This window comes from Ambystoma mexicanum, chromosome 2q (assembly GCF_040938575.1).
Source record: "Ambystoma mexicanum isolate Mex_15411 chromosome 2q, UKY_AmexF1_1, whole genome shotgun sequence".
NCBI lineage: Eukaryota > Metazoa > Chordata > Amphibia > Caudata > Ambystomatidae > Ambystoma > Ambystoma mexicanum.
Window position 1 is genome coordinate 288,154,769 of NC_090924.1, and position 72,089 is coordinate 288,226,857.

Sequence of the window (72,089 nt, forward strand, 5' to 3'; positions counted from 1 at the left end):
GAGAGCCTGAGGGGGGAACTGCATGCGACGTCCAAAGACGTATGTGCTGAACTTGCCGCTGTGCGCCGTGTGCTCACTGAGCTCTCACAAACCCTTAGGGACATGCATGGACGTGAGCAGGCAGAGACATCATCCGTTGCAAGTTGCGTCCAGGGCAGCCCCCAACGTAGATCTGGGAGGAACCTGCGCTCCACAGGCAGGGGTGCCCCTGATACCCGGAGAGGGGGCTTGCAATAGCGTCTGCCCACTGACAATGAGCATCTTCGGACACTGGTGTTCGGGTGGGAGGTAGGATGGTGGAGGGGGTGTGTTGGGCTCACTTGGGTGGCGGGTCGATGGGGTGTGTAACATAATTTCACATATGCTATAAACAATGCACGATCATCCAATGAGATGTGTGGACATTGATCTTTGTGTACGAGGCCTTCATAGGCGTACAGTCCATATTGTGCATGTTCCAGACACACACAGTGCCACAAGTCCTGTGTCCATGTATCAGCCACCAGGCGTGAGTGCTAGAAGCATGAATCAATGAGAATCTGACGAATGTCACGGCCCTCCTGTGCCTCGCAGACTCCTTGAGGTGCTGCCACATCCCCACCCTCATCATGACCATCTTCAGGTGCTTGCAGTTCTGCGTCAGGGGGCATGGGCACATTTCTACGTACGCACATGTTGTGTAGCATGACACATGCCATGACCATCTTTGCAACCTTCTCATGGCGGTACAGGAGTGCCCCGCCAGACCTGCTGAGGCAGCGGAAACGAGTCTTCAGTAGGCCGAATGCCTGTTCTATGACTACACGGGTACGTGAGTGGGCATGGTTGTAGTCCTCCTCATGCTGGTTCTGTGGGTTCCGGAGTGGTGTAAGGAGCCATCTCTTCAGTGGATACCCGGCATCACCTGTATGTGGACAATAAAGGATGTTTGTGGAATGACATTGCTACGTACGCACCCCCCCCCTTCCTGCCAGGTCATTGCCGCATCACATACCCCACATTATCATGCATGAAATGAGACTCACCGAGTAGCCAGGATCTGTTCCCTGCGTGTCGCTCCATGTAGCGTGGTATTGTAGAGTTCCTCAAGACCATGGAATCATGGGTTGATCCAGGAAATCGGGCACAACAATGTGTAATGATCCTGTTGGAGTCACACACCATTTGTACATTAAGAGAATGAAATTGTTTTCGGTTGCGGTACTGGGCCTCCATGGCATGTGGGACGACCAGTTCCACATGGGTGCAGTCGATGGCACCAATGCAACCCGGTATGCCGCCAAGTGCATGGAATCCCACTTTTGTGTTCGTAATTTCCTGCTCCGAGCGTGGTAGATGTAGTCGTCTGCGTGCTTCAGGAGGGCATCGAGCACTTGCAATAGTGTCCGTGAGAACACTGGCTGTGAAATGCCATGCAACTGTCCGACTGTGTGCTGGTAGGTGCCTGTGGCCAGGAAGTGGAGTACAGACACCACCTTCAGTAGGGGTGGGATGGCGGTTGGGCTATCTATCATGCAGACAAGGTCAGCCTGTGTCATGTCCACAATGGCGGTTATGGTGTCCCGGTCCAAACGGTAGAGGGTGTGGATCTGCTCATCCGTGAGGTTGAACGGATGTGCTCGGAGGCGTGGGATTGCGGGCTGCCTGCGTGGTGGTAGTGGCTGTGCTGGCGGGCCTTGCTGGCCCTGCCTTGCCCTCCTCCTGCGTCTCCTCTGTGCGGCCGGTTGTTGTAGTAGTTGGTGTTCGTCTTCTTCTTGAAGTTGGAGTACTTGCAGTGCTATCAGGTCCCCCAGGGCCAACATTGCTAGTCCTGCCGGTAGCATTTTGGAGTGGGTGTGGTTGTGGGAGGGGGTTGGGTGTGCAATTTATGTGTTTTCAAGCTGTATTGCCTCCACCTGTGGTGATTCATTCCACCTGTGCAAGCTGCAATCCCCTTTGGGCGAGCACGTCCCGCACACAACGCTGCAATTCGACGCATGGCATCTTGCTATTACAATCATGTATTTAATCCCGATGGCAGTGAAATATTGGTTCATATGTTCATTCTGCTATGGTCCCATTGTTTCACATACTATCTTTACAGTCGCGAACAAACTTGTGAAGGGTCAGTGGAATGTAGTACTCGATTAACGGTGGACCCTCATGCAGCACTGTACCGAGGTTCACCGACGGGCGGGGCGTCCCATTTGTGAGTGAAGCCAGTTGCCATTTTCACACACTGCCGCACTACATGGATGAATTTGTGATTTCAAGCGGTCACAGATGCCTTTTCGACGTGATGTTGCAAATGAGGAATTCGAAGGACAGCGCTTTCGGTTTTCAGCTAGCGGCGAGGAGACGCCCACAGGTCTGACTGCAGATATAAGGTTCTATTGTTTAATGTCCTTGGGACAGGGGCCATGGCGAGAATGCTATGATTGATATGAATAGTATGGGATGCGCAATAGCGTAGTGGACGATAAGGCCGGACGTTCCCAAATACATGTTACTTCACAACACTGGAATTCCGGCCTGAAGCACAGTGGATTTTGCAGACTGCATTACGCACAGACTCAATGGAAATTTCACATGTTATGTGAGTAAATAATCAGGCGTTTTCATACCGGGATGAGGGAATGATGTATGGATGCATGGACAGATGATTTCATGGAGAGTTTGCCATGTACAGGGCTTTTTGGAATCTATCCACCTCCCCTGCGCTATGTGATGCAGAGCTGCCATAGTGGGACCATCGTCTTTCTGCCCTTGTTGAACCCTCCCTGTCTCGACGCGCCTTCAAACACTTGTGTCTATGCACGTTACTAATCCCATCTAATGGATTCTGTCTTAACAGACGCATGCACACAAACACTCGTTTGTAATAGTGTTTTCACCTCGATTTTTATAGTTGTGATTCGCAAGTGATATTTTGGGTGGGAATAATCCTTTTGAGTGGGCTAGCATGCATATGGCTGTAGATTTAGTGTGATCATTGAAGTGAGTAATACAAATCAAGTTCTGATGGCCATACTATTCTTTTTCATTTCATTTGGGTGACAGGTTTCTCCTCCCCTTTTGCCGCTGCCATCTGTATGCCACTCCTGCAGATGGCTTTTACTCCCGACACCTGCTGCTTCGAGTTAATCAGTGGAGCACCATTACGATCTTATGGGACGATTGCCAATGGGCCACATGCCCTTACGCAGTACTAGTGGCTAGGAGCAACATTTCGACCTTTCAGCTGGACTAGTGCCTACCTAATGGGACGGCCCTGCGGTTCTAGGCGCTTCCATGTTGCCTTCTTGAACGTGAATGTAGCCCCTGTGTACCATGAAGGAACAGGGCGTCACACAAGCAGAAGCTGGTCATTTATTGCGGATGCAGCCCACAATACTGAAATGTATTTTGGAGTTCATGACCTAATGGCTGTATGGGCTTGGTGATTTTGTGGTGCATTAAATTTCTATTCTGATATTAACCGTGTAGCGTTATTCTTTGCAAGTAATGTAGCATATTCCTATTTGTGGAGCGGTGTATTTTGAGGAGATCTGCATTGGGTTCCGGCTTCTGAGTATAGTTGCGTGGTACTGTACTGGCCGCGTTTGCCTACGAAGCCCAGTAAGGTCAGGGATGGGGCCTGCCATTATGACTGTTTTAATGATGTCATGCTCAGGGGCGGGGGATTAGCTTTTGTGTAACAGATGCCGGTCAGCCAGGTGGATTGGTGGAATGATGTGATTATCAGACTATGGCTGGTCACAGGTGCCTGTGTTTGCGTGCGTTTCTTGGAGGGAGACTGAGGTCATGTCCATTGGAATAGCTTCTGTATTCGTGCCATCTGTGCCCTGCAGCTCCCATTGGCCCCTCTTGAGATGAGCCTGGCTGCTCTGTCACTCTGCCAACTTGTGTGGTACATGCTTATGCTGATGGTTGGTTTGTTTACTGGCAGGAGTACAGGGCTGGTGCAGTCTCACTCAGGATACTGCTTTGAATGTTGCCTTACACTGGTGTCAGTCGATGGGGGGGCCTGTTTTTGTTTGTCTCATTTTTCTGCTCATGTTGCTGTACTTGAACCTTCACATGCCTGTGCTGCATCAGTGCGGCTATGGTGCCATGGCAAATATGGATGCCCACTCACAAGGCACTTGGAGCCCCTGGATTCATTTGTTCGTTGGCATGCATGGGTGACTTGTACATTTCACTGGTTGCATTGTGTGACTTCATTGCACCTATGAGGAGTTGTGCAATGTGGCCAGGGAGTGGTGTACAGGCACTCAGTAGGGCCGTTTACGGTTGATTCGCGATGCCGTACTTCTCACAATGGCGGAATGGTACTTTCCGCCATGCTTGATGGCGTTAGGTGAATGTCCGCTAGGGTCAGAATTCGCGTACCGTTGCGCCATGGTGGTAATTACGGTTTGGCATGGCGCGCGTGCGCGTACTTGGTGCAGTTAGCGTTGGCGTTCACTACGGTGTCGCTAATGGCATCGTACTTTACGGTGACGGGTCATAATCGCACCGAGCGCTATTCGATGGCGGTATTGCATTTCCGCCATCGTTTTTCGATTTCCGCCAGGGTCGTAATGAGGGCCACTGTCTGGGCCAATGAAATGGGCCTCAGAAAACTAGAACACAAAGAAGGACAAAAGGTGGAAGGTGTAGATCGTAGTCCCTTCACATCACGTCCCATAACCCAGACCATCGAAGTCTTGCAACTCAAGATCATGCAACACACTGAATCCCTACAATTTGATATCATACGGGCTGCACATTTTCCCATTACCCTGGGCATTTCTTGGCTCAGGAAACATAATCCCCATATTGACTGGACGAAGAACTAAATGCGCTTGGATTCACTTTTCTGTAAACACCAGTGCCTTCCTATCTCAGCCTACGCTGAAGCACAAACCACAGTCAATTGCATGGGGATTCATGCCTTACCCAGCAATCTGGTTGGTTTCCAAGAGGTTCTTGCTGAGCAGATCCCAGTGGCATTGCCCCCACATCGTCCTGAGGATTATGCTATCAAACTAGTGCCCCATGCTCTAGTTCAATTCGGCAGAATTTTCCCTCTGTCTCAGGCTGAAAAAGCAGCACTACACAAATATGTGGATGCCAATCTCCAAAACGGCCTCATTCAACGCTCAAAATCTCCCGCAGGGGCATGACTCTTTTTCGTTACCAAGCGGGACTTGGAGGAGTTAAGACCATGCAGAGATTACTGAGGGCTCAATAAAGTCAAAATACAAGACCACTACTCTATCCCCTTGATTTCCGAGATCATTGAGGCCGTTCAGGGTGCCACTACGTTTACCAAATTAGACCTCAGGAGCGCCTACCATCTCCTCCGGATCTGCTCTGGAGATGAAACCAGCATTCCGCACTCCTTTTTGTCTCGATGAGTATAAGGTGATGCCTTTTGGTCTCGTGAACCTCCCAGGCATATTCCATTGCTTTATGCACAGGATTATTTTGGATCTCATGTTCATCAGCGTAATAGTGTATATCGATTATATACTGGTTTACTCATCTTCACTACAAGACCATACCGCCCATCTGCAGGTGGTTCTCGACCACCTACAAGCTAATAATCTACTCGCCAATCAAGAGAAATGTGTTTTCAAGACATCTTCTGGTCAGTATTTGGGGTACATTCTCTTTGGACAAGGTATTACGATGGAGCCAAAGAAGGTATCGTCCATCCTCAAATGGCTAGCTCCATCTTCCGTCAAGGAAGTACAGCAGTTTTTGGGTTTGGCGAATTTTTATCGTCGTTTTATACTGCATTTCTTGGAGGTGGTGCGGCCTATCACCACTCTCCTCAAGAAGCCCTCCGGTCAGTTCGAGGGGTCAACAGCAGCTGAGGACAGCTTTCAACTTCTCAAAAGCCTTTTCTGCTCTGCGCCCATTTTACGCCAACTTGATCAAAGACGTCCCTTCATAGTGGAGTTAGATGCTTCCGCAGATGCCATCAGTGCTGTTTTGCTTCAAGAAGATCACGACATTGAGCATCCCATCGCATACCTTTCCAGAAATCGGTCAGTAAGCCAACGCAATTACTCTGTATTAGAGAAGGAGCTGATAGCCATAGAATTGTCGTGTTAAGAGTGGCGACATCTTTTACAAGGTGGTGCACATCCTTTTCTTGTGAGAACAGACCATAATAATCTCCAAGTTCTGCAATCAATGGAATGTGTCAATTCCAGGCAAGCTCTTGGGCTCATTTCTTATCCCAGTTTGACTTCCATATAACATATTTTCCGGGAAGTTATAACACTGTTGCCGATGCTCTATCCCGTAAACATTAATCCGATCTCACAACCAACCATCCACCAGACTGCCTATTTCCTAGGAATAAGATCATCGCTCACATTACTTCATTTCTGCAACAGGTCAAGTAAGCCACTGTCCAAACCAGAAGAGCCGTTCCCCAAGAAACGACTGATGACCTCACAGAGAGAGATGGTCTCATATTCCGAGGACACTGGCCCTCAATACGACCTTGGCGGAGATCCATGGTGCTATTTGCACCATGGTCCATGGCGCTAAGCTGCCAACTCCGCCATGGTGGTTGGCGGACTTACCGCCCCATTCCGACCTTGGCGGGGCGGTAAGTCCCCAATCCCCATTTACCCTTCCCCATTCCCATTTTTGCCCCATAGGGTATAATGGGAGTGGGGAAGGCGTTAATTACGCCACCGTAAATTACGGTGGCGTAATTAACAACAAGGTCCCTTAGCGCCATGGATTTTACCGCCTGCAAAAAGCAGGCGTAAAAATCACCATGGCGCTACGGGAACTCGTACTCAGGCGGAAAGGGGCGCCATGGTTTACGCCGGCGTAAACCCCTTTCCGCCAGGGTCGTAATGAGGGCCACTGTCTCTATCTTCCGACCCACACCCTTCTTCGATTGGTCTAGGAGGGGTGCCATTACAATAGAACCGCTGGCCATAGAGGACGATCTGGCATTTTAGACCTCATCCAGCGTTCATTCTTTTGTCCCAACCATAGCCAGGATGTTAAGGACTATGTCAGCTCATGCCCCATCTGTGCCAAGAGTAAGAACATCCCAGGGAAATCCATAGGCCTATTAGAACAAGGGCCACTTCCACCTCGTCCATGGAGCCATGTTACATCCTATTTCATTGTTGACCTACCTATGTCTCGTTCTTATTCTTGGATAATGGTAACGATTGACTCTCTTACTAAGATGGCTCATTTTTCTCCTCTTCCTGGTATTCCCACTGCTTCTGTTATGGCGGAGATTTTTGTTCGGAACATATTCAGGATCCATGGCCTCCCAGACAAGATTCTTTCTGACAGAGGAAGTCAGTATACTTCTAACTTCTGGAAAGCCTTATGTCAACTTCTGGGAATCAACAGGGCATTATCATCGGGGTTCCATCCCCAAACGAACGGCCAGACAGAGAGGCTCAATGCTACGCTAGAGCAGTACCTCTGTTGCTATATCAATCAGCAACAGAACGATTGGGTTCCTTTGCTTCCTAGAGCCGAGTTCGGATATAATAATGCCAAACACTCTGCAACTGGGCTCTCTCCGTTCTCCTACAACTATGGCCTCCATCCTCGCAGTATTTTTCTCTCACATTCAGGACCTACCTATGTGCCTGCCATTGTAGCTACTCTGACCAAGATCATGGAAGCTCATCATTCTGCCAAACTCAGCCTGGAGACTTACCAATCGACCTACAAGAACCAAGCAGATCGACACAGAAAGGTTTGCCCGGACTGGAAGATAGGCTCGAAAGTGTGGCTCTCAAATAAGTTTCTGCCCCATTGGGTGCATCCTTCTAAACTTTGTCCTTGCTTCTTGGGTCCTCTTACCATCTCTGCCAAGATCAACGCTGTGGCTTTCAAACTTATGCTGCCCCCTTCAATACATCGCATTCATCCTGTTTTTCACTATTCTCTTCTCAAACCATTCAAATCTGATTAGGCTAATAGACCTTTGCCTACCATTCCTGACTTACAAGACGATGCAGAGGACGAATATGAGGTCGCTCAGATAACTGAATCCCGTTATTATCGGGGTCGGCTTCAATACTTGGTCAGTTGGAAGGGGTACCCTCGGTTGGAGGACTCTTGGGAACCCGCTTCTTTCGTCTATGCACCCTCCTTGGTGGACAAATTTCATCGGAGTCACCCTGGTAAACCTGGGCATAGATGGGGGCATACAGTCATGCACGCAGGCTCTTGGCGCTTATGATATAGATGGAAGTTAGGTTGTCATTAAACCGTGCCTCCACATTTCCCCTTCGCTCCTCCATTGCTGATCTAGTCTTTTTCCATCATGGCTGCCACCGAGAGGGTCTTAGCTGCTCCTCTCCCGGCAGTCGGCACATTGCAACTGCTTGCTTTGTTGCTTTGTGCGGCTACACGATAGTTTTCCTCTCGGTTCCCATGTTTTTTGGAATCCTCTTTCTGTCCCCTCTACAGGCTTCTGTTCTCATACAGGTATTTTCTATTTTCATTTCTTTCCTTCCGGGCTCGCCCCGTTCCTCTCTCGCTCACACGGATTCTTCCGTGCACCCTATTCCCTCTCTTTCTTCACCCGTCCTCTGTAACAGTCTTTCTTACCACAGCACTCCTCCTGCTGCCTACCTGCTTATTTGAGCCGGCATGCTGCTGTGGAAGTCCTGGCTCCTTCCTCTCGCGGTCAGCGGCTATAAACCACCTGCATCTACTTTTCTTCCTGCCTCAGTCTCCATCCTGATCTGCAGAGTGAACTGCCACGTATCTTTCCGCTGTCTGTGTGGTATCAAGGACCTTTTGTTTCTGAGTTTGATTCAGTCTAGCGGGTATCCTGCCTTTTGTCCCAGGAATCAGGACTCATCTTGATTGGATTCAACCTAAACACAACAAGACTCGACTTCATTGGGGTTTTTATGCCAACTGGTCTTTTTCCCCATACTTAGTCCATCTTCGGGAAAAGGGGCCACAGGGCTGCCAATTTGCAGGCAGTCACTGTGGCTTCCTATCAAGGTAGGAACACACACTTCAAGAAGGAGAAGGACTAACAATCCAGACAGCGTTTGAATTCAAGCAGCCCCGACACCAGTGACACAGGTGAGGAGGAAGAGAAGAGTTTTGGTTTGGGAGAGGAGGGACAATGATCTATCACACATGGCCAACAACACATGCCCTACCGTCCCACATTCCCACACATGTCCCGATGAAAACAGTACCTTACATGTGTTGGTGCACCTACCTAGGCGCAAAGGGAAAAGGCTAAACCACTGGTAACCCCAAGTTTTTCGACAGAGCAGACTTTGCTGTGTTGTCCTCTTCTGGACAACCTACAGATTTGGGCTTAGGGTGTCTAAGCCACCAAGGAAAACAGGGAACCCCATGCATTTCCAAAAAGAAGACACCCGTGGGAATCCACAGAGGTCTGGCTTGCGCGAATCGGCCCAGAATTTATTACCCACAGTCCCTGGCAAAGTCTGAAATTTTGTGAAAGAAACTCAATTTTCAGCCTTTTCTCCCTGCCAATGCACTGAAACACGCCGCCAGCAACACATGTCCTACCTTCCCGCATTCCCACAGGTGTCCCGATGAAAATGTTAACTCACATAACTGGACTAAAAGGGAAAAGGCTATACCACTGGTAACGCCAAGTCTTTCGGCAGAGCAGATTTTGAGGGATTTTGCTCTTGTGGACAACCTACAGATTTGGGCCTAGGGTGTCGAAGCCACCAAGTAAAACAGGGAACCCCATGTATTTCCAAAAATAAGACATCCATGGGAATACACAGAGGTCTGATTTACACATATCGCCCCAGAATGTATTACCCACAATCCCCGGCGAATTCCAAAATTTGCCAAAAAACTCAATTTTCAGACATTGTCCCCTACCAACACACCAAAATACGCCACCAACAACACACGTCCTACCTTCCCACATTCCCACAGGTGTCCCAATGAAAACATTACCTCACATGTGTGGGTGCACCTACCTGGGTGGGAAAGAAAAAGACCGTCCACACATACAAAGGCAGTCCGAGGGATCCCGGTCCATGTCCGTTCCCCGAGGGAAATTCTGTAATTCTGCCTAGCCTGAGCTCCAGGCTGGTCAGGGTGATATCCCTGGCCTTGGTTGGCTGTCCCTCATATGCATTGACTGCACCAAGTCCAGCAGCAGATTCAGGGAGTCTTGGCAGGATCCCCATCCTCTCCCAGTTGGAGAAGCTCTAACGCAACCCAGCCAGAGCTTAAGGATGGTCGGGGGTGATGTCCCAGGCCTTGGGCACCCGTCACCGATGTGGGTCGACCATCCCCAAGCCCAGCCTGTAGCTCTGGCTGGGCTGTGTTACAGCTCTCCATCTGGGAAAGGTTGGGCACCCTGCCGAGGCTCCCTGGGACTGCTGATGCACTTGGGGATGGTCAACCCACATGGGAGAGAGCTGCACAAAGCCATGGACATTACCCCCGACTTTCCTGGAGCTCTGGTTGGCCTGTGTTACAGATTCTCCCTCTAGGAAAGGTCGGGGACCCTGCCAGGACTACCTGGAACAGCTCCTGGGCTTGGGGATGGTCAAACCACATGGTAGACAGCCACCCATGTCCAGGGACATCACCCCTGACCATCCTGGAGCGCTGGCTGGGTTGTGCTACAGAACTTCCCCAACAGGGAGTCCCGGTAGTGTGCCAATACCTCTCTGAAGGGAAAAGCTGTAACACAACCCCGCCAGAACTCCAGGATGGTTGGAGGTGATGGCCCCGGCCTTGGACATGGGGTTGACCCTCCTAAAGTGCAGCTTCAGTCCCAGGGAGCCACGGCAGGGTCCCTGTCCTTTCTCAGAGGGAAAACCCTCCCTGGGGGCAGAAATCTACATGAGGTCCCCCATCCACTTGGGTTGGGGGGGGAGAGTGCCACTCCCTTTCCATTACATGCAATCACTGGCGGTTTAGTGTCCCCCCAACCCCACCCAAAACAAGTTATTATTATGTTTGTTGCCCCTTTCCTAGGGGTAGATGGGCATATTAGTGTGCCCATCTACCCTCAGGGTGGGGAAAATGTACTGCCCCAGGCTTTGGGGGGGCCTTGGCAAGGTTTCTGGTGGCCCTCCACCCCCACCCCAAATGGATGGGGGGCATCTGGTGTACCTCTTCCTAGGGGCAGATATCTGCCCCCAGGGAGGGCTACACGAGGTGCCCTCCACCCACTTGGGGTGGGGGAGAGGGATACCCACCTTTCCATTAGATAGAATCACTGGTGGGTTAGTGGCCCCCTATCCCTACCCAGCACACTCTTGTTTATTATTATTTTTGTTGTTCCCTTCCCTAGTGGCATATGGCCACCTATCTGTCCCCAGGGGGAGCAAAACGTGATGCCCCATGCTTTGGGGGCTGGGGAGGTAGAAGGCTGCTTACATAGTAAGCAACCCCCTCACCTCCCCACGTCACAAACAAATCCATGGTGGTCTAGTGGCATTGCTGGGCACGGATCGAACAATCTGCGCCCGATCCGCACCCAGCAATGCTTCAAATAAGGTTTTGTTGGAAATGGGAGAGTCTACCCTTTCCAACGACACCTCCCTCAATCTCAAACATTCAATAATGCTGGAGATCGAGGGAGAGGGGAACTCACCTTCTCTATTCACTGCGGCAGCCCGAAAAATGGCTGCCCGCTGTGAATTTACTTTCAGTTTCATGTCAGGGTGCATTACGCACGCAGACGTGAAACTGAAAGAAATCAAACCCCTGGCCCATGAGGAGGAAACTCCTCCTCTCATAGCCCAGGAGTTGGATTACACTTTTGTGCGATCCCTGCTCTGCAGGGATCGTACAAAGTGAAGTGTCAAAAAGAATGAGCTATCTTGTCCTTGGCACTGCAAAGGTAATGCTAAGGAGGATACAGCTCGTCCTTGGTACTTAAGGAGTTAAAGCTTTTGATGAGGCTGCTGACAAGTAATTTGAGCGTCTGGTGCGTTGCAATAGTTCCTGATTCTTGTTGTCGAACAAAGTCATTTGTTTGCCCATGTAAGATGAAGGAGACACAAGGGGCACAGGGGACTAACGGGGCACAGATATAGCCTTGGATATTGGATGGGCCAGGCCAAGGTGCTCCTCAGGGATGATAAGTGCTGGCACGAGTAATGTAGAGAAACTGCACACACCTTGCCAGGCTGGAGGCAAATTCCTTGGGGCATTCGATCCACGAGTCATAATATTGTCTAGAAAGGCAGCCATACCTCCAGTCAGATCAGCGATGCGGAGTGTGTGACTGCAGTTCCCATTTGTGCCAACAGGCACTGTGCCATTGCCCTTAAAACACAGAGAAAAATGGGTAAGTGTCTGTATCGTAACAGGCTTTTAAGGCTCCTTCAGCCACGTCAGATGCTGCAAGTAATTTCGCCACACAGTCCAACATTCTTGGTTTATTCGTGCAACCTCTTCTTCTGAGAATCCCCTCATTTCTCTAGTTCTGCAACTCTTCATCCCTTGCTCCCATCGATTTTTAGAAATAAATAGCAGCTTATAGACTGAATTAGACTTTTTGGAAACACTGTACATTTTTCTGCTCTTAACGATCAGTAACTGAACAGTCTTCATCAATAGGTATGATTGATGCCATAACTGATTGCCCTTTAATCTGCCCTTGGACCCAGCACAATGCTAGGTACAGTAGGCATAGTGCATCTGCTACCTCTACTTTGTCAGGATGAACACCCTAGGGACACCAGAGGCATGGGGAATGAGAGAACAGGCGTAGCAATATCGTACTGATCTCTCTCTCCCACCCTTCTTCATATGTCTATACCTTAAATCATACACTGCAAATCCAAGTGCATTCCTTGTGGGATCTACAGAGCATTCTATGGGAACATAATCTTGAACTCTCGCAACTTAAGCAAATAACTGCATAGAATAATTTCTGAATTCAACTCTCCAGGTTGACCTGCCCTCCCTCCACCCAACTCCCAATCCCATTGCAATGGCTTATTAGAACACTTCCACAACATTGCTATCAACAAACACTCTGACATCTTCTCTAAATTAGAATTAATGCCACCACCCATTACCCGCCCATTCCCTATCCAATCTCCCTCCCAAAACAAACCTTTGTCTCTTTCTCTCCGATCTCACACAAGGAGTTCCTCTGGCTTCTAGCACAAAGCCACCGATCAGGTTCCCCTGAATATCATTGCACTCCCATCCTCCTCAAAAACATCCTTGCCTCAACATGTACAGGCAGTATCGCACGCTCAATCCTTAACAACTCCCTAATATCGGGAACCTTCCCGGAATCCTAAAAAATCTCCTACATCAAACCCCTCATAAAAAACCTTTGCTCTACCCAATCCTGCTGCAGAACTACCAGCCCACTTCCAACACTCGCTTCATGGCCAAACTCATGGACCAGACAGCATACAAGCAATTTGATCATCCATCTCACTGAAGCCAACATCCTCCTTTACCCTGCCCAATCTGGCTTCAGACCGCTCAGAGGAAAAGAGTCCTCCCTAGAGTCAATTTAGAATGACCGAAAAAGAAAACCGGACATGGAAGGATGCACTGCACTCATTCTCCATGACCTCTGTGCCGCCGTTGACCACACCATCCTCCTAGACAGGCCACACTTTTTAGGAATCAAAGACACTGCCCTCACATGGATTGCAAATCATGCTTCTCCACCCTTTCACCTCTATATCCCGATGAGTACCAAAAGAGGTCCTGCAGGGAACATACCCATCTCCCCTCCTCTTCAACATCTATCTGAGTACACTCCCCACACTCATCCGATCTCACAATCTCACCTGCTACAACCGATTCCATGTGTAAAAATCGCAGCAAAAATGGCGGTTTACACATGAAATGGCTGCAAAAAGGCTGTGGTTTTGCCACTGAAATCCATGTAAAGGATACAGGGGCACCCCCTCAACCCCATACCCATTATAGCATTTAAGATGAGTGGGGGACATCCCTGCAACCCCCGATCCCCTGAAATGGTGTAATGGGGTAGACCTTTACCGGGTCAAACCGCAGCATTTTTGCCTCCATTTATTGTAAAGGCAACATTTTTGCCGCAATTTTATTACTGCATACCCTACAACCATGCAGACGATACCCAGATCATCCTTAAAATCGCCAAAAATATATCATCATGCCTCTCGTATATTGACGACCAACCACCTCATCCTCAATCATGAGAATACAGAAATCATAGTTTCTGGGAAATCCTTCCCCACCCTATTCCCTGGTCTCACTCACTAACTCTCACCGCCCCCCCCGGCAACAAATCAACTCTGTATCCAGAACCTGTTTCTTTCACCTGCACATCCTCAAGCCTATCTTCCCATAACTCACCTTTCCTCCCCATTTCTCTGCCATCATCTTGATCATCCTCTCCGCTCAGACTATGCAAACTGCCTTTATCTAGGAGCACCAGTGTTTCAGCTAAGGAAACTGCAAAGAATCCAAAACGCTGCAGCCCACTGGCTCATTTGCCTCCCTCCCAGAGAAAACATCAGTCATACATTAAGAGTCCTCCATTGACCCTGATTGATCAACGCACTACCTTTAAAGCCATATGCATCGCTGTCACGACCCTCGCCCAAAACCCCCTCTGGCAAATCCTTTGGCCAGGTGGAGTCAGGACTCGGGCCTCTAGAGCCTGGCATCCTCTTCAAAAGCCCTCATGGGGCCAGTCCTGGCGCCAGGCTCATACACCATGAAAAACAATGTGCTTGGGAACTACTTTATTGTATTGTCAGCCAAATTGGAGGCATCAACATAGCTTGGTTCCTTAGAACCAAGCTATGCGGTCTAGTGTTTTGGGTGTGGTAGCCTGGGACTACTTTACCTGGACTATTTTGTTGGGGCTATTTAAACCACACCCGAGCAAGATAACACGCTTCGCGTTACTTTGCAGCTTGCAACGTGACGCTCACCGTGTCTAGCTATTCCCTCGAAACCCGGAGAAGCAGAACCTGCAAGGAAACAAAAGGAACATCATTAGCAGCAGCATCTTACCTGGAGTCTTCATCTTTAAACACTCGCAGCTACTGAGAACAGCTTCCTCGAATATGCACGCCTCCCGGACAGAAAGACCTGAAAGAGGAAGATAGAGGCAACATTAAAGAAAGCAGTAGAGACATTTACAAATTACAAACTGCTCAAAAGGCTTGCCGGGCTCGGCGCCTCTCGGCTGGCACCACTCCGGACATTCCACTCGCTCTGAAGAACACCGCGACCTACAAGGAAGGAAAACACAGGTTAGCAAAGGCAAGACTTTGCAGCGTTGCGCATAGCGCTTACTTACCACATCATAGCGCTCTTAATGCGCCATCATTTACCAGCGGGGCTCAACCAAGCCAGTTCGCCGGGATGAAGCTCTGCATACCTAAGGGAGAAAAAAGAGACATTTTAAACAAAGAAAGGCATGCAGGATAGCAACAAAACTAAAGAACAGCAATAAGACCTACCTGAACAATATCAAACGGGCCGGTGTCAGTGAAGTAACTGGACCGCACTCGCCCATGAAAGACAATGCGCCCCTGCAAAGAAGGCAGGACGGAGAGCACGCCTAATTCTACCACAAGGCAGAACCTTCCCTGCAGACCACATCAGGGCAAAGCTGAGGCATTCCAGCGAGTAACCCGGCTGGGTGGCGTCCCTGTGGATACCAGGTGAGCGTAACAATCACTCACTGTGCCATCCACAACACTGACCTGGAATTCCTCCAAGGCAAACTCACCCGCTAGCACCCCTCAAGGGCACTCAGATCAGCACAGCATCTCTTCTAGTTGGCCCATATTACAACTGCGCCAGACTGGGTGGATTGTCCTTCTCCGTCCAAGCGCCGATCATCTGGAATGTTCTGATGCTGCACTTCTGCAACAATGATAATGACTTGGCATTCAGAAAGGCCTTCAAAACCTACCTCTTCCCTTTCTCCTCTTGAAACCTTCTTGCAGTCTATACTGCTGATAAGCAGAGAGAAACACTGGCCCAAACCTGACAGTACACCTATCCATCCAAACCTCAACGGATGCAGCAGCATTCTCAGCGGCACAATGTGATAATGTTTCCCCTCCTCACATCACCCCTGATGATCGTACATCACTCCCCCCTACCTCCAGGTCACTCTCCCACTCCTCAGGCTCTCAATCTAGGGAGACCACAACTGGCGAGACCAGCCAATTGCGTTGGACTTAGAAAAATGACACTGAAGATTAACTCCATTCTAGTTTAAGGTATGTATACCTTGCACCAGGGCACAGGGTGCAGGCACATACACCCATCCGTGAACTATAGAATGCAGCTATGGCTTTGCAAATCTGGTCTAGAAGCTCACATAGCCGTCCACACTGAAACTCCTGACGTACCTCAACACCTCTGCCGTTGGTATACAGCTACAAACTACGGAAAATGTATTTTTAGCTGGGCACACATTGAGTCTCTGTCACTAGATCTATAAACCAACAACAGTACCTACTCACGTGCCTGAAATCCGGGCTGCTTACTGGAGCCTAGACAGCCCACCTAATTCCTAACCTGGCAATATGCACACACACATCCTGAAAAATGTACTCATAGAATCTCCCACACATGAACTTCGAACCCTGATGGTGTTCCAACCACAAAGCACATTGAGGCCATGCAAATTGGAAAGGGCGCTATAAAAATGACAAATACAATACAATACAATCATCCCCATTATTCAAAAAATGCAATATCAACAATTATTTTTTCTTTTGACAATACTTCTTTGAGTTCCACAAAACTAGATACATCTGAACCTTCTAATTTTACATTTGATGCCATAAAACCATAAAAACACTGATTTTAACACAATCTGCAAAGTTAGACATTTCTTTTCCTAAAAAAACAAAATGATTCAAGCTCTGGATCTTCATTCATACTCCCCTTTTCCACTAGAATGAGCAGAGGATCCCTAGGGCATACTTACATTTGTGCCTACTCCTGTGCAGGTGGATGGGTGCCGGTATCCCTTCGAATATCAGTAAGGTGAATCCGATCTTGTTGCCCTCTACCTTCACAGCAGTCTGAGTTCTGCAAACCACACGATGAGGCCCATGGAAATGACAATCACTCCAACGTCACACAAAGGTCCACATGAAAATGCAGTCTCCACGTAGCAGCGGTGTCTTGCATTGCTTACCGCTCTCTTTGCTGTTTTCTCCTGTAGTCTGTTGGTGAGAAGACACAACATGTGAAGATATAATCTTAACAATTTTGCGTCTGATGGCGAGCATGCAGGTGAGACAGGTATGTGTACCCTATGTCCCATCACGATTTCGTGGGGGCTCAAATGATGGTCTTTTCTAGGCTGATTTGTCAAATAGAATAGTGCAAGAGGAAGACAGTGGAACCAAGACTTTCTCAACTCATTACACAGTTTTGCTAACGGGCATTAAGGACCCCATTGAGCATCTCAACAAATCTGTTGGCCTGTGGGTGGTAAACCATGCACAACCTGTGCCTGAATCCCAAAAGTGGAGCAATTTCTGCGAACAAGGCATTAAAAAAGTGGGTTCCATTGTCAGATTTTAAGACGTCACAAATTCCCCATTGTGGAAATACCTCACTCACCAGAAATGTTGCTGCTGACTTAGCATCAGGATCTACGCTGGAATGAACCTCAAGACACTGGGAGAATGGACAAGCAATTACAATTTAATAGTGATAGTTATTGCACCTTTTAATCATGTCCACAAAGTCTATGTGGAGGTAACCAAACAGCCCAGCGGGCCTTGGCAAGGCTCCCCTTACTGATTCCATGGTGTTTCCAGGATTGAATTCCTGAATTGTGTGATGGGTAATGTAGTTACATGAGAGACAAACGAAGTAGCTCTACAGGCATTACTGTCTTCCCCATCACCTCCTGCCTCCACACCAATTCCATGGGTGAGAGAACACATCCTCTCTTCCCCCAGAAATTCTTTTCCTCTCTAGGGGCTTTCATTATCAATCAAGGATATTAGATGATAGTTACCTAGCTCCCATGTTTCCCACTGTTTTATAGAATCAGTACTATCTCAAACGGGAGTCAGATATGATTCCCAGTAAGATGTTTGATATTTAAATAGATCAACTACAATGTAACTTGGGTATGGAGCCTTGCCCAATTTGTGGGTTTTAATTGCTACGTTGACCTCATTTATTATCTATAAACTCTGATTAATAATGTCAGGGTCATCAAGATACCTTAGAATGTCTTATCCGACATTAGAGAAGCACAATCGCTCTTCACTGTAAAGGTTACAAAAGTAGATGAACCAATCTTTTTCGTGAAAGCACTCCTTCCAAGTACAGCTCATTGGTTTGGATAAAGAAGACACTACCCACCAAGATTTCTTAGAATCTTTGACAGAATCTGCCTCCTATTCTTGCAACCATATCTTCTCTTAATGTGAGCTTTTTTAGACATAGGTAGCCCTCTGGATTGCTGATGGGCAACAATAACCAAGTTATGATTCTGTCCTTCCTTGTTTTTTAATAGATTGATGAGTTTGTCTTTGGATACCCTCCACTCTGTGACAAACCACAGACAATGTCCATCTGATTCATTTTTAATCACTGGAAAGGTTTTCTTAATAATGGGGTACATTATTGATGATATACTTACAAAGGAATCCACGAGGTCCTCTGCGGACACATAAATGTGTCCGCAGAGACACATTGTCTCTGTTCAGAAGGGCTAGTTTTAATATAGGTAAGATATTTCTGTACAATAGAAGGTGGATATTCACTGGGACTTTTAATGTGCCTACCATTGTTTGAGGGTATTATTTATATGCAAGAGCCTATCACCAAAGGAGGTACACTTATAGCCAACAAAATGACAGTTGGGTTATGATCGACAGTGCTGTTTCATAGACAAGCTTGCTATGATTTTAGGTTTCATTCCACAAGTCTTTAGAATTCCCAGCATGCAACCTCCTCAACTGTCAGACACTCAATAATTGCTATTGACTCTTAATGCAAAGCCAAATATCTTCTTGGACAATGTAGCAACAACCTTCCACATGTCCGGCCAGTGATTAGCATGGAATTGCCATACTCTTTGGTTTCTTTTTGGAACTAGGGGACATTTGTCATGTAGATAATGCAATGATCTCATATATCACGTGGCTGAATGTTTAACCAGGCTGGCCATGCTTACAATGATACATTGATTTGGTTTGTGCACCCACTAACTGTGCAGCCTTGATATAGTGTGTAATAACATGTAGAAACAAGTCCATGGGCCTCATTACGGGTCCTGCGGTTACCATGCCCGTAAAACCGTAGCTGCCTGACCTGTAATGAATTACTGGCGCCTGAATTCCTGGTAATGCCAGGGGATTGCAACCCCGACAGCCGGGATGTCAAGCCCTGGTAACTTTGTAATTCCTCATTCCCATAGAGTCCTTTTGGACTCTATGGGAATGGGGACCACAGAAGCACTGGCACGATTATTAACAGTGCCTCCGTGAAATTCTGCAGGCGGGTGTCATCCTGCCCGGCAGGTCTGACCTGGCGAGGGGGATGGCACCTGCCAACAGAGTTGTAATGTGCCGGTCCAGAAACAATGGTGCAAACAATGGTGCCAGAAATCTTACCAGCACCATTGTTTCCGGACCGACACTGTTTTAATGAGGCACCATGCCTTTCTCTAGATGGGCATTTTGGCTAACTGTAAACATTGTTGCTATTATTTTTCTTCCAGAGAAAAATACTGCTCGTAACCTATGGTACATCCAGTTTTTCAAATGTTTTAGTCAACCCTGTAAAAACGAAGAGAGATTGTGATGACTGCAAAAAAGGCAGCAACCCAGCATGATACCTTCTGAACAAGCTACTGGATCTTAGATTTGTTTGATTAGTCATCAACAACACGCTGAGAAAGCGAAATAAAACAGAATTCAGAAAGCACATTCTGTGAATATTTGAATGAAGGGTCCTCGTACAACTAGTTTACTTGGCTTCCCATGTCGCACAGCCATCCCTGTACGTGACACGAATATTCTGCAAATAGGTTATATGTTGAACGCTCGACCACCCGACCTACACGATTTGGCATTTGGTTAGATTTGGTTACTCACACTTTGAAAGTTATTCTTGCACACTGTTTCCTTTCTGATTTCATGATTTATCAGTGATGAATAGAAAGAGATTGCATTTGCCTAACTCTCGGTGGTCGACTACAGAAAATCGACTACAGAAAAGCGCATCAAAATAAAATGAGGAACCCTCAAATTAAGCAGAAGATTCCAGAGTTGGTTTATGCAAAACAAGTTGAATTAGAAAATAGGCAGTGAATACTTGTTTATTAATTCCCAGGACACTTTTTTGTGATTTCCTTTTTAATACAATCTATATCCCATTCAATTACTCAACTTCCCTGCCCAAGTTCTGCATATCATCGTGCTGTGTAGTTGTCAGCTACCATCACAGAAATAATCTTCACACATAAGGGCTTACTCCCTCTCTAATGGGAACTAGAGTAAGAATATGACTAAATACAGAGGGGGGTGTTCCCATCAGGAATCAAAAACATGTGTGTGTAACCAGCTATTTGTAGGAATATAATTTATGCTGCACCTAGGTTACAGATACCTGAGTTCAGGTATCAAGATTTTGGGCACAATTCATAGAATCCAGCGCAAAAGCAGCGCAAGTAACCGTTTTTGGCGCACATTTATTCCATGTATCACCCCGATTATTGTTAGGTCTGTTTTTTGTTTGTTTTTTCTTTTCTTTGTTGTTTTTCACAGTATTTGTGATGTATTTTGTTTGTTCTTATTGAAGTATTTTTATTCTACATTACTGTTTGTGATGCACTAAATAATTAATAAATACATTCATCATCTCTTTATGAGTTACGTTCAGTTTCAATTCATTTGACTGCCTGTTTTCCATGTAGGATTGAAAGACTTTCTCCTACCACAGATCTGATTCCAGAGTGCGAGATGAGGCTATGGCCCAACTCATATGTCATAAATAAAATTACAATTAGTTGTTAATGATTCCTGATGGGAACATCCCTCTCCGTATTTAACCATCACAGAAATGTGCAGGGCTGACACCATCTTGCTATACTCATGCTCTATAAATTGTACAACAATGTTACGTCTATGTGAACTAGAGTCTGTTTGCCTGGCACTACTCATGTGCATATATTTTTCGGAAATTCTGTTTTAACAGCTAATTTAAGGGATCATATTGTGTTGGATTTTTTTTTTAAATAAAATCCCAGACCAATATCGAATTAGTAATTAACATATGAGGAGCACTAAGCTAGAAGGATGCCCAAAATATGTATGTGTTTTTTCATAGTCACATTTTGAGATGACATTGTTTTGGGATTTTATTGTTGATATCCAAAACAGATAAGGTTTATTCATTAGCATTTTTTGGTTTCAGTAAACCGAAAGAAACACGCATGTAATGCAAAGAGTAAAAACGTCATTTCTGCATTAAAAGGGGATTCAAACGAACATTTAAATGAATAGGGAAAAATTCAAAAGTAATTCACATTCAATCCAGATTTTATTTTGGTAGTGCACTACTGACATGGACAAGTATATAAAAAAACACATTCTATTCTACAAGGTACACATCCGAGTGGTGCTTGAACCACAGGGCCACCGTTTACGTCCTATCAGCGTCCATTTGGTCGATGCTTCAGACTGCCCAGATCTGATTATCATCTGTTGTGTGTTTTAGTTCCTGGTTTCTGGGGTGACTGCACCCAGGCCATTACTTATGCAAACACTGTCTCGTGCTCTTGCCCGCAGCATTTGTTCAGGCAGAGACGGCAATGATCCATACTAATGTCCTTCCCCGTGTACAGTACAGGTAGGCGTCCAATCATTGCTCGCATTAGCCTCTCGCTCTTCCGTCTGAGAGTCTGGTAGGCTTTTCCTAGACTGCTAATTGTTCCCTCCGAGGTGAGTCGCCTGCGCGCGGCTGCGTGACGGACACTGCAGGTGCAACTGGCAGGCACTTCCTTGGCTGTCTGGCAGGCCTTCAGAACACTTTGGAATCAATTCATGCAATCTGTGTCTTAGTTATATGTAGCTCCGAACACCCCGGCCTATAGGGGAAGAAAGCTCACTCGGTCCAATGTACTTTTGTAATAAGTCCTGATATATGTCACGCAAATGCCTATGCAAAGGGTTACAATAATTAGCGTATGTCCTGACCTGCTAAGACTCGTTCAGAATGTGGCCTGATTTCAAGAGTTTGTTTGTTTGTTTATAAATTTGTACAACGCACCGAACCAGTAGGTAACTGGGCACAATGAGTACAAGGATTCTTAAAGCTTGGGTTACATAGTATGACAAGTTACGTAGAGATAGAAGGTTAAATAGTATGACAAGTTACATAAAGATAGAAGGGTAGCAGGGAATCGTCTGGGGGAGAACATCAGAATTATACATCAGAGTTATACATTAGGAAGTATAAGTCAGTTGAGTAAGCGATAAGCAGGTATAAGTACAGTGCATGCTTCAGGAAGCGCATATCAGGTGAGTAAGATCATTAAAAGTCTGAACACAGTAGAGGTTAAATATCATTGGATCGCAGCCAGTTCAAGGTGTTGTGTCTAAAGCTGAGGAAGGATTACTCGGCTGGGTAGAGTTGAGTAGAGCTAGGTGTGTTTTAATTGCCAAAAAAGAGAATTGGGCGTGTTTATTTGTCCAAAATCACACTGCTGACAAATTCGAATTTGCCCTATTATTCCTAATAGTTCTACATTAAAAAGAAAGTCAAGAATGAATCATTGTGTTGCTAAAATGAACCAATACATTATTTTAAGAAATCAATTTAAAAAATCGATTCAACAAAAAAGGAAGCCCTTGTTTACATTTTTTGAGGTACAAAATAGGAATCCATTCCCAATAAAAAATAACACTTTTAAAAAAATCAATTATTTAAATACGATGCAATTTGCTATTACCAAATGTCAACTCACTGGTTGTGACATTTCAGTCTAATTTGGTATTTTCAGGAGGGTTGTATTCAGCCATAATCCTGAGGCTACTATGAAGCAAGAAGCTATCAATCAAGACACATAGGACCTGATTTACAAAAAGCATTTTGAATGGGGATAATCCTATTGGAAAAAGCCGTGTAAATCAGGCCTAACATATCAAGTGACGAGGTCAGGGCTTCAATCCCTGTTACATTTTAAAGTTCCCTTTTCAATATGGCTTAAATGAATCTTGAGCAACAACAGTGGCTCATTCAAAGCTTCATTCGTTAATTCGGGCCATGCTTCTAGACGCCCTGCTGACGATTTGGGAATTGAAAACTGAAATCATCCTTCTATAAACTCACTCTCTGCTGATGTGGAATACCAGGGATGTCCAGCAGTCACACTCTTGAACAGTTTAACAATGAGGCCATCATTCCATTGAATGTTTTGGCAGGGCCGTCTTAAGCACTTTTGGGGCCCTGGGCATGGACATATTCAGGTCCCCCTTCCATCAAACCAAAGGAAGTAAGTGATCAAGAACATCTGGTTGCCCCTCCACTCCTCCCTCCCCCAGTCACTATCACAACCCATAGTTTGATATGCTGCCTCACAGCATTCAAAATAACCATGTTAATCCCTTTAAGTCACCTTACCCTCTTCATTCTTGCTCTTATCAGAATGATATACAAGCGGCTTTTGAAGGCCAATTTAAGCAGTCTACAAAGAGGTTACTTCTGTTCTAGTATAGATACAGGATATTTATAGCATCCAGGAAGGTATGCAGCCTATAGTATTCATGCAGAACTGTGTGTAACAGGCACACGTAAATCAGAATAGAAAGAGAACTCACATTAGCTGCCACAGAGAAAGCAAAAATGTTCAAGCATGAATAGTGGAGACCAATTGGAACGAAAGAGAAAGCTACACATACCCTAGCATGGATAGTGAATGCAGATTAGAAGCTACCAGGAAGGTGTCTGTATCCAGACAGACTGCGATTAGAAGTGGGACATGGTTTTCAAATAGTGTTGACATTAGAAATCAAAGGAACAAGTGCCTGTGATGTGCAATATATCAATTCTCACTAACATAGTTGAAGCAAAACTATAGCCAGTAAAACCACGAGAGAGGCTTTTTTGAAGATCATACCCTGAAAAGGAAATCCCTCTGAACAGCTGACAATTTTGAAAGATTTAGGGACTAACAATGTTGAGATGTTAGGGAAAACAAGATTAAATGAGATGCCCACGATCACACATTGGTTAAGGGGTGAATCTGGGATGTGTGCCAACACTGCAATTTCAGCAATAGATACCTAAGAAGAAAGATCAAGTAAGGCGGTTAACGATGCCACCATGGACGTCATTTAGGGGTCACCAGAGGTCGCACTGTGACCTCTGTGGTCACCCTTGCGACCTCTAGGAAAAAAAAGAAAAAAAACCTTTTTTTTTTTTTGTAATGCAAGCTCATGGGCTGTGGCCATCACCATGTGGCTCTTTAGTTCTGGAGTGGCTGACTTTCTTGTTAAAGCCCCTTAAAAAAAGAAGAAAAAGAAGAAAAGGAGTGACACAAGTCTAACACTTTTAGCACTGACCCTAAATAAGAAAGATTAGGAATACCAAATAATGTGTCTTTCTGGAATTCTATATAATTGCTAGACGCATTAAAGGTTTATTTCAGGCACATTTCAGGGGGTGAGTCACTGATTTAATCTGTTCTTAAACGCCTCAACTTAGCCTTTCATCCTTCTGAGGTCAATAAATGAGTACCAACACAGGGTGAGTGTTATTGGGTGTATTTTTATCTATATAAAGTGCTTAAGCTTAAGTGCTACATAATAACACATCATTATCACTTGGTCATGGACGTCTGATTGCATTCACAGTAATTTGGTAATATGGGCCTATACACACTGATTTTAACGATACATATGGCGATCCATTCTTGTATGAAATGTACATCACATTATAGTGATATCGTAACCATATTTTTTGTAGTGTACAATGTTATGTGATAGCACTTCCTGTTTTGTCAACGGGTGAAAAGTCACGTTCCATCGCATCCCGCTATATCATTTCGTGGTGGGGTCAAATGACATCACTTCCTGTGATGTCACCAGGGGGTCAAGGGTCGTGTGATGTCACTTCCGCTGCCCCTGGCATTTTGGTGAAATGACATCCCTGGATGCCACCTGCATGCAAGAAGGCAAACTTGACAGACGACAGCACAGTAATGTACGAGATGTTAGATATAAGCATGAATCTTTTGGCTGAAAATTTGGTTACTTATTCATCTCTTGGACTAACAGTTTATGCTCATCGTTGGAGATGATTGCCTAGGTGTTACAACACCCCACCTGAGCGACCCAATTTTTAGACCTTCGCCAGACATGTTAGTTTTTATAGCAACCAAATCTGGTGCAGGGACATTGCTGATAATAGCACCTGTTGTGCTGTAAAACCAAGTACATGTGCAGGCAGGTTTATAAACTTCAGACACAGGAAAGGCTCAGCCAGACTTACAGGGATGTGCTATTCTAATCTTGCATATGAACAGATATCCCTGCAATGAGTGCTTAACAGACTGAGCTAACCTCCGAACCATTGTGGTACTCAATTTATCAATATGTGTTTAAAATGTGGCTATTGCACATGATCAACATAATTCCCACATGAAGGAAAGAATGCTCCAGGAGTTGTGCCGTAAGTAATACACACACTATGTATACCACAGTGAACACAAAGCATTACATGATGAGTTGATCAAGGCAGAATGTATTTGTCAAAACAGACAGGCAATAGTTTTAGAGCCTCAGCAGGATGCCATAAAATATTGTGAGGTGTGCTATTTAAGTCTGATGAACAATGGAATCTAACTTCTTTAGATCAGGCAGCCTTGTGAGGTCCCCTCTAAGGTGGGGGCCCGGGGCAAGTTCCCCTTTTGCCATCCCATAACAATTTCTCTGTGTTTTGGGCAAGTATTTTATACAATCTCTACCTGTGCACAGCCTACTTACGGTATGTTGTCCCAGTGAATACGAATGGACGTGGTTTATTAACGTATTACAGTGTGCATTCTTGCGAGATTAACTGTGTTTGCATTTCCAATCCAGTGTTTCCAGGTGTCGGGACAGAACTCTATCTACTCAATGCAGGTCTGTGAGCAGCGTGTTCACTGAGGAGATGAGAGGAGGTGCTGAGGCCCCAGCTGAGTAAGGGCCTATGAGAAAGAAAAGTAGAACAAGGATCTCTTGATATGTGGCTTTGTGTGGCTGAGACGGTGCTTGATGGGTGTTTGCCGACCGCACATTTCACAGAAACGAGCCCATAAAAGGCCCGTCTCTGTGAGATGCTTGGAAAAAAGCACTTCCACCTCTTTTTTGGTGTTTGGGGGATTGAAATGTAAGGTTTGCATTGCATTGTATATTTATATAGCGCCTACACACAGGCGAGTGTTTCAAAGCGCTCAAGCTTGACAGGCCACACTTTAAACCGCAGCAACCACAGCTAAAGAATAAAATGATGGCAGGGTCAGAAATAGCCCTGTCATGATTTGTGCCTCCCCCTGCGCTTGTTCCCAACAGGCGCAAGCGGGTGACCCCGATTTCTGCATATTTAAAAGAGTTTCCTGTTTGTGAATTTGGGATGCACTTTTGAATGGTGCAGCAACACCCCTTGATCTTAGGTGAACAGGACATCTGTAATGGCACATCCAAGATGCACTCCTTCAGATGAACTCTGTGAATCAGTCTACTTTTCTTGTTGGGGTTAGTGATGATTTGCACACAAAAGGTTTTGAGAATGTTGCCCACAATCTCCAGTGCTCTGATCAACAGTCTATGCAAATGGGAAACATGATCTTTGGCTGAGTGGCAACTTTGACTGTGGGTGTATGGCCAATGTCCAGTGGAGCCCACAGCTGTTTGCCTAATTGTATGCCCTCCCAAAAAAAAAAATCTGCTCAATAGCTTTTCAGAAACTCTTGCAGTCATGAAGACCTTGAAGAAGGATGGAGCCACCATAAGCAATCATTCCACATCAGCAGACGCACAGCCAGAATCATGACTAAAATATGGCTCATGTGTAGACAGAGCGAATGGCTTGACCCGTCATGAAGCAGCCATTTTCTTGGCACAGGATGTGTGGAGAAAACCCATGTGCTATCTTCAGCCTTTAGTTGTTGCTCTCCCTCGCCTTCCCTCCAAAGTACCTGCGTTTTCTGTTTAAAACTCTCTCTTATATCTATGATAGACTCTAAGAAATCAAAGGAATGCCTTGAAGATGGAGGTATCCTAAATTAACCTTTCACCCCAACCCAGTGTGCATCAGGAAGCTGGCTGCCAGATGAGACTGGTATGTTGTTTAGAGAAACTCTACATGCCCTTATACCAACCTAATACTTGCAGGGTGGCTACAACTAGGAGGCATGCTGCTTAGTTTGTAAAAAGATAAGTGCCAGGGCCAAAATATGTCCTAGTACTCCTTTGGCACTGTGGGTGGGCACCGCTGCTGCAAACACCCATAGCTGCTCCCCACAGTGTTGACATATTTGGGATTGCACTGCAGCTCACACCGGCTCATTGTGGTTGATGGTTGCACTGACTAACATCACTTAATAACAAAGGTGAGTCTGAGACAATAAGTGCAAGGGCCGAGCCCTGGCAACCACCCCCACAAATGAAGCACTGCGTAATGCTGTCCAACATGCATATACAACTTTGCAAATAAGCAATGGCTCCTATTATAGAAAGCTTCTACAGTAGCATGCACTTTGAATTTATTTGTATTTTATTGAGAGTTATTTGTCCAAACACCGTGCAGTGTAATGGCAGTCGGTACAATAAACAATGCAAATGGTGAATAGAGTCAAGAAACGAGGGTGAGTTAATCAGCCTGAACGAGCAGAATAAAGATAGGCCTTTGAGGTAGGAACAGACGATTTGAAGTGAGGGTCAAAATCGAATAGAGGGGCTGTGCCCCTGTGCTTAGGAGCAAGGAGATCAAATGAGCAGAAATGTAACTGAGCACAGGGAGGTTTGGCGTCAGTGGAGTGATTGTGAATGAATAGGGTCAGAGGCGATGGATAAAGAAATCAAGAGTGTAACAAGATCCTGGATACAATGATAAACATTACAGAGGAAGTGGAATAATAGATGAGCTTCAAAGGGAAGAGGGAACAATTGAGAGTAGTGAAGGAATAGCAGAGGAGTCGGGAAAAGAGAAGAGCTGATGAATGGCAGAAATAAAGACTGAGCAATGATGCAAAAGGTGGGAAGCTGGAAGGCTGGCTAGAACCTTATTCATGAGGGCAGAATATGAGAGAGATGAAAAGCTTAGAAGCATGAAACAAGAGAAAAAGGCAAGAATAATGAAAATTATGAAGGTGAAAGCACAGGACTGCTTAATGCTAGAGATATTATATGATATGATATGGCATTTATAATGCACCTATACACAAGTGTTTCAAGGCGCGACGAGGCAAGGGAGGGGGAACAGAGGGAAGACAGACAGCGATCCTACTAGGCCAGGTGTCATTCAGGTCGTGCAAGTGCATGGGAAGGGGGAAGGGGAAAGTGCGGGGGGAGGGGGAGGGGACATTGCAGTACATAGGATATTAGAATACATAACAATAAGTAAAAAGTAAGGCCAGCAGGTGGCAAGTGCAAGGGTAAGTGAAGGTATCAGGTGTCAAATGCTGGTAGTGGGACTGTAGGGATACAGAAAACAGTCCCCAAGGGCAGGGGTTGCCAGGAAGGCAGTGCAGTTGTGCGACTGGCCTGGGAGGGCACATAGGCCCGAGATCAGAGGGTGGCAAGGCCACCAGTGCAGTTTCAGCTTCAGCCAGGAAGTCAGCAGGAGAGAGGATGAGAAAAGGCAGAAGCAAAGAGAAAGGTTTTGAAGTGCTTCCGGAACCGGAGATGATTCTCCTCAAATTTCAGGGAGGCTGTTCCAGAGGGAGGCCTCAGCTGATGACAGAGATCTACCACCAACTCGTTGCTTGGAGAAGCGACTGACCCTGAGGGAGTTGGAGATGGATGAGCGAAGAGCTCAAGAAGGAAGTTATTTAGGAAGAGAGAGTTGAAGGTATTGAGGCCCCAAGCCCCAGAAGGGCTTGTGGACAATGCAGAGGGTTTTGTACTTAATCCTCACAGCCACTGGGAGCCAGTGCAGAGATTTCAGACCTGGAGAGTGTAATAAGGAGGCATACACTGCAGGTGAGTGAAGATCCTTTATTGGTAACCAGCCTGAGCCAGCAGTACTCAGCCTACACAGCACCTCTTCACTACAGCTTCTAACGACTCTTCATGGAATCTCCCCTCTGAACAGAAGTAAACATGACATCAGAGAAAGAGTGGAATTCTACGAGATAGAATTCCACTCAAGAGCAAAAGACACTTTACAACACTTCTCCCCCCTTTACCCACAACTGACGGCAAAACAACTACACACACACAGCTAAACACGCTACCGCAACACACACAACAGCCAACACACACATTCAACACAACACATAATGAGAGCCAGAATGCAGCTAGAGGAGGGAAAGAAAGATAAGGACACAAACAAGGACCTTAATGTAGCTCAAAAGAGGGAAAACCTATGAACTAGAAAAGTGCTAACGAACTTTGGCACCCAAAACATAATCATTGTACTTAGAAGGAACCTTCCTCACCCTGACAGGATGAGAATGACCCTGGACAGAGACAGACGGCCCAGTAAGGGAGGACGCCTCCTCATCACGTTCACACACCGGAACAAGAGCATTCTCACAATTGTGGGAAGGGGCCAGCATAGGAAGCACCTTATCAGCAGCCTCCCCATATGTAGAAGGGCATGGCAAGGGACACTCAACCATCGCCCCAGCATCGCCTGCAGCGCAATCAGGCTCCCCCCACGCACCATCAGCAGAATCCATTTTGACCTTTTCCACCACAACCACACGCCTGAGACTCCATCTGGAGCCATCTTCAAGCTTGACGTAACCACGACCACACTTGACAACTAAACGTGGTTTCATATACTTGCTAAGTCCCTTCGCTGCAAACCTGGGATTCTTAATCTTGACCCAATCACCCACCTTGACTGGCAAGGGCTTCCTGCGGGCCAGTTGTTCCTGCAGAAACCGCTGCTGCCTGCACTGTACTCGATCTAAGAGTTCTTGCATATCCACTTGTGATTGAACCCCACCACCCAGGGCAGGAACTCTCAATTTGGAGCCAGGTTTCCTCCCTCGCATCAACTCGAAGGGAGAATGACCAGTGTAAACGGAAGGAGTAAGCCTGTATGCTTTCAGTGACTCTGATACCACTCTCCCCCAAGGAAGACCATTGGCAAGGGCCAACTGAACCGCACCCTTGACAAAACGATTCATGCGTTCTACCAGACCATTAGCTTGTGGGTTATACAATGCAACCCTATGATGACGTATACCAAGATCATGCAAAAACTTTTGCATGTACTCCGACACAAACTGGGCGCCATTATCGGTCACCAGCCCCGCAGGCACGCCTTCCCTGTCGAACACCGCAGAGAGGAACTCCACCACTTTCTGGGCAGTAACAGTAGCCAAAGCTGTGGCTTCAACCCATCGGGACGTATAATCCACTAAGACCACAATAAATCTTAGACCCCCCCCAATGAATCTATGGGGCCCATTATGTCAAGCGCCACCTTGGACCACATTTCACGGGGCACTTCCACAGGATAAATGGGTTGGGGAGTTGGAACTTTGCTCTTGTCACTAATGGAGCAGGCCGCACAATCCTTCGCTACATCCTCCACATCAGCGTCCAATCGGGGCCACCAATATTCTTCTCTGAGTCTCCTCTTGGTCATGGACCTTCCTACATGCCCCTCGTGACCCAAATCAATGAGCTTCCCCATAAGGGAACAAGAAGGAACTAACCTCAGGCCCCTGGCCACACCCCATGGACCTACAGACAATTCCTCCCATACGTGACCATACAATTTGGACAACGCAGTACCAACAACCCCACTGCTGAGCGCAGTCTTTATTTCCATCAATTCAGGATCAGCAGAACATTCTGCACTCCATTCCAACTCCGACACAGCCGGCACCACACTCGCAACCAAGGTGCAATCATCCCCCACTACATCCTGGACTACATCAACATAATCAGACCTCGGAAACCGCGACAGGCAATCTGATACCGCGTTCCTCGCTCCCGGGACATATTCAACCTTGAAATTGAACTCCGCCATATCAGCCATCCACCTCATAATCCTTGAAGACGCATGGGACAAGCCCTTGGTCGTCAAAACATGCACCAAAGGTTTGTGGTCAGTGCGCAAGATGTATTCAATTCCCCACAGGAAGGTCCTAAAATATTTAGAGGCCCACACAGCAGCCAGTGCCTCTCTCTCTATGACAGCATACCTTCCTTCAGCCTCTCTGAGCACTCTGGATGCAAAGGCGATGGGCCGAAGCTCGCCCTTCACCCTCTGCTCCAAGACAGCACCTATGCCATACTCACTCGCATCCACAGTGAGATAGGTTTTCCTGGCCGGTAAAAAGGAACCCAAGGACGGGGCTTGCTCAATCTCCTCCTTCAACCTGAGAAATTCCGTTTGGCACTGGTCTGACCATGCAAAATGCACACCCTTCTTCAGCAAGGACCTCATACCAACAGTCTTGTCGGCATACGACGGGACAAATCTGCTGTAGTACTCTGCGAGACCCATGAAGGATCTCAACTGATCTTTGTTTACTGGGGCCGGTGCATCCTTCAACACTTTTACCAACTCTGCCCTGGGATGAATACCTTGGGCATCTAACGAATGTCCCAAATATGACACACTGGGAAAGCCCACCTTGCACTTGCTAAGTTTGAGGGTGAGACCACAATCCCTCAAGACACACATCACCTCAAGAACCCTAACATGATGTTCAGCTCGCGACTTACCCCATACTAAAATGTCATCCTGGAAACATTCTACACCCCGAATGCCCCCAAAAAGTTTCTGCATTTTCCTCTGGAACACCGCAGCTGCGGAGGCCAAGCCAAAGGGCATCCTACAAAAACAGAAGGCGCCAAAAGGGGTGACAAAGGATGTAAGCGGGCGAGATTCCACATGCAGATCTATCTGATGATATGCTGAGGAAAGATCAAAAGTAGAAAAACAGGAAGCCCCCGACACCCAGGAAAGCATCTCATTGATGTTGGGCAGGGGGTGTCTGTCAACCCAAATACTTGAGTTTAGATCTCTGAGATCTACACACATCCTCATTCCTCCATCACCCTTGCGTGCCAATACTACTGGGGCCAACCATTCTGAACACTCTACTTCCTCTATGACCCCAGACTCCTTGAGTTTGTGCAACTCTTCCTTTAAAGCATCAGGAGCCATGATCGGAACTCTTCTGACTTTGTGTACAACAGGCACAGAGCCTTTCTTGAGAACTATCTTGTGTGCAAAAGCCTTCAATTTGCCAAACTTTGAAGTAAAAACTGAGGGAAACTTGCTCTGCAAAACTTCCGCTGTGATTCCCACAGGCAACATGGCACAGTCATTCCCTTCACATACACTCATCACAGGGACAGGTTTCCCCGGTCTAATTTGCAGCTCCAGGGCTGCTTGTTCGTCCCAACCCAGTACAGGGTCACCTTTGTGGGCCACATACAACTTACCCCTAGTCATTCTGCCTTCAAACTCTATGTGAACCCATTCAAACCCTAAAACTTGGATGGGCACTCGCCCATAGGCACACGGGTTTATATCAGAAGGGGAGAGTTGAGACACCTTCTTGTGGAACTTGGACTCGTATAGTTCAGGGGATATCATAGTGTACGGAGAACCTGTGTCCACCATCATCTCTAATAGAACGCCATCGACAATGAGTGTCGCCCAAGCTCTCTTCTTGCAGCTCCCCACACTCAGCAATGTCCCTTCAGACACACCTCCTTCACCCCTGTGAGAACAACCCATGTATCCCACTGTTGTCACATCATCATCATCCTCATCATTCACGTCCACCATTTTCACTGACTCTTTAGTGGAGACAACGCCCCTGCACATGCAGGCGTAATGTCCCCTGGCTTTGCATTTTCTGCAGTCCACATTGGTAGCAGGACATTCCTTAGCACCCGCTGCATGACCTCGCCAACCACATCACCTGCACTGTTCCTTCGATGGGGGTCCTGCTCTGCCATCCTTGTTCCTCACTTTGGGCTCAACCGTCTTACAGGGGATCACAGCATGTACAGCTTCCCCTTTATCAGCCATTTCCCTCACGCTCTTCCTAGATTCTTCGATTGCACGGGCAATCTCTATGACTTTTTCTAGGGGTGGGTCTTTTTCAATCCATAGTCTCTCCCTGACACGTACATCACACGTGCGCATCATTACTTGGTCATGGGTGTATTCATCAACGGTACCAGTGAACTTGCATGTTGCAATCAAAGTGCGTAGAGCAGTCACGTAAGCATCTATACCCTCACAGGAGCATTGAGCCCTCGAGAAGATATGGTACCTCTCGAGAACAACGTTGGCTCTCTTGCCAAATCGCGCTTCCAACTTGCCCAAAGCTGTCTCATAAGCGAGCACTACTGCTGGTACCACGTCACCACCCTCACTGCCTTCTGCCTGGGCAGCGGGGGCAGCGTGCACATTGGGGCCGGGTAGGTGCCTGAATACCCTGAGGCCCTCAGTTCCCAAGTAATTGAGCAATGCCGACTCCTTCTCATCATCCGTGAACTTGGCACCACCTGCGGCTCTGAGGTACACTTTGAAGGTGTCCACCCACAAGTCCCACACAATAGGCGGATCCCCCGGACAGGCCAAGAATGCAGGTGGCGGATGTGCATTATTGTGCTGCATGTTGAGAAGGGTGGAGTTAGACAGGCTTGTAATGAACCAATATGCACAGTGCAACTTTGTACTGAACTAGTATCCTCTGTGCAACCTCCTTGCGTGCCTGGCAGAGCAACCAATGCTGGAGTGTCACTGTACAATACAACGTGCCTTGAGCAAGGACAGAGATGTGGCCAGGATACAGTCACAAAACACTTGGAAGACCCTCACAGGGTTAATTCTCCTCTGAGTGGCTAGAGGGAACGTCCGTGAGACAGGAAGTAGAAGGGAGACGTCTTGCGTTTAGTCCCGCCCTCCTCCAGCCGGCGTCGATATCCACTAAGGGAAGGGGGCGGCAGACACGGGCTCGCCCTGGCCCCCAACCCCGCTCAACCGCACAGGGTGGACACACACCGGAAAACAGGGATCCGTTCCCCTCTCACCTGCTGTCCGAGGAGGCACCACGCTCAACCCCGGCTGGGGAGCGCAGGCTGGAAGCACGTCGGCTGTCCTGGTGCTGACATGCGGGGGGGGCCTCCCTTCCACGGGACAATGGGCGCTGCAGCCCATGGACGAACTGTGAAGGCAGGAGCTGGGAAATGCTGCTGCTCCCAGCTGATTCCGGACAGGTGACTCGATGCGGACAGCGTCGGCGGGTGTGATCACCTCCACACGGCCCTCTGCTCCTCCTCCGGAGCAAGCACTCTCCCAAGGCGAAAAGAGGAATGTAGGCAACTGCTGGCGGCTGCAAGGCAACGTGGGTCGGAGGCTGGCTACTCTCGTCGCCAGTGTAATAAGGAGGCATACACTGCAGGTGAGTGAAGATCCTTTTTTGGTAACCAGCCTGAGCCAGCAGTACTCAGACTACACAGCACCTCTTCACTACAGCTTCTAACGACTCTTCATGGAATCTCCCCTGTGAACAGAAGTAAACATGACATCAGAGAAAGAGTGGAATTCTACGAGGTAGAATTCCACTCAAGAGCAAAAGACACTTTACAACAGAGATACGATCCCGGGGCTTGAGGCCAAGGACAAGTCTTGCAGTCTTGTTCTGGATGAGTTGCAGAGGGCAGAGAGTAGAAGCAGGCGTATTTAGATAGAGGTTGATGAAGAGGGAAAGAGAGTGAAGATTCAGAAGTGACACTGAGATCCCGGGAAGACTGAGAAAAAAAGCAAGAGGAGAATGGGAATGAGGGAGCAGGGAGGAATGGGAGTAAAGCGAGAATGACGTGGGTAAAAAGAACACTTCTCATCCAAGATCGAATAGCAGATAGGTAGTTGGAAAGAGTAGAGTGAAGAATATCAGTAAAGGATGAAAAGGACAACAACATCAGTGAGACATCGGAGCCAAATAGGCAGATTACGGCATTGTAGATTTGGTCGCAGTTTATTTTGTGCATTTTGCCGTATATATTACACAGCCTGCGGCAGGGGCTGTGTAGTTATGATTAAGTTGCTCATCTCATAGGAAGACCACTTTTTGGCCGGATTAAAACTTCGCTCCACCTGGACGAATTTGCATGAAACTTTGCAAAAAAAGTATATGGCCCGGTCTGAATTTTTGGGAAGTTTGGTGAGGTTTCGTACAGGGGGGTCAAAGTTATAGGGGGTTCCCAACATTTTTTTTTCTCCATAGACTGAATGGACAAAAACTTTGCACATGCGTACAGCCAAAACCGTTGGACGGATTTTCATGAAATTTGTGGCAGGAGCAGTGGCTTGGTCCGAAAGCATGCTTTTGTACATTTTGTGATAATCAGTCCAGTACTTTTTTTAAAAAGCAGGTAAAATATACATCTAAAAAAATAACTGATATCTGGCTCTGCTCCACAGTCCCATTTCCCTGTTCACTTCGTGGTCCAAAGTCTGATTGGGCTGGAGCGTGACGTGTTGTCGGGATTGTTGTGACGAGATTGGACACGCCCGTTGGTTGGCTGGAAGGAAGCCTGATGTGCGTCATAAGTTTGGGTAATGCTGTAGCCGAGGATAGTGCAGCGCTGAAAGGGACTGGAAAACATGCGTTCTGGCATATGGTGGTGGGAAGAGAGGATGGAAAGGGTGGGTGAGTGTATCCGTGCATACTGCGCCAATTTGCGGATTTCTATTCAGTCGACTAGCTTGTGTGGTGACTGCAGGCAGCCTTCGTTATGGCACGATAAATCCTGAGGCAACCTCTTTCTGTGGTGAGTGCTGGCAGGCTCAATTGCAGATGGGGAGTGGATTGCAATTGACATGAGCATTTTCGCATAGGATGTACTGGCTGTGTTGTGTGTGGTAAGCCCCTAGCACCTTGGATGTATGACTGGGGGCTTTGAACCAAAAAGTATGTCCACTCGTTCTAAGTAGGTTTCACATTGTTGCCTTGTGTGTGTGGCGTGTCAGCATTGTACATATTGTTGGTTGAATGGTTGTGGTGATTGTTAGCACAGCCTACAGTTTTGGGTGCATGACTGGCCATGATGGAGTCAAAAGTCCTGCAGTGTGTCCACTGGGTGATGTGTTGGAATACTGTGTGTATGGAAGTGCATCGGGTTACAGTGGATGTTTTATGTGGTTGGGTTGTGGCCATAGCAAAGATTACAGAGTACTGCAGTGCATTATGATGTATTGCTTCTCTGTACTTAATAGACTGCTGGGAGCACGGGCAATGTTCTGAAGATTGTGGCCATTTTGCACATTACTGAGTACTGTTCTGTGCTATGCTGCCTTGGTTCTGTGTACTTAATAAACTGCAGGGAGCAGGGGCAATGTTCTGAAGATTTTGTGGTTTGGTTGGCCGTAGTAAGAAACAATGTGCCAGAAGCTGTGCTATGTTTAGGGATTCTGCTAACTGCCTACATGTTTGTATGCATGGCTGTATTATGGTGCAGGGGTTGGGTAGGAGTGCCAGTGGTTGTTTTACATTTGTGGGTTCTGGTACCTGGCCACATGTTCGCCTTTGGCCATGCATCCAAAGGTCTAGGCCTTGGCCACACCCACCCCAATGTTATGCAGACATGCATGCCAACACCGTGAGACTGCTATATGGATTTTCTTTTTCAATTGCATGGACCCTCTACATTTGGCGCAATTCATGCGTTCACCTGAAGCCTATTTTACATTGAGCTCTTCCCATGTTGATAGAGAGGTATGGCAGGTTTCCATTTCCTGCCACCATGCGGCTACAAAAACATAATCAGGCAGCAACGTGTTACTATGTCATTGTGCATTTCTGATGCTAAGTATTCCAGTTACTTACAACTTCTTTGTCCACTAGTTGCAAGTAGGTTTCACATTGTTGCCTCGTATGTGTGATGTGTCAGTATTGTACATATTGTTGGCTGCATGTGTGTGGTGATTGTTGTTCCATCATACAGTTTTGGGTGCATGGCTGGACAAAATGGAGTCAACAGTTCTGCTGTGTGTCTACTGGGTGATGTGTTGGAATACTGTGTATATAGAAGTACATAGGGTTCCAGTGAATGTTTTATGTGGTTGGGTTGTGGCCAGTGTGCAGATTACAGAGTACTGCACTGTACTATGATGTATTGGGTCTGTGTACTTAATAGACTGCTGTGAGCAGGGGCAATGTTCTGAAGCTTGTGGCCATTGTGCAGATTACTGATTATTGTAGTGTACTATGATGTATTGGTTCTGTGTACTTAGTAGACTGTTGGGAGCCGGAGCAATGTTCTGAAGATTTTGTGGTTGGTTTGATTGGCAGTAGAAAAATTGTATGTGAGTGGAAGTGGGTAGAGGTGCTGGATGCTGTGTTATGTTTGTAGATTTTGCTAACTAACTACATGTTTGAATGCATGGCTGTATTATGGTGCGGGGTTTGGGTAGGGGTGCCGGTGGCTGTGTGACGTGTGTGGGTTTTGGTACCTGGCCACATGTTCGCATGCATGGCTGCATAATGTTGTGGTGGGTGTGGCCAAGGCCTAAGCTCTTGGGTGCATGGCCAAAGGCCGTAGGCCTTGGCCATACCCACCGCAACGTTATGTAGCCATGCATGCCAACACTGTGATACTGGCATATGGATTTTCTTTTTCAATTGCATATCACCTCTACATTTGGTGCAATTCATACATCCCACTGAAGCCTATTTTACAATGAGGTTTTCCCCTTGTATAGAGAGGTATAACACGTTTCCATTTCCAGCCACCATGCAGCTACAAAAACAAAATCAGGCGGCAACGTGTTACCATTTCATTGTGCATTTCCGATGCTAAGTACTCCACTTACGTAGAGCTCCCTTTTTTTTTTTTTTACATGGAGACATGTTGGTACTTTCTACATGGTGCAATGAATGTACAGCTGACACAATGTATATATATATATATATATATGTACATTTACCGCCCCTATCTACTATTTATATGTGCAGTGAGTTACAAATCAACAGTGTATGTTGCAAGACTCTGTGTGCAATGGCTGTGCATACGTGGGTGGCAGGGCCATTTTATGCACTTTAGTGCCTTTGGGGAAGGAGATTTTTGGCCCTCTCCTTCATGAAAGGAAACAAATTCCTTTACAACTTCTTCAAAGATTATATGTGCTTTCGAATGTACGAAGCATAGTGACCTGACCTGGTTGTGTCGCCTTTGTGGTATATTACACCTATTGGTGTCAACGATTTGTTGCCAAATGACACCTGTCTGTGTGTAAAGGTAGTAAGCTTGCAGTTACTTTTCTTTCCCATCTTCATTGTACGTTGAAAGCATTCATATTATGTATTGCCTATGGGATTGTATATGTAAAGTGGAACGATTATCGGAATTGGAAGGCCTACACATGATGCTGTGGTTTGCATTTTGTACCACCTGCTGAAATGGAATGGAATCACAGATAGGTATACATACATACAGAAAATGTTTATTAGGGACCTCTTCCTGAATGGCATGATTGCGGAGAGTGCTTGTATGTTTCCACATGTAGGAAATCTGAAATTTAATTTATGGGTATGTTTTTGCTTTCCAATACCTGCAGTAAGTACATTACCACTTCATGTGGATTTACTTGTGTATTTAATGAGCATTTACCATTCAAGCACAGTAGTTCAATTCCTGCATTATTCCTGACCGCCTGTAACTGTTTCCAGGATTGTGTGCAGCATTTCTGTGCAGGACTTTTATTTCTAAACACAACTGGTGTGAGCCGTTTTAAGAAATGTTTTAAACAATTAGTGGGATTTGCATACAGAATTGCTTGCTTCATTTGCATACTAATTTTAACCACTTGTGTAGGAAAATGTTAATGTACCAGGCAGTTTTGTGTCTGTGTACTCTTTGTACACTACACTTTGTAAACGAGATGTCTTACAGTACAATGGTGTGTTGCTAACATTTGAACATGGTGGAAGGTGCTTTTGCCAGCTGGTACAGAAATGGAGGCTAACGAATGTCCTCGTTCTCCTGTGCATGTGCGCACTGGACAGGAGTTCACAGTTTGTAGTATTTTACTTTTTCTGTTGTTGCTGACTTTTACATGGTGCTTGAGTAACTGCTGCAACGACTTCATCGAGTTGTGGCGACCGTTACAAATTGATGTGCAAGGTGATTTGTAGATGCGCCACATTGGTTCGGTACCATAGACAGTTGCATGTAGGTTTGCTGGGGATATTTGTGAAAGCAGTGTTTCTTCTTCCATTATGCTATTGTGTACATTTTCATACCCGCGTACAGTGCTATGTATGGCAATTTGGTTTTGTTGCTATTGTTTGTATGATTTCTCATTAAAGTGTGCCTCTGTGCTGGTGGTGTGCCTCGACTGACCTGTATTGATGTTGTGAAGGTAACTATGCTGATATTGTGTTTGCTTCCAAGTAGTGGTGGTAGTTTACAGGGTAATGTTGTTAGTGCCTTCATTCTCATTACATTTAAGTGCAAGAATGTTCGTTTTAAGAGCATTGCACTGTCTATAACAGTTTCCAGTATGAATTGTGTGCGGTAAGTTTTAAGGGTTGAGCGTGATATCTCCCTTCTACTTATTTGTTCTGAAGTACTCCGTGGTGGACACTTTTTTGTAAAAATATTTTTTTGGAATGCTTCCTTGTGGTGTCATTAGCATTTGCACATACTCCATTACCAGTAGTGACATTTTTACTCTTTTCAGTAGCTTTCACTACCTTTATTTTCATTTTTATATTTTGATAGAGGCATTACATTCTCCTTACTGGTAGGTGCTTGTGTTTTCCTTTGTGCCTGTTTTAGCTGTTCTCTTTCAACTTTCTGTACAAAATGTGCTAGGGGTGCCTGGTACTTTCTAAGCTTTGAGCTAGAGCTGGGCTATTTCTGTGGTGTTTTCTATAGAGTTCCTTTTTGCAAGGCATTCTGTAGCAGCTGCTGTAGAAAAAAGGAACAGTGTAGGTCTGCACATTTTGTGATGTATATGTGTGCATCTATGCATGAATGGATGAATATGAGGGTAGGAATACAGATAGAGGTGTGTGATTGTGTAATAGTGTGTTAGTGTACGGTGGGAATGCTATATTGCTATTTGGGAGTTACTATAATGCCAGTGACATGATAACACAAAGTGAGCAACTGCTGAGGTGCACTTAGTAAGCATGAAGGAAATACCAGTGGGTTGATGCAATTGTGTACCTTAATATACAAGAACAGTGCACTGTCTTAGTAAGAGGTGCACATCTATGATACCATTGCACTTACTTCGTTGGCTGTCGAGAGTAGGCTTCCTCTGGGTTGCATTTTGAAGTTGACACACCACTGGCTTTTAGGACAGAGGTAGTTACTGCAAGTGTTAAAGAAGACTGTAAGACAATTTGTTTGTCATACTGACTGCATTTGGAGAATGCATTACATAAAAGGGTAGAGGGATGTGTTGGCAGGAAGACTTAGTGTGCGTCTTTAATTGGATGGCTTTGTATATGATTGGGGATTTGGGAGAATCAGAATTGTTGGTAAGGGGGTACGTGGTTCATTTGTAAGTGTACCGTATGACATGCCATTTAGCAAGTTTGTGCATTGGAGTAGGATTATTTACTGTGCAAATGGATTAGTCCTACTTTTGGAAGGATGAGAAAAAGGTTGTAAAAGTTGCACAGCTTGGAAAGGAAAATGTGTTCGTTTGTGAAATTCCATTAACTTTTCTGCACAAATATGCTTCCGACATGAGTACAGCAATTATTAACTTCTTGGATTTATGTATCCACATTTACGATTGGTGCTATTGTCAATGCACAGATACATTTTTTTGTCTTTCTAACTAATATTAAATTCTGTGAAGTGGGCAAGGTAAGTGGCAGGCACCCTGTTTTTGTGCATGCAATGTATGTACTTGGTTTAGGTTTGAAGGATACATTCAGTGCTGCATTTGTGCGATAATTCTTAAGAATTTTGTAGGAGATGCATTAGTGCGGAAAAACATTCATACCATTGTTGGAAGGAAAGAAGAAAGTTCCTGTTTGGATATTACAAATACTGATATGGGCAAGTTAATACTTTCAATGCACATACCATTGAACCGGCACTTGATGGTAGGTAATGGGAGAAATGACAGTATGCTTTTTCAGGACGTTATAGACGTTCAGTGGCAGATACCCTGCTCAGAGGCACTTATAACAGAGTTGTAAAAAGGCTGTAGAAAAAATATTTATGTATGTACTTTGTGGTGATGGGTGCCGATGTGGATGAATCTGGATGAAGAAATCTTGGATAGTTTCACAGAACTTTCTGCTAGAGGTGCTTTCGAATCACACAAGACTTGCACTCTGAATGTTTAAAGGTACATATGGAGTGTTATACAGAACTGATAGTGTTACATGTGGAGGTCTTGGATGTGATTGGTGGATGCGTGTGTGACTATTTTACAGTACCCAGGGAAGAAGGACTGCTCATGCTTTACTCGAGCGCGGCCCTCGCAGTAGTTAGGGAAGCACACGTGCCATATCCTGCTCTTCTCAGCATTCTTGGCATGGGAATAAGACTCTGGGGATTGTCCAATCAAGTGCTAATGGTGTGCTTCACAGGAAGGGGCGGTAATACTTTTTTCATTACTCTGTGTAGTGAGGCCGGCAGAGACACACAGTGTTGATCGTGGGTGATGCTTTGTACTAGATCTGTACAGATATGCCCTGGAAAGAGACTTTGATGGCAATTTCAATTTGGAAGGAGTGAAGGCCTTGTGGTGCAGTGTCGATGTTTGCAGTTTCACCGTTGTGCTTGCACTTTGCAGAGAAGTGGCCACTTTCGCTACTGTCGATGTTGTCTTTGTGCATTACGTAGCCCTGCATCTGGGTTACATGGCTTGTTCACGTTTGTTTCGTCAACTAAAGAGGTTCATGAAAGCAGTGAAGCAGATTTTTCCTGCTGACAAGGTGGTTTATTTCATCCGTACCACCAAGAAGAGTATGGTACTATCCCAATGTAGTTTGTCGCCAGCCAGAGGTCAGAAGGTGTCTTATCAACAGAAGCAGGTCAGATTTTTTGTGCGCTGCTGGGATGTTCTCCTGTGACAATGACATCATGTATTCTCCAAATGTGTACTTTTTACATGCAAATTACATTTCTTTGTCCACCATTGGAAAGTGTATTTTGTTTTACAATATACAGGATGCATTGAAGAGGTTATTGTAAGAATGTGAGGAGGAGATGAAAATAAAAACCCCTATAAAAACCGAAAAACAAAGGTGTTTGTTTAGATGTACATAAAAAAGGCTCTTTTCAGAGCCACCACTAAAGATGAAATCCCCTACCCTGGTTGAAATGTATCCCCCCACTCCCGCACAGAGCATGATAAGGTCGCAGACACTGCGGTAGTTCCAGGATTACATGTGCTACATCTGGGGCTTTTGAGGATGGTGGGTTTGGAAATGGGACTGTGGAGGCTACGGGATTGCTCAATAAGGTTTGTGGGTTTGGTGTGTACGCAGAGACTGTGGTAGATACCTAAGGGTCTGTGCGAGTAACAAATGCAATAAATAAATTAATTAATAAGAAGGTGTATTTGTAGACAGGAATGCAGAAACCTATGGTTATGGTTGTGTGTTTCAGGAGGCAGAGTGGATGGATTTTGGGGGAGTCCTAGATACATTGGTTGAACATGAAAGCAAAACACTGTGCAGTGGCTGCTGTTTTTGGATTGTATCATGTGGCTGTGCAGTGGTATGGCATACGTGCAATGAAGTGGTTAATTTGGGTTCCTTTTTGTGCCACTTTGGTGACACATGATCATCCAGACATAATTATTCTTCATTGTGGAGGGAAAAGTTTAGGGAATGTTACCGGAATTAGTCTGCAGTTTGCGATGAAGGAGGCACTTGGCCAGGTCATGTGTATGTTTCTGAACTCCTGCATACTTTTTTGTTGCATAACGCAGACACAGATGTGGGTGCGTTCTTCTTGATTTGGTCTGCAAAATGGAGAAAACGAGGCACATTGTCAAGAAGGCTATTTGTGCCTTTTTCTGACATGTGGCCATGTCCTACTTCCACATTGGAAATATTACGTTTAATAGCACAAAGATCTTTCCCACATATGGTGTTCATCTTACTGATCCTGCCAATCAGGTTTTTCTGCAACCTATCTAAAATGCATTGCTTCCCTTTTTTGAGTACAGCAAGCATTTTTCTAGTAGATGTTGTGCGCTTCAACCCTTCGAAACGCAAACAAACAGCCGGCCCTTTCTACTCAAATTGACTGCAATGTTTTCCATAAAGCCACGCCTTCCATTATTTACCAAACAATCTGTGGAGCGTATAGGCATCCTTTATTGGCAATTCCATTTTTGACCTCTGAAAGGAGCCTTTTTTTAAACTGTTTTACTTTTTCTGTTGTTTTGTATCTTTCTTGGTCTTGTAACACACGACACAGAAGGAAAGGAAGGGAAGGGAGGGTATGGAAGGGGAACCACCCACAGGGATAAGATAGGGCAAGTGCAGAGACAGGAAGATGTTGGTTGGCCCTCACTTAAGTAGGCAGCAGTCATTGTCATGCTCCCAGAATGACCCTTCGCAAGCACTTCGAAGTTGGTCCCTGTTAAGCAGAATCATGTGAAGTACCCTTTGGGAACACTACACACAATTAAGACTACAAGTGTAAGTACAACTTCACCTTTGGTACAAGCCTGCACTACACAGTAAAGTGGTAGTGATGGCTGAGCAGCCAGACTTATCTCAAGAGTAAAGTGAGCAGTAGAATAAGTTACACAAAGGACCAACAATTACAGTGATTCAAACAAACACTTACTCAAGGTTTCTTGGTAAAAGAATATACATTTATTTACACAGTCAGTTTGAAAACATTACACTAGCAAGAGCAGCTCAATATCACACATTAATAAAGCACAAATACACAACCGATAAGTAAATGAACAAGTTTAGCTCACCTGAAGTGGGAGTAAAATGGCACTTCAGATACTTTCAAAAGGGGTAAAAAGACAAGGTTATAAGAATGAATAGCACAAATACTTGCATAGGCAGGGCAAAGGGTTTCAGTATACTACAACCAGCATTTCAGTTCATAGGCCTATGCCAAAGTCAATGGTTCAGAGTTTCTGTATTGGATAGCACAGTTCTGGTAGAAAATGGTAAAGTCTTTGCCACAGTTTCTAGAAGAATTTGGCTGGGCGAAAAGTTTGACGAATGTTTAGGGAAGGACAAGCCTTCGAAGTTGGGAAAGTTCCATGAATCTTTACCTTTAAATTGAAGAAGAGCTGTAGCTGAGGCAGTTGTTCCTGGCAGTTTGAGCAGATCTCGCTGTTCCTGAGTTTCAGTCGTGGGGACAAGAAGGAGGACGTCGGGAGGTTCCTGCACTACCCAGGGATGAGGACAAAAGCTTAGCATGACGTTGGTTTAAGGTGTGAGTGCCTTAAAGTCCATGAGCTGGTTGCCTTCCCTCTGGCTGTCCGGTTTTCAACAGCACTCTGTAGAAAATTTGACTAGGATGGGGATGGTCCCCAGGTGGCTTGTGAGTTGGTTGTTCCCACCAAACTCAAGGGAAGAAATTAACCTGGAAGAGCTTCTCTGTCGATGAAGTTTCAGGCAATCTAGACCTGCAGCACGGCTTCACCGGTCGTACAGGAGTTGCAGCAGTCCTCTTCCTTCAGCTCGTCTTTTGTTATTTCTCTCCAGTGGTTGACTCTGCTTTCCAAGTCCCAGAGACCTTCTTTTAAACAGTTTTCCCCCCATTCATTCCAGCCTGGCTGTCACTCACACAGCAGGGTGGCTGTCCTTGCCTGACAGCCAGCCGGCCAATCATGCCAGAGTGCATTCAGGTCTCCGAGTAGACTAAGCACAGGGAGTTTGGGCACCTCCCTCACATCCTGTCCATCCCAGACACTGAGGCGCCAGAGATGGGATTCAGCACAGAAGCCCGCCAAAGGCCAACTAACAAAGGGACCAAATTTGGTTTGGCAAGCAGAGATAAACACCAAAAGGACCTTTCCTAAAAGAAATGGTGAAAAAAGTCGACCGAGTCTGTTTTTACAGATAGATCTGGGGCGCCATATTGAAAAACATGGCTGACACGATTTTTAGCTACCGTTGTTAGCGGTCGGGAAAAATCACGGTAGTTTGATCTAAACCACTGCCACCAGCCAATTAAAGTAGGAAAGGGTAACATTTGACTGTTACATGAGTGTTTTGACTCAGGGGAAGCTAGGCAACCCCTACAGCACTCTATAGAAAGATAGTGTTTGCTGGGTCTGTAAATTTAAAGAGACTAGTAAAGTCAACTTAACTTGATATGCTCTGGGAGACGGTAGTCAGTCCCAGAGAAGGTATTTAAACCTTGGGAAGTCTGAAAGACATCCCTGTGTCACTGCACTGAAGGTGCTGTGTGACACACAGAAAAAAGATGATGCCTATGGAGTTGTTTTAAAACTCAATAACCAGAGAACACAAACGTAAAACACACATCAAAATACATGGAAGAGTGGGAAAAAAGGCTCACACTCTTCCCTGATAAAAAAATCAAATCCTAGGAATCCAGCAAAGTTGCTGGGGGTCTCAAAAGGTAAGGGAAATTAGGACATTTTGAGAACTCTCCCTAACAGACCCCCCTGAAGAGTACCACGTCACAGTACTTGGAAAATGCAATGACCTTTCACAGGTAAGTGTCTGCTGCGCAGTATACTGTCTGCAAGGATGCTTTAGGGATCCGCTGCCCTACAGGAGTGTCCCTGGTGTTGGCAAGAGCAGATGCGGAGAATGCTGTAAAGTAACCTTCTGCATTGTTGGAAGGGCAGTACCCTGCGCACTGCCACCTTGTGTTTCGATTTGTGGTGTCATCGCATGGAGGTGGTGCCGTAGCTGTACAAGCCAGGTTTTCTCCACCTGAGTAAGTGCATCTCACCTGGTTAGCATGCCATTTCGGCATGTCTCCTACGCTGGTAAACAGTTTCCACACCCAGCAGTCACACTGGCTGCAGACATTGGGGATTTGATCAATTTCATCCTCGCTGCCCTTTTGATCCCTATCTACATCATCATGCTTGTTCCCTTGTCCAGGCCCTTTGGAAGGAGTTGGTGGTGGTGAGGGTAAGAGTGTGGGTGCTGCTGGCATAGAGGCAGCAGCCATGGTTGCCATTAGTTGCAAAGTTAATATAGCACAGCAGAATTGCTCCTAAAGCAATTCCAGCACAAAGCAATGTGGCCCGCTACTCTTGTGTGCAACACCAAAAACAGAATGCAGAGCAGCTCTGGAGTGTGGCCTTTTGGAGAGCTGCTGTGGAGCCCTTGCAACTGGAAAAGAGGCCTAAATCGTTCAAACAAATAGTTACATGTGCAATGGTACAGTGGGATGTTTGTAAGCGTGTACTTTCACAATAACACTCTGTACATTGCAGAACACAGTACTTTTCTTATATCCGAGGGCCCAGATCGTGTCTGGGTAATAAGAAGCCATCACATAGTGACATTGCGAATGCTCTTAAATGGGACGGCTGTCCGCAGGACGCGTATTGGGCGGAATACTTGGTGCGCTTGTGCATAGGTGTGCTACGAACAGGGTTGGCCTCCCCGGACTCATTAAAAGTGCGACACATGTGTTGCAATCATTTTTGCACAAGCTAGGTGTTGGTAGGCTACATCAAGTGCAATGTTCATGTGCACAGCTGTCCGTAGGAAGTGGGTGGATGCCTCGACATACTGAAAGTCTGTTACAACTTTTTCCCACCATGCTGGACACATACATGCCAACATTCTGTGACCAAAAATGTGTAGGAGTCTTAACGTTTGAAAAATAGTACTGCTTGCCCCGATGAAATGACAGGAAATGACATCACAGGAAATTATGTCACAAGAACTTTGAACTTAGAACATCACAGGAAATGACTTCGCTTGACATATGGCCTTGAAGAGATCGCAGGAAAGGACTGCCTGTCCTCTGACCGATCATGAGAAAAAATCTAACAAATGTGTGAGCTGTGAGCACTGTTACCAGCTTCGTCCTCATTAAGACATATTTTCCTCTTCAAACATACAATGAAGTGATAACAAATCTGTATACCCCAAGTTAAGTGACAGCCACACGGGCAAATTCAGATTGTAAAGCGAGCGCTGCATAGTGCACATTTAAAGCCCCAGAACAAAATGAATGTCTAGAGAGAAATATATTGTTGTTTTATTAGACTGCTGACCTGCAACATGAGGTAGTTGCTGAGGCCCTGCCTGCGCCTCATGACCACTTTCCACTGAAAGAGTGGAATAGCTCTGATGCAATCACTACTTTTGACACATGAATTGCTGAATACTTTTTTGAAAGTATGGCAGTGTGCAAAGGCAATGAGGCGATAATACATTTGTGATGTCATCTTTGGTCATGGGTGTTAGTCTTAGCAGAGCACAGTGGTGGCGCGAGTTATGGTTGCTTAGCTTACCATAACTGGCAAATTTCTGGGGGTTTTCGGTTTATACGTGTACCCATAATATGGATAGGTTGTTGTTAGTGCGAAGTAAGTATAACCTCCCTTTAACAACGTTTTTTTACTGAATTAGACAGGTTTTTAGCAGCGCAACTTAACCATAAAGTCCCTTTAACAATGTTTTTTTCACTGAATATATAAATATATATATGTCGGTGGTAGGTATAAGGATATAATTAATGGAAGGGGGATTAAGGGAGGAGGTGCAGGGGGTCTTCCCCCAGCATATACATTTGGCAAAATGAACCTATAAAAAAACATGTGACCAATTCTCTAACCACCAATTAGATTTGACCAAATCACCCCAAACCATTTGAGCAGAAATGAAAAGAAAATAACATTTAGTGTTGAATTGAACTGAATTGATATTTTATTTATATTGTGCTCATTCTCAAGTGTTTCAGAGCACTACAATGCAAGGGAAGGGATCAGGGGAAAACAAAAACAATGATCTTACTAGGCCCATTGAAATTGAGAATGCGCAAGTGCATGACAACGGAAAAGGGGAAAGTGCATGGAAGGGGGAGAAATGGAAAGTGCGGAGCAGTGGGGAAACAGATAAATAATAATAAATAAGTAAAATAATTAACAAATAAAGGCAATAAAAAATAAAGACAATAGACAGTGGTAGTGCAGCCAGCAAGTGGCAAGTGCTGGGTTTAGCTGACAGGGTATGCCTGATAAGTGCCGAAGAATAGAAAGGGGATGAGGGACCGTATGGACACAGATACAGACCCCAGTGCAGGGAATGGCCCGGAGGCAGTGCAGGAGAGTGGCAGAGTGAGCAGGTACATGGCCGAGGAGGACAGTGGGTGGCCAGGTGCACAGTGCCAAGAGAGAAACAGATCAGCAGGTGAGAAAGGGGGCAAAAGCAGAAGCAAAGAGGAAGGTCCTCAGGTGCTTCCGTAATGGGAGATGGTTCTCCTCAAGTTTCAGAGTGGCAGGGAGGCTGTTCGAAAGGGAGGGCCCAGCCGAAGACAGAGATCTACCCCCGTTTTGTTTCTTTGAAAAACAACTGACCCTGAAAGAGTTAGATGTAGAGGAGCAAAGAGCTCGAGAGGGGAGGTATTCACAGAAGGATAGTTGAATGTATTTTGGACCCAGGCCCCAGAAAGCCTGTGGACAATGCAGAGGGTTTTGAATGTAATCCTTGTATCCACTGGGAGCCAATGAAGGGATTTCAGAGCTGGAGAGATACGATCCCAGGGCTTGAGGCCAATGACAAGTCTTGCAGTCCTGTTCTGGATTCGTTTTTAAAGGGCGGAGAGTAGAGACGGTAGATTTAGAAAGAGAGGCTGTTGCAATAGTCCAACCTAGAGAGAACCAGAGCTCGGGAAACAGTGAGATTCTGGGGGAAGGGGAGGAATAGCAGAGTACTTCTGATGAGGTGCAGTAGGAAGTTTGACTTTTTAGAAGGAAAGTGTGGAGTCAAAGATGACTCCAGGGTTCTTAGCCTCGCAGATAGGGGTAGGAGGAGGACCAAGGGAGACCGGCCAGAGAGTAAGGGGAAAGGATGGTGAAGGTTTACCGATGAGGAGGATCTCAGTCTTGTTGGAATTTAGACAAATATCGTTGGTGGCATGCCATTCTTGAATGGCAATTAGGCAATATGAGATGAGGGAAGGAGAGGAGGTGGCCGAGGGCAGCCTGAAAATGAGTTGCGTGTCATCAGCGTAGCAATGGAAATTTGAGCAGAAAATGGCAATGCAGTGGGCGAGAGTTGCTAGGTATTCATTGAAAAGCCAGGGGGAGAGGTTAGACCCCTGGGCAACACCACATGGTGACTGGGAGATAGATGATAGGAAGGACCCCAGTTGGATCTGGAGGCTCGATCAGCGAGGAAAGAGGTCAGCCAGGCCAGAGCTTGATCACTGATACCCAGGTTATCATGGAGAGGGTTGAGCAAGATGATAAGGTTGACTGTGTCGAAGGCAGAAGAGAGATCGAGTAGGATAAGGACAGAGGGAATGTTAGAGTCAAGGTTGGAGAGCAGATCTTCAAAGATGTTCAGGAGAGTAGTTTCCATGCTTCTGCTAGCTCTGAAGCCAGACTAGTGGTCATGGAGAGAACCAACAGAATTGGAATGAAGGTTTAGCTGCTGAGAGATGGCCAGCTATTCAAGGAGTTTACCCAAAAAGGGAGTAATGGAACTTGGGCGATAGTTAGCCGGACAGGTAGGATCAGCTGTGGGTTTTTCGAGAGGAAGATGCACAAGGGAGTGCTTAAGAGGGGAGGGAAAGCATCCTGAGGAAAAGGAGAGGTTGCAGAAATCAGCAAGGGCCATAGCAAGGGTATCGTTGTGGTCCTTGATGGTTTTAGAAGAACAGGGATGAACCTGTTTTGTCGAGACTTTCATAGATCGACTTGTCTAGTGACCTCATCAAGGGAGAAAATAGGAAAGGATGAGAACGAGGGTGGGGGAGGTTTAGGGAAGGTCAGTATGCACAGACAGTGAAGGGAGAGGGTAGGGCGGGGAGGATAGGGTGGACAGGTTGTGCTGGGTTTTTGAGATAAAGTGAGAGGCAAGGGCATTGCAAAGAGCCTGGGAGGCAAGAGAAGGGGTAGAGACTGCAGCAGGGTTGGCCTGCTCCTTGCAGATTTTAAAGACCTTGTCCAAATTTGTTAGATGTCGCTGAGACACAGGTTTGAATGTGGACTCTCTTCTTGGTGAGGACAGAAAGTTGGTTTTACCTTTGGAGCAGGTGACAGAGGATGAACAAGAAGCCTTCCATTTCCTCTCAGCTGCCCTACACTTACTTTTAAGTGTAGCAACGTCAGAGTCATACCAGGAATTGCACTTGACTTTGGACTTCAAATGGATCCTCATGATAGGGGCAAGAGCATCAAGAGTATCGGAAATAGAAGAATAGAGAAGGGATAGGGCTGTGTCAGGATGTGAGTCAACCTGGAGTGGAGCGGTGGGGGGAGAAGGTGGCAGCAACATCCTCGACTGACACACGCTTCATGGGTCGGATATTGGAGAACGTAGCTGGCAGTGTTGGGGTAGGCTTTGCTTGTGGGGAAGTGAGGGAAAGATGAGAAGAGAGGACACAGTGATCGCTCCAGGAGAGAAGAGTGGTCAGAGGGGTAGAGAGGGTGAGGCCAGAGGAGATTAAGACATTGAGTGTATGTCCTGCAGAGTGAGTCGGGTCAGAGGGGAGCATAGAAAGGGAGAGGGAATTGCAGAGGTCATGAAAGAGTAAGGATGGGGAGCAGGGAGAATCGAGTTGGGTGTTGAGGTCACCAAGGAGGAGGAGTTGAGTGGTTGAGGCCAGGAGGGATGAGAAAAGGTCTGCCCATTCAGAGAGAAAAGAGGTGCTTTTATCAGGGGGCCAGTAGAGAGTAGCAATAGTAATAGAGTGGCTAGGGGAGAGAGAGAGCCTACAGACAAGACATGCAAAAGAGGAGTAAGTCTAAGTGGGGATGATAGTGGCAGGAATCCACTCAGGAAAGATCAGGGCTACTCCCCCTCGGGCTTGGTGTATCTGTACGCGGAGAGGATCTTGTAGCCATCATTGAGGAGAGTGTCAAAGCTCGTGACAGAGCTGGCTGTGAACCATGTCTCAGTAAGACCGATGACATCAAGGTCCAGTATTTCCAAGAGGTGGCAGATGTCAGAGGAGTGTTTGACAGCAGGGCAAGAGTTGAGAGTGGCAAGGTGAAGAAGGTTGCCTGCCTTAAAGACCTTCCAGGGAGGGGTTCAAATTAGAGGTACAACCTGCGGAGGTGTGGAGGGAGCCCGAGGTGGGGTAGAGGAGGAGCAAAGAGAGGGCAAGGTAGCCAAGGGAGTAGAGGAGGGGACAGCCAGAGATGAAAGTAAGTTGATGAGACAAGGGAACTGCATATCGAAGAGGAGAAGATTGGTCTGCTGGCCTTGGACCATGACAGTGCTGTTTACGTAGACATTAACAATGACTCTGTAGGAGTCGAAGGAATCCATGAGGACTTCCCAGCAGGTGCCACCATTAATGGGAGAGGAGGTGACAGGACAGAGCACAGAGATCATATGAGGGATCCATATATCTGGTGAAGGAACAACAAAGAGGATGTCTGTGAGGGTCTGTCTGGAAGAGGCGCTGGAATTTGTATCAGCGATGGGGAGACCTGAGTTGGAGGTCAAGATATCCTTTTTAAACTTCTTCTTGCCAGACCTAGTGAGAAGGGAAGAATAATTGATAGAGAAGCAGTTGGAGTAGATAGAAGAGACAGATAGTTCCATGGGTGTGTAGAGTGAGGAGGCAGTGGGATGTATATGCAGGTACAGTGGTGTGGAGCAGTCACTGGGCTAGCAGGTTACAATAAATTGACAAAGTTAAATGCAAAACACACCCAATTTTGACTTTCAAGTTTAATGCAAAGGCACAATAGGTACAGAATTGCAGTATGAATCAGGAGTAGGAAGTGAGATCAGAAATGAGTATTAGGGAGCATAACAGGGAGAACTGTGAGAACAAGCAGAGAAGGGAGTAAAGGTAACAGGAAGGGGCAACATTAGAAGGGCAATGAAAAGGGAGGAACTAACCCATGGGGAGTGAGGTAAGAGCCTCTTGGTAGTGCAGTTGCATAGCTAGGTGAGGTAGCATCCTCAAGGAGGGTTGGGTTGTTGCAATAGTCTCATTTGGCGTCCTGGTAGCGGACAGGGAAGCATACAGGGGCCTAAGAAGTGGGCCTTTGGAGAGCAGGGCCAGCCAAGCCTGCCGGTCCCCGGTTGGCTAGATATAGTCAGGCACCAGCCAATGGCAGAGCAGGGCAAGCCATAGCAGCTAACTCCCACTGCCTCAGTCACAGCAAACACCTAACTGGCCATCTTCAAGGCCCTGCATGGTGGGTCATAATAGGCAGGGAGGAAACAAAGAGCTCAATTGTACCCAGCAGCAGGCAGCAAAGTTTACAAAAGAGCACTTCAGGAAAGGGCAGTGAAAAGCGCTGCAATTATGTTTGTTTTAAGCAAAATAAAGCGATGGAACATTTCTTCTGAAAATCTGCTCCAAATTGCTTCTTTTGTCCCCAGTGGGTGCCATGGCTAAAAGCAATGACTTTAGCTCTAGTCATAGGCTGCTGCTCAGCAGTTGAACACACAAGAAATGCAGAATGATCAGCTGGATGATACAGAAACCTCACGCTCCATTGAGATGGAATGGAATGGGAGCAGTGGGCCTTTGAAGATGGGGCCGGCTAAGCCTGCCGGTCCCTGGTTCGGCCATATACAGTCAGGCACCAGCCAATGGCAGAGCAGGGCAAGCCAAAGCAGATAACTCCCTCTGCCTCAATCACAGCAAACACCCACATTCCATTGTTAACAAAAATTGTTATAACAAAAACATTTTTACTAACACAAATACAAAAATAAACCTTAGTTTTACAATGATTATAACCCCACTCCCTGCCCTTTTAGTTCCCTTCTCCTACCCCCATATATACATTTAATACACATTCAGCATTAATTAGGTATTTAAGTTTAAATAATAATAATAATAATAATAATAATAATAATAATAATAATAATAATAATAATAATAATAATAATAATAATAATAATAATAATACAAATGTTGTTCATTTTTCTATATTCAGTAACATCGCTCGATACCGAAAATAGGTGATAAGACAACAGAGCGGGATACTGTAGAAGGAAAAAAGGAAGGGGTCTAGGACAGAACCTAATGGAAGACTGAAATAGAGGGGTCGTAAAGAGAAGATGTGCCCAACCCAGGAGACAGGATAGGTTGTTGATGGGATGAAGGGAACCACTTTAGGACAGGACTAGAGATCCCAAGAGAGGTATTTGTGGAAAGAAGTGAGTGGTGGTCGACAGTATCCGTGGTAGCTGATAGATCCAGGATAACAAGAATCAAGGAAAAGTTAGCATGAAGAGCACAGAACAAAGAATTAGAGATATGAAGGTGAACAGCTACCATGGAGTAGGCAGGCCAAAAGCCAAACTGTAAAGGAGGACGAAGAAGTCTAGGTCAAAAAAGAAGAACCTTCTGTATATGCAATATCTTCAAGAATTTAGAAAGAAAAGAAAAGAAAAGAAGATAGATAGGTCAGAAATTAGCAGGTAGAGGATGTTCAAGAGATTGTTATATAGAACAACTGCATGTTTGAAGGAAGAAGGTGGAAAGTGTGGTATGTGAGAGAGGTTCAGGAGAGAACTGAGGCAGGGGAGAAGCAACCGATAGTCTTGGCTGATTAAAGAATAGGGAAGAGAGAATAGGATCAAGAGAAGAGGCCATAGTTTGAGCAGTTGTCATGGAAGAGGCATTCTAAGAATCAGAAATATGAGACAAAGATAATAAGGGAAGGGGAGAAGGAGTGGAGGACAGTTTAAGGTGCATCAGAAAGGGGTGAACGACGAGTGTTACAAACACATTTTAAAAGTAAAATAGTTAGCAAAATCAGAGGGAATCAAAGGAGAAGGAGAATCTAGATAGGCATCAGGTTCGGGGGAAAGAAAGTTGTAATATACAACAAGGTTGAGAAGCGAGAGATCAAAAAAATTCACGTTGTTTGGGTAATAGTAGAAAATAGTCATAAGAAGAGTGAAAAGTGGAGAGGTTTCCAGAGGATTTGTTCTAATTGTGTGCTGCATTGGCAGAAGGACAAAACTTGACATAGTGCAAAATAGCATTAGGCCAACATATATTGGCACATTTCCTTTGGAGCAAATGCCAGGACCAAATTGTACTGCACAAGTGCAAATCCTCCATAATACAGATGCTGGCATTTCCCATTTCTTCTCATGAGTATGATTATTTCCAATCCCTTCTCTGATTCCTTTTTGGGCCCAAAAAGGAAGAAAAGGAAAACAAGGATATGTATTTCTTTAGAGTGTAGCATTCATCAACCTTTGTTTCTAAAAAGCATGTACTATTTCCATTCAGACTCATTTATGGTGACATTGAACACTACACAGACTCCCTGGAGTGAGTGCTAGTGATTTATGCATGTATTTAGCCTCTTGATTACTTTGCTTTAGCTATCAGTTATTTAACTGTCAGTATGTTTTAGTTGCCTTCTCTTCATTAATTAGATTCAATTGTATTATTGTTTCTTAGTCATGGCTAACATACAGGAGGTCATGTTAAATAAATGTGTAAACTGCACATAAGGCGAGAAGGAGAAAACCACATGCAGATTTGCCTTTGTAGAGAGGCAGATGGACACGTCATCTCAAGTGCCTGCCCCCTTACCTCCATCATATTGGAAGAACACCAAAAAGACACTGTGCATGACACCAGCTATTATCCCAATACTGCATTGAAGATATCAGAGTTGTTATTTCCTCAGACAGCTGTATCGACGTGGTAGAAGGATGTCTGCATACACCGCTGAACATAGAAGAGCTGTAAGTGAAATCTGATAAGTGCAAAGTGATGTCATGAAGAGAGGATACAATGACACACTGAAACAATACGTGAACATTTAAATTTAAATAATAAAGATGTGACTGAGTAACAAAGTAAATCAACACGCAAATACAAAGAAATTATGTACACTGAGAAGATAAGTGAAAAGAAATGCAGTAGATGTACATAGGCAGAATCGCAATGTAGATGAGACATACAGAGGTTTGCTGCAGTAGAAAATATAACATGTGTAAAGCGGGCATGATGAAAAGATGTACGTCGGTTTCGTATAATAGTAAGCTAGAAGTCCGAAGCAGAGAGACCAAGGTTGCAGAAGCTGACAGGTGCTGGAAAACAGCTTTGTGCAAGGAACAAGGAATATCTGTTTGGCTTGTGCTCAAGGATTCCACAACAAAATGCAACTGAAGGTACAAGAGGATTCGAAGAGGCTAAGACACATACGCACAAGATGTTTCTCTTAGATTAAGTAAGGGCGCAAACATTTGCAAGTGCCAAGTATTGAGCAATCAAAGATGCAGAAAGCATATGCAACACCAAGCAACAAAGTCTCCAGAGGCCAAGAGGAGTAATTGCATCCAGTATAATTGAATCAAATAGCACTAAATAGAAGGTCAGAATGGATAAAATTGTGGTCTCCTCACACATGGTGCACGACTGGAAAACAAGGCCTATTCATTAAGCTCCAGCCAGATGAAGATAGCAATATACTGTCACTCCCTTAAATGTCCAGAGGAAGAGAACAATCAGCAAGGTCAACTACAAAGAAGAAACCTTGGCTTAGGACCTAACTGGTTAGAGATGGTATGCAAATTGGCCAAGTGGCAGTTGTCTGACATTGTTCCCCGCACCTGGGTTTCATTTTGCTTATGTGCTACTAACGAGCTGAATGTCCAAGGATGGGAGAGAATGCTAACCAATCATGAAGACCTGTGTAGTCATGAAGCGTACATTGTTGCAGAAGCCAATATGCTGCTGTCATTCTGCTATTAATCTGTATTATACATAGTTAGAGGTAGTTCAAGGCGTGCCTACCAGATAAGGGGCAGACAATTGCTTTACTAACACATAAACGAAGTATAGGTATATATGTTCCCCTAACCAATCCCTCCTTTCAATAGGTTTTTACTATTTGTAGGATGAAGTCATAGCCGATGTATATTGAGGTATAAAACCTTTTGTGTAACTTAAATGCGTTGAGAGTGAGTGTGCTGCAATCTGTTTGCTCACTAGGTGTCCCTACTTTGCTGAGCTGATAGTAAAGTAGTATGTTACCATATTCTTTGGGCCTGTCTGGTTATTTGGGTCTGAGATCATGTATTGGTAATTCCATCTGGCACTTTGAATGCTCCAACGGCTACCGCACATCCCAGGCCCAGATCTAGACTCTATGGGCCTCATTACGAGGTTGGAGGTAAGGGAAAACGATGCTGGTAAAGGATTACTGGCATCGCTTACGGCTCCGGTCTATTATGACCCGCCAACCCGCTATTAGCTGCACCCTAAATAACGGTGCCTCTAATAGCAGCATGCCGGCACTAGGAGGACATCACAACCCACAAAGACATGCAAATACCGGCATCCCAAAGCCAGTAATCAGGGGCTGCACGATGCTGGCCATACAGGCATCGCGGACCACCCACAAACAGCAATCAGCAATCAAGCCAACTTCCACAGGTGCACACAATCACCACAGGTGGAGTGAATGGAGGCTGGGCCAGTATAACATGAGTACACCCACACACCACACCCCTTCCTACACTAAAATGTTACCACTAGCTGTTGCAATCATGGCGCTGGAGGTCATGCCTATACTGCTACAACTAGAGCAACAACAGCAACTACAACAACAAATACAGCAGCAACCACAGGTAGCACAGAGGAGACACAGGAGGAGAAGGAGGGCGAGACAGGACCAGCAATTACCACCAGCGCTGCCAGCAGTGCCTCGTAGGAAGCCACCAATCCCTTGCATCAGACCCAGTCCATTCAACCTAACCCCTGAGGAGATCCACACCTGGTACCGGTTGGACCGGGACACCACCACCACCATAGTGGACATGATACACAACGACATTGGGAGCCTTATAGAAATACGCACTGCCACCCCCCCACTACTAAAGGTGGTGTCTGTGCTCCACTTCCTGGCCACAGGCACCTATCAACACACAGTGGGGCAGCTGCATGGCATTTCGCAACCACTATTCTCATGCATGCTGAACCAATTGCTGAATGCCCTCCTGAAGCACGCAAGCACCCACATATCCCTACCACGGACTGGCCAGGAAATAGCCGACACCAAAGTAGCTTTCCATGCACTGGCAGGCATGCCCAATTGTGTTGGTGCCCTGGACTGCACCCATGTGGAATTGGTAGTCCCCCATGCTATAGAGGTGGTATACCGCAATTGCAAGCAATACATTTCCATCAATGTGCAAATGGCATGTGACTCCGGCAAGATCATCACACAATGCTGCGCCCAATTTCCCGGATCAACACATGATGCCATGGTGCTGCGTAACTCGGCGCTACCCCGTCACATGGAGCGACATGCTGGACCACGTGTCTGGCTGCTTGGTGAGTTGCCTGAGTGGGCCATGGCAGTGCAATGGGCTACTGATGTGTAGGGATGCATACTCCACCTGGGTGGGAAAGTGGGGGGATGCATACTCCACCTGGGTGAGAGGGGGGGTGCATACTCCACCTGGGTGGAAAAGGGGGGGATGCATACTCCACCTGGGTGGGAAAGGGCGGGATGCATACTCCACCTGGGTGGGAAAGGGGGGGATGCATACTCCACCTGGGTGGGAAGGGGGGATGCATACTCCACCTGGGTGGGAAAGGGGGGATGCATACTCCACCTGGGTGGCAATTGACGGTGATTGGAGAATGCATGTAGAGCTAGACACTCCTGACCTGAATCTCCCAAACCCAAAATGACACATCACTGGCAAACATTTTACCAATTATGCATATCGATGACAACAAGTAAGAGGCACAACCACACCACCAAGCAATGCATGACTGAACAGGATTGCAACTGGGGCAATGTGGCTGGTGAGACCATGCACAGTGTATAATACACAGCATAAATTGGAGGCTAAACATTGTTGTACAACCACAGCACATCCGCCTCAGCATGCATTATTTCAACCTTCATCATCTATTGAACGCCATCCAGACTACCACACCTCATAGCAGTATAGTATGCATCTAGTGAACATTCTTGCATACATACAGGGACATGTGCATGTCCACACCAAATAGCTGCGGCCATGACTGTGCCTCCTGAAGGTGGCAGCTCAGAGTGACACACACCTATTTGTATTCGCTTGGAGGTGATGGAGGATATTCCTTGAGGCCGTGGCTACTTAGCCCTGTGCAGAACCGCAGAACAGCCATGAAGAGGAGTACAATCGTGTTCACACCCGTATTGTGATTGATCAGACCATTGGCCTGTTGAAGGCGCGTTTCTGCTGCCTAAGCAGGTCTGGTGGGGCACTCATTTATAGGCCCGAGAAGGTTGCAAAGATCACCATGGCCTGTGTCAAGCTGCACAACATGTGCGTCCGGAGAAATGTGCCATTGCCACCTGACATTGACAAGCATGCACCGGGTGAGGATGATGAGGATGGAGATGGAGGTGAAGTAGCCCTCCTGCCAGTACGTGATGCACGGGATGGCCATGCAGTACACCAAGCACTGATTCACGAATACTTCTGAACCACAGGGACTGTGAAAGACATGTGTCAGTGACACACTGGGTCCATGTGGACATGCACAAAGGGATTGTTGGGAGTTGGCCACTGAACACCGTCACACATTAAATGGATACACACAAAATGAACAATGTCCAGCCATTGAATATTTTTTCACACAATGGGTGTATTAGTTCAAACAGCAAACATGTGACCACTCCTCCTGACTCCCCAGTGAACTCCCAAACCCACCTAACAAACCCCAAAAACTCCCAGTGAACTCACAAACCTACCCAACAAACCCAAAAAACCCACAGTGAACTCCCAAACCCACCCCACAAACCCCACTCCCATTGTCTGCCTACACTACTTCTGGGACTTTTTGCTGTCCGGGGACGGCATCTCGGAGTGCCATGCACTCCTTCGGGTCTGGCGCACAGGGCTGGTGGGGACTGAGGATGCAGGTGTGGTGGCTGTTGGTGAGTCGGAGGCAGGTTCCACGCCTGCTCCAAGGCGTGGCCACTGGATGTGAGGCAGGATTGAAGTGAGTACTTGTGTCAACCAAGACCACGATGAACCGATGTCCACCTGAACTGGGAGGGTCAAGGGAACCGATAATGTCGATGGCCACCCTCTCAAACGGTGTACCCACCACTGGCAACGGTTGCAGTGGGCCAATAACACTGCCTCCATCTTGCCAGACAACTGACAAGTTGGGCAGGTCTTGCAGTGGGACTCCACTTCTACTCCCATCTGGGGCCAGTAGAAATGGGCCGAGAGCCTTTGCTTTGTCTTCTTGGTACCAAGATGACACGCCAGGGGCACCTCATGCACCAACTGCAGCAGGAATGGCATGTAATCCTGGGGTACCACCAACCTCTTAAGGGCACCAGGTTCAAGGTTAGTGGGTTCACTAACAAGGAGCTCACCCTCCCAATAAATACGGAATGTCCTAGGCACTTCTCCCTGTGCCTGGGACAGGGCCTGTTTCCTCAGACCCTCGAGAGAGTGGCACTCTCTCTGACTGTTACAGAAGCCCTCCCGGGAGTGTCCCCCTTCAGCTAACAAGCATTGAAGGTTGGGGTGGTCCTCTGGGTTGAGTACCTCTCCCAAAGGAGAGTCTTCTGGCTCTTCTCCTACTGGAGTTGAGGCTTGGGTCCTCACTGGATCCAGCCCGGCAGAAGCATGAATCCCAATGGGTGCCGCAGGAGCAGCAGGAAGACAGGGGTCCCTTTCGCAGATGCAACCTCTTGCTCTTCATTCGTCATTGCGCCTTGGGTTTCCCCATCGGCGAGGGTACCAGACTCACAGCCGGACCTGGTGTGTCCTGTGATTGGGTGACCACTGCAGCAGCCATGGGTAGACCATCTGAGATCATCCCCAACATTTTGCTGTCTTGTCTCCAATCGTAATGTTGACTAAAGCTACAGGCGATAATTTGGGAGGCCCACCAGGTTAGGTCAGCCTTCTAAGTGGTCCCCCTTTCTTTGTCCTTGTCCTTCCCACTGGAGTCCTTAGTGGACACCCGCTGGGAGACCCACTTGTCAGCCAGCCTGGCCAGCTTAAAGGGATCTAAAATGTTCTTGTCAGTAACATACTGACGCAGCTCTTGTGAACAGGATCCGAAAAATGCTCAAAACAAAAGGTGGGACAATTCAACACCATAAATCCACCCCATCATTTCATGTGGACAGCACTCACCCAGTCAATCCAAGACACATTCTCTTGTTTCTTAAATTCCCTGAACCGTTTAAGGTATTGGGTTTGTGTCTTGCCAAACTTGGCAATTAAAGCAGACTTTATGCACTCTTACTGACTCCTTTCTTCCACACTCAGTTTCAGCATACAGTCATATCCAGTCTGAGGCACACTGCTTAACCAACACTTAGCCCAATCTCTCTTATCAACATCATGGATTCCACAGGCCATCTCAAACGCTTCAATCCATGGGAGGATAGCAGAACCCTCCGCATACACATCCACCAAATCTTTCATAAACTTGGTGTTTGGGGACCTGACACTCTCAACAGGTTTCGCTGAAGTCTCCACTCTAGCTTTCTCGAGCTGGATTCGCTGACATTCAGTGTCCTTGTCTTTGAGTTCAAGATCCCTATCCTTTAGTTCCAGATCCCTGGCTTTAAGGCTCACTTGTTGTGCCAACTCCTCTTTCTTAGCTCAGTTTCTGTTTCCAACTTTTTGTGTTCAAAGGCCAACTTCATCCTTAATAACTTGAATTTCAAGGCATTCCCTGAAGAAACATCGCTGGCGGTCACAACAGAGGCAGCAGGAATGGTGGCATTCCCAGAATCCGATTCAGTAACAACCCCAGGGGCGGAGTCCTCATTGGTTGCATTCCCCCCTTCAAGAGCTTCACAATCAGCCTGGTAGTCCACCAGGGCAGCTATCAGCTCAGGCCTAGACTTATCCACTAAGTCTAATTCCCTGGCTTCACAAGCACCTTGGAGAGCCTTTTAAGCTCATCCGAGTCAATTTACCATTCGCAATAGATTCCATTGCTTCTAAAGTAGTCATCCTGTGCACAACTAAACCTCAATTTAACAAAGTGTAGATATTTGTAAGTGGCAAGGTTATACACTGATTCTTGAATCCATAAGCATCCCACTGCTGCCACCAATGTAAAGAAACATGCATTGGAGGGGGGTGTCTGTACTCCTGCTCTCTATACGGCAGAGGGGAGGCACAGAGGATCCCAGCCAAGATTCTCTATAAGGTAGCTATAGTCGAGCAATCAAGGCTTAGCTTCTCAGGAGGTGATGCGGACTGCCTTCCTCGAGCAATGGATTAGCCCCGGATGCGTCTGTACCCCCTACATGGGGGAGCACAAAAGCCGCCTTAGTTGTGGAATCGGGAAACAAATTAGGGCGACACAAAAAAATGTGGACGGCATTGGTTCAAAGAGGTCCAAAACATCTAAGGGTCCCCTGTGAACCTCTCTGGCGGGGCTAGAGGAAACTGGGCAGTCATGTATACTGGACCTGGTTCCTGCCTAGGTTACTGGTCACCAAAACCAAAAGCCAGGGCAGGTAAGGGTGCCGTCGCTCCACCAGAGGGCATTGCTGCCTGGAGCTCATCAATGAGGCGATGTGTAGCATTGTGCACAGCTGCCATATCTGTACGTAACTCTGTAACCAAATGTTATTATGCTAACCAAGGTCTTGTTGGTGTCCATAATGGCTTCTGATTATGTAAGAACCCGTCTACTCCTGGGCAGTTGAGCTTGTAGAGTTGCCAACAAATTATTCTAACCAATGTACCCCTCTGAGTGATATTAACACACAGAGGGAACTTTTAATGAGAAGATGGACACCGGACGAAGACTGCAGACTGTGAAGCAAAATGAACACTGTCAGTATTGGTGAAAATGCAAGACTGAAGCAGTGTATCACGTGGTCAAATGAGAACTAATCTGTATGGCAAGAGATCTGCGGTTTGGTGGCGAACCCTTCCGATATTAGTCTTTCTCCAGAGTTTGGTGACTCTGTAAAAGAAGTACAAGGTTTCCTTAATCTAAATACAAGATTTGAGGAAACAAGTGGCAATGAACAATAGTCAATGAGTCTTACTGTGTGTCCATTGAGGATGGGATACTTGGCAGGGGATCCAGATCCTCTTCTCGGATTGTTGCAGCAAGGGAGGAGGGAAAAGAACAATTAGGACGCCTAGCACTAAGGTGGCACTAGGGTCTAGTCCCAATGTGGCACCAGTATCCAACGGCACGAGGATGCCTAATGCTCGTTGGCAGGCGCACTTCAGGAAGTCTCAAATCCATGCTCGGGTAGTTCTTTAGGGGTTTATGATGTGTAACAGGAATCCAGAAGAGCAAAACAAGTTCAGCAACAATCGGGCAGGTGTGTTGTACAAACGTGTGGCGAAGGCAATCCAAAACAGTGGTCTGAGTTGAGAACGTAACTTGAAGGTAGCAGACAAATAGACCCGTAAAGCAGAAGAAATCCGAAGTCCACGCAGAAGTCATCAACGTAATATCAAGTGAGTGTTCAAAAAGGGGCAAGGCATAGACAGTCCAGGGGGAGAGCAAAGGTCAGTAATGAAAAAGCACAATGATCCAAAAAGCAAGACAAAACGCTACTGCACTCAATCAGAAGCATCACAGTTGTGAACGAGCGAGGTTTAAATGTTTGAAGTCACATGACCCAGCCTTAAACGCACTACATGACGCAATGCGTGCAGAGGATGCCAGTGTTGCCAAAGAAACCTCCAACGTTCTAGTAACTGTGATCTGCCAATAACAATAATCCGGAGCACACCACGTGAATCCCATGCTAAGGAGCGTGTCAGGGTGCCATGGTCAACAATTATAGAATGTGGGTAGGTGCCTTTGTTCCCAGCAGGGTTACTTGATATGCCTACACCGCAATTCTTGACACCGACTGTGAAGGGTGGATTTATAGTCGGAGACAGACTAGTGCTAAAATAATATTTATTTTTGGCTTAAGGCAGCAGATGCTGAAAGAAAAACTGTTAAGTCCTCCCGGTTATCTTCACCGGTATCTTGTCCTCCTGTAATACAACGGCGTTGGGCCTGGCTTGGTCCTATCTCGAGCCGCTGTCCGGATAGGCCCACCACTCTGGTTCGCTCTCCTCTCTCCTCCCCGTGTCCTGTGTAATGAGAACCACCCATTAGTCATCCTGGTCGCTCTTTTATCACAGCCGGAGGTATCAAGCCCCCACCAATCCCTGAGGGTTTGAGTTAGCCCCCTTTTTATTGGTTCCTGGGACATGGTCCCACCTCTCTTAAGGGTTGCCATCCCAGTGTGTTGCTCTTCCCGATCCCCTGGTGGTGGAGGGCGGTGGTGTTGGCCCCGTTCCCCTGCTGGTGGAGGGCGGTGGTGTTGGCCATGCGGTTGTGGCCGCGACGCGTAGGGACGCGTCCTGAGGCTGGGCCCTCCCCCCCTGCAACGTGCAGCTCCAGCAGCGTCATGAGCAGCACGGGACCAGCGAGCCGGGCGCTGCTCCCCCGTGTCCCGGCGCCGTCGTGAACACTGCTCCCCACCCCCCGGACTGGGGCGAACAGGTGAGTGACGAGCGGCCCCGCCGCGGCTGCACATAGCGGCTTCCTCCGCGGCCCCGCCGGGTCCACCCGTAGCGGCTTTAGTCGCGCGGCTAGCCTCCGCGGGTTTTCCTTTCCCCTCTCTGGCCGCGGACTCGGCAGCGCCTCCCGACTCGTGTGGGCCGGCTTCACGCCGCGGCCGCCGCGGCACCATCCGAGGCGCTGCTGCTTCACACATCCCCACCCCAATCCCAGGCCGTTCGGGCCAGGGTGAACACCTAGACAGATAGTCAGCCACCAGCTGAAACCTGGCAGGTCTGTGCAATGTGACGAAATCAAATGGCTGAAGGGAGAGAAACCAGCGGAGGACCCTCTGGTTCGTGTCCTTATGTTGGGCCAGCCACTGGAGGGGTGCATGGTCGGTGTACAGAGTGAACCGGCGACCCAACAGATAGTACCGGAGCGAGTCAACAGCCCACTTGATGGCCAAACACTCCTTCTCAATGGTTGAGTAAGCCGCTTCATGGGGTAACAATTTCCGACTGATGAAGCACACCGGTTGCAGGCCCTCCCCATTCTTCTGCGATAACACAGCTCCCAGGCCCTGGTTTGAGGCGTCCGTTTGTAAAAAGAAATGTTTCTGGAAGTCCGGGCAACAGAGGACCGGGTTGGACGTGATCCTTTGTTTTAGGTGTGCTATGGCGTTCAAGGCCTTCGGGTCGTTGGTCAGGTTGGGATTCCCCTTGAGTCTCAATGCGTCCGTTAAGGGAGCGGCTATCGAGGAGAAGTCAGGGATAAATCTTCTGTAATACCCGATCAATCCCAGGAAAGCTCGTATTTGTTTCCTGTTGGTAGGAGTCGGTATATCTTGGATAGCCTGTGTTTTGGACAACTGCGGTTTCAGCACTCCCCCACCCACTATGTGGCCCAGATATTTGGTTTCGTTGGTTCCCATCGTGGTCTTCCTGGGGTTGATATGTAGGCCTGCCTTCTGTAATTCAGCCACTACTTGTTCCAGATGGTTCAGATGCGATTCCCAGGATTGGCTGTATACCACAATATCGTCCAGGTAGGCAGCGGCGTATCCAGTATGTGGTCTCAGTATGATGTCCATCAATCTCTGGAATGTGGCGGGAGCCCCGTGGAGACCAAAGGGTAGGACTTTATACTGATATAAGCCTCGTGGGGTGGAAAAGGCAGTTTTCTCCCTGTCCTGGGAGCGAAGGGGTATTTGCCAATAGCCCTTGGTTAAATCGAGAGTGCTTAAGAAACAGGCTGCTCCAAGGCCCTCCAGGAGTTCGTCCATCCGAGGCATCGGATAGGCTTCGTATCGGGACACCGCGTTCAATTGTCTGTAGTCCATACAGAAACGAACCGAGCCATCCGGCTTAGGGACAAGCACTATGGGTGATGACCAAACGCTGACCGAAGGCTCGATGATGTCCATCCTTAGCATCTCGTCCACTTCGGAATTGATGATGGTTCGCCTGGCTTCGGGTATCCGGTAGGGTCTAAGCCTCACAGGTGGTCCGGGATCTGTTTTGATGACATGCTCAAGCACATCTGTTCTTCCAGGTAATGCGGAAAAGGCGTCAGCATAAGGGGACAACCGGTTCCTGATGTCCGTCTTCATTTCGAGGGTAAGGGTGTCTCCCCAATTGACTGAATCTAGGGTATCAGGAACGGTGTTCGGGATCTCGTCTGGTTTGGCTTCCTCTATGCATACAAAGGCGCCCAGAAGAGGCTCATTCCATTTTTTTAGAAGGTTGATATGATAGACCTTTTCAGGGGTGGTACGATCAGGCTGGTGTACCCGGTAGGTTACTGGGCTTAGTACTTCCGTGACCTTGTACGGCCCTCTCCATCTAGCCAACAGTTTATTGGTGCTAGTGGGCAGGAGTACCAATACCTGGTCCCCTGGGTTAAAGGTTCTCATACGGCTCCCCTTGTTATAGTTTCTTTCTTGTGTTGTCTGTGCACGTCCAAGGTTATCTTGGGCCAGGGTACGAAGTGCGGTTAGGTGTTCCTTTAATTCCTCTGTATACTCGGTTAAAGACACTTCTTCTGTGGTTTCCCATTCCTCTTTAACCAGGTCTAGTATTGTTCGAGGTTGTCTCCCAAACAAGAGCTCGAAGGGAGAAAAACCGGTGGACGACTGGGGGGTGTCTCTTAACACCATTAACACTAGGGGAATCACCCGATCCCAGTTTTTTCCGTCTGGTCCCGTCACCCTTCTTAACATCTTCTTGATTGTTTGATTATAACGTTCTACCAGCCCATCAGTCTGGGGATGATATACTGAGGTTCTCAACTGGTTGATCTGGAACTGTCCACATACTTGTTTTAAGAGGGTCGACATAAAATTGGTCCCCTGGTCGGTGATTATCTCGGAGGGAATCCCTACTCGGGCAAAGAATGGAATTAGCTGGTCGCATAACAACCGGGCCGATATTCCCTTTAGGGGAAAGGCCTCGGGGTATCGAGTGGCGTAGTCGACTACGACCAGTAAGTATCTATAACCACGGCTGGCTGGTTCCAGGGGCCCCACTATGTCCATGCCGATCCTCTGGAATGGGATTGAAATGAGGGGCATTTTCTGTAGTGGTGCCCTTGCGGGTAGAACCCCGCTAGTCAATTGGCAGGTGGGGCAGTTCTTGCAGTGTTGGGCAACCTCCCCATATATGCCGGGCCAGTAAAACCTCTTTAGTAGGTTTTGTTGGGTTTTAAGAGAGGCCATGTGACCTCCACAGGGATGGTTGTGGGCCAATTGTATCACTATAAGTTGATGGCTCTTTGGTAGCACCAGTTGTTCCTTCATGGCGTTGTCGTCACCCTTATACCTTCGGTATAGGAGACCTTGTCGCAGTAGAAACCCTGGGCCTCTGGCGATGTTGGGTTCCCCTTCCCGGGCGGCCCTTTCTCTGGCCACTCGTAGGGTGGGGTCAGTTAGGGTCTCCCCCCTTATGGTGTCTTCGTTGTCTTCTAGCTTCCAGTCGATAGGCCGGGTCATATAACTGGCCTGACACCATGCCATTCGGGTCCTCCTCTTTCGCCCGGGTGGGGGTTCCTGGGAGACGGGGTCGGTTCCTGTAACATCGGATTTGGACGGGGACTGCCCCTCCCTGGCATCCCTTAATGTCTGACCGAAACCGGGGAGGTCGGTCCCAATTACCACCGGGGTTGGGAGACAAGGTAGGACGGCAACCCTCAAGGGAGAGGAGGTTTCATTCAAGTCAATTACTACATCCTTCATCGGATAACATTTGGTGTCCCCATGAATGCATCGGATAGGTACGGTTACATTAGGTAAGCAGGGAGCGTTACTCACAGTTGGTGATATGGCGGTCTGCCTGCTGCCGCTGTCCAAAAGGGCACGTGATGGTCGGCCGTCGACTCGAACGTCCACCACATATGGTCCTGGGACACCGTTCTCGTCTATCGGGGTCAGATAGCCGATGTCCATGGGTTCGACTGTTCTTCTCCTGGGACAAAACCGGGCTATGTGGCCCCACTCGTTGCACTCATAGCACTGCGGTTGCTTGTAACCAGAGGTCGGTGCTGGGGCCTTCTCCTCGTTTCCTGGTCTCTTGTCTTCGGGTCTCCTGTTGTTCTCATCGGGAGGTCTCCATCTTATGGGTAAGGCTCGGTTACCCCTAATCATATGGGGGTCGGATATCGGGATGGCGGTGCGGGCCGATACCCCTGTAGCTGGTAGTCGGAAGTGTCCTGCCTTCTGGTATGCCGATGCAATATCCACGGCTTCGGTCAGGGTGGGTTGATGGTGTTGCCTAACCCATTTCTGCATCTGGCCGGGCAGGGCTTCGATGAATTGTTCCAGAATGATTTTATCGATTAGGGGTTGGTTAGCGGGGTTTGGAGCCGACAACCACTTCTCTGCTAGGTCCTTTATCCTATAGTACAGCTGGCGTGGATTCTCCCCGGTCCTGAGCCTGGTTTCCCTCAGTCGGATCCGGTAGGCCTCGTCGTCCAGGCCCAAGCGGTCTAGTACGGCAGTCTTGATCTCCCCGTACGGCGTGTTGCCGTTGGGGTTTACCGCCTGATAGGCGCCCTGCATCACCCCGGACAGTAGGGGGGCGACGTACTGACCCCACCGGTCAGGAGGCCACTGTGCGTTTCTGGCTATACGTTCAAAACTCGTAAAGAAGAAGGCGGGATCCTCTCCGTCCTTATACTTTTGTAGGAGGGCCGAGGGCACCAGTGGTTGGTTTCTAGTGCTGGCCACTGCATCGGTGAGACGGGACATGGCCTCATGCTGGTTGTCCTGTGCGGTGGTCAATATAGAGCCTTGCAGCTGTATGGCTTGTTGAAAGGCTTGCCGATCCGCAGCTGCTTGTTGGGACTGCAGTTGTAGCATCTGTTGCAATTGTTGTTGGCCCTCAGACAAGGTCTTTATCAATGACTCCATCGCGCTGTCTAAAATCCCACCTTCGTCGCCAGTGTGAAGGGTGGATTTATAGTCGGAGACAGACTAGTGCTAAAATAATATTTATTTTTGGCTTAAGGCAGCAGATGCTGAAAGAAAAACTGTTAAGTCCTCCCGGTTATCTTCACCGGTATCTTGTCCTCCTGTAATACAACGGCGTTGGGCCTGGCTTGGTCCTATCTCGAGCCGCTGTCCGGATAGGCCCACCACTCTGGTTCGCTCTCCTCTCTCCTCCCCGTGTCCTGTGTAATGAGAACCACCCATTAGTCATCCTGGTCGCTCTTTTATCACAGCCGGAGGTATCAAGCCCCCACCAATCCCTGAGGGTTTGAGTTAGCCCCCTTTTTATTGGTTCCTGGGACATGGTCCCACCTCTCTTAAGGGTTGCCATCCCAGTGTGTTGCTCTTCCCGATCCCCTGGTGGTGGAGGGCGGTGGTGTTGGCCCCGTTCCCCTGCTGGTGGAGGGCGGTGGTGTTGGCCATGCGGTTGTGGCCGCGACGCGTAGGGACGCGTCCTGAGGCTGGGCCCTCCCCCCCTGCAATGTGCAGCTCCAGCAGCGTCATGAGCAGCACGGGACCAGCGAGCCGGGCGCTGCTCCCCCGTGTCCCGGCGCCGTCGTGAACACTGCTCCCCACCCCCCGGACTGGGGCGAACAGGTGAGTGACGAGCGGCCCCGCCGCGGCTGCACATAGCGGCTTCCTCCGCGGCCCCGCCGGGTCCACCCGTAGCGGCTTTAGTCGCGCGGCTAGCCTCCGCGGGTTTTCCTTTCCCCTCTCTGGCCGCGGACTCGGCAGCGCCTCCCGACTCGTGTGGGCCGGCTTCACGCCGCAGCCGCCGCGGCACCATCCGAGGCGCTGCTGCTTCACACCGACATATGCGCCCCCGCTTATAATGGCAAGGACAACATGGAACAGAGCAAGATTAAAGAACATATATATATATATATGTCAGTGCTCAATGACAATGAAGAGCGTGATGAAAGAAGAACAGACAGATAGAGATAGAAGAAGAAGCTAAGAGACAAAAAGAAAGGAAGGACAAAGTTAAGAAAGTGACAATAGTGCAGAATGAGTTGACGGGATGACAGATATTACTCAAATTAGACGGAAAGGGTATTGACAATGTTAGAGAAAGAAATGAAAGATAGGAACGAGAAAAGAAGGAAAAGGAACGAGAAAGGACATCGAAGAGGAGATGGAAAAAAGAGTCCTTCCTGGGGTTAACCCATGCTACCTCTTGGGACTCCTTTTAAAGATCACATATGTGCTGAAATAGCAAGAAACAGCCTGTAGAAGATCAAGCAGATCCTGAACAGGGGTGTGTTCCCCATAGGGTTTCCCTGCTATTACTCACACTCTGTAAACATTTGTCCTGTCATTGTCCAAGTGATTACTGGTGACACCTTCCCTTGTTCCAATTGGTCCACATTCTACTATCAGGTCAGTAACCCTATATTCAGTAATACATTGTCTTACATGCTTTACAAGATGAGATGAAACATGATGAAATGGAAACACAAAGATTGAAAGAACGTAGGTTGCAAAGAAAGTGAGAGGAAGAAGAGAAAAGGGAGATGAGAAGAAGGGAAGAAGAAATGAGAAGGAGTAGGGGAAAAGGGGTTGACGAAATAGATCACATTGTTAAAAGATGTATATTACCAATTGAAACATGAGAACGATGGGAAGAAGAGAGGGGGTAACAAAAGCCATGGGTGGAGCTGCAAGGGATACAAAGAATACAAACATTGGCTGATGAACATAATGCAGAAGGCATAGGGAAAAGGATTGGGGATATATATAGGCAAATGAGGGAAAAAGAGATCTCCACCAAAAGAAACAGGAGAAAGATTGAATGATATAACGATGGGCTAGCATAGATTTCTGTCCTTAAGTAGAATAGATCTTGATGATGAGGAAAGAGACAACAGCCATACTGGCTGGGGTATAATGATGGCAAAGAAAGGGAAAAAACAAAAGAGCTTGAAGAGAAGGCACATACAGTTTTTTGATAGATCCAAGCATAGAAAAAGGGGTAAAGTGGTCAGATTTAGAAGACCCAAAAGAAAAAGAACCTGAACCGACAAAATATTCTGAATGACAACCAACACGATCGCGCAGTGCAGGGGATATATCCCTGCCTTGCATAAGTAGATTGAGGTCATTGCCAGAATGGAGAAGAATGGCAGACCTAGCCCCACCTGAAACACAAAACGAATAGGTGGGTATGATTGTGGACCAGGATTTACACAATTTACACAATTCCCATTATTAGAGAAAGGAGGAGGATGACCACAATATATACTGTGGCCAAAAATTGACAAAGTTCATTTGAAATGTAAATTACCTAGTTTGACTGCAGGTGCAGAGCAATGGATTTATGATTTAGAAAGAATGACAGCGGGAATGATGGTAGCAGTGGTTGACATAAAAGGCCCACTAGCAGCTATCCTAGGGTAGAGAGCTGCAGACATTTGGAGACAAGCAGGATATGCGAGTGTGACAGCGCAGAAAAGGACACATGATGGAGCATTATTTAACAATTGCAGGGCAGACGTATGGAGGGAACTTAGAGTATAGTATTCTGATATGTCAGACATGGGTGCAATCATTACACGGAAAATGGGTGAGGATGAAGATCCTGTTGCCTTAATTCAGGAGATTCCAGAGCTTTGGCATCTTGAGTCGAGGGACCCGTGGGATAAAACGTTGGCATTATTTTATCATATTTTATGTCAGGGACTGCCCGAGCCAGTGCAACTGTATATGAAGGATCAGGTAGGGATGGAAGCGAAGCCATGGCTAGAAATTCAGTTAATTATTTTACATCATTGTCGATTACTACAAGAAAAAAACAATAACTAAGCTGAGTGTAGAAAACGGGAGGTAGCAAAGTTAGTTCAGTAAAAATTGTCAAAATGCATCATGGAAGGAGCAGTGTTGACAAGTGGTGAAGATGTGGCAAAACATGAGTTACAGCCAGCAGAGCAAAGCAATGTAGGTGAAGGACAGCTGCAACAATGCAGGAATTGTGGGAGAATGGGACATATGGCCAGCACATGTAGAGGTAGAGGGGGCATGCAGCAGAACTGGCAAGCTCCAGGAAGGGGGATTGGCTGTTCTCCACAGTTTAATACAGAACTACAGGAATATTATGCCCAAGTTCACACGCAGAATCAGACACGTGTGCCACAAATACAGCAAGCAAAACATGCTCCATTACAAGCACTGTCGCCACAAGGGCAACCACAGCAAGCTCCTATTCAAACACAACAAGTACAGACTCAGCAAGCCATGGTGCCACAAGGGAATCTCAATACAGGAGCCCCACAAGCATCCACAACCAGAATTCAAAGTGTGACTGTGGTAGGAGGAAATCATTTCATGGCTACAGGGATGAATGTATACCCACAACAGGAAAGCCCACATAGCGAACCTATGTGTTCGGTACTATCAGCGACACCATACCTCCAAGAGGAACTGAGGGTCATGGTAATGATAGGAGGCAAGAGTTTTTGGTTCTTCTAGACAATGTAGTGACTCCTTCCTGTGTTCGAGAGGGAAAGTACCCAATCTCTGGCATTGCCATGAATGCACAGGGATTCTCTGGAGGCATAACCTTAATTTCTTTTACTAATGACTTACCAATTTCCATAGGAGAACATGACTTGTTTATGCCACTATTGTATTCTCAGCAGACACTAGTTAATATACTTAGATGTGACTTGATGACAAAATTAAATATGGCTATTTCTTTCACTGATAAAGGGATACTGTGTTCCACTCCAGGGATACATTACATGAATGTATGAGAATTCAAATAGCATTTACAGGCCAAAAAGCATTGAAAGGTGTCCCTTTAGACCCAGAAGTATTTTTGTATGGAGTAAATATTTTGTTGACATGGCTTCCTAGACTGGTAGGTAAAGTGTTCAGAATACCTGACA